The sequence below is a fragment of the Podarcis melisellensis genome (genome assembly GCF_964234715.1).
Source record: "Podarcis melisellensis genome assembly, chromosome: W".
Lineage (NCBI taxonomy): Eukaryota > Metazoa > Chordata > Lepidosauria > Squamata > Lacertidae > Podarcis > Podarcis melisellensis.
Genome location: NC_138535.1, coordinates 23,387,802 through 23,459,890, shown reverse-complemented (window position 1 = coordinate 23,459,890; position 72,089 = coordinate 23,387,802). Strand labels below are relative to the sequence as shown.

Below are 72,089 nucleotides of genomic sequence, written 5' to 3'. Positions count from 1 at the left end.
GGGCTTGGCTCTGGCCCTGATTCAGGGTCTCGCTCTGGCTCTGGCTCTGGCTCTGGCACTTTATCAAGGACTGTTTCAGACTTAGGCTGTGGCTGTGGCTCTGGCTCTGTTTCCATTCTTACAATGCAATGTACACAAAACAATAATCCTCTCTTAGATTTTTTTGGGATCTCTTTATCTAAAATACGCATGTCACCGTTACTTCCTCCACATCTCCAACAAGCATTCGCCAAATTTTTATACATTCTTGATCATCTGGAAGGAGTGAGGTACCACCTACGAGCCATTTTCATCATGTTCTCTCTTATATTATAGCTGGCTGTAAATTTCAAATTTCCATTCCATCAGTTTTCCCCATCTTTTAGCATAATTGGACGGCCCACATCTTGGGCCCACTTTATCATTGAAGCCTTAACCTCCTCATCCACTACTTCGTAGTCTAAAAGAAGTCTATAGATTTTTGCGATTATTTTGGTTTTACTATTCAGTAGTTCTCTATCAAATCTTGAAGGCTCCTTTTCAAAACCTATCTGCTTATCCTGTCTGAACACTTCATTCACCTGGAAGCAACCTGGAAGTAATTCACCTCCTCCTCCCCCCTTAATATTGTGTTATAGATTATCCAGTTCTCTTTGATGTTGTTCCTTTTTTTAACAGCGATTGCTTCTAGTGGAGAGTTCCATCTTGGGGTTTTCTGTTCCAAATATCTTTTGTATTTTCCCCATACCTTATATATAGCATTTCTTATTATATGATTTGAAAAACTCCTATGCGTCTTTATTTTCCCATAATTAAGATAGCCATGCCACCCAAAACGGGTGTCATGACCTTCTAGATCTAAAATATCCCAATTTTTTAATAAATACCAATCTTTCAACCAGAGAAGACATGAGGCTTCGTAATATAGCTTCAAATCCGGTAACCCGTAGCCACCTCTTTCTACAGTATCTATTAATATCTTATGCTTTACTCTTGGTCTTTTACCCTTCCACAAAAATTTAGAAATTTCTTTTTGCCACTTGTTGATACTGCTGGTCTTTCCTGTAATTGGAATCGTTTGGAATAGAAAGAGTAGCTTCGGTAAAACTATCATTTTAATTACCGAAATACGGCCCAGGAATGATAAATTTAACCTTGTCCATGTCTCCAACTGTCTTTTGATATCTTTCCAAAAATTGGTATAATTATCTTCATATAAGTTAATATTCTTTGGTGTTATCCATAATCCTAAATACTTGATTTGGGGGTAGATTTTAATGCGTATTATTTGTTCTAATTCTGCTTTTTCATCTGGCAACATATTTTTAACTAATAGTTTTGTCTTGTTTAAATTCATTTTGAACCCCGCAACTTTACCGTAGCCATATATTCTTTCCAACGCCTTTCTTAAACTCTGTTTTGGTTGCTCCGTAGTTATAATTAAATCGTCAGCAAATGCCCTCATTTTGTAACTTCTATTTCCTAGCATAATCCCTTTTATTTCTTTTTCTTCCCTAATTTGTTTATATAAAACTTCCAATGTTAATATGAAAATTAAGGGGGATAGTGGGCAACCTTGTCTGACCCCTTTACTGATTTCACACTCCTGTGATAAATTTCCATTGATTATGATTTTAGCTTTTTGTTTTGATTATATTGCTTCAATCCCTTTTATATACTGTACTGTATACCAAAATCCATATGGTGTAATAGACCTTTCATAAATTTCCAGAATACCCTGTCAAAAGCCTTTTCTGCATCTATAGCCATTAAGACTGCCTTCTTTTCTATTCTTAAGTCTAAATACGCTAATAAGTTTATAATGTTTCTAGTGTTGCTATAAATGTGCCTCCCGGGCAAAAAGCCAGCTTGGTCATTGTGTATCATCATCTGGAAGACTTTTGTTGATCTTTCGGCTAAAATATTTGCCTATAATTTATAATCGTTATTTAGAAGTGCGATAGGCCTATAGTTGTTAATAAGTAGATTGTCCATTCCCTGTTTTGGAATTAATGCAATAAGGCTGTCTTTCCAAGAATCCGGCATGGTTCCGTCTTTTAAGATACTTCTTAATGGGTCAGACAGTAATTCCTCAATTTTTTATAATATATTGCCGGTAGGCCGTCTGGCCCTGGTGGCTTTCCTATCTTTGCTTCCTTAATTGCTCTTTGAATTTCGTACGATGTGATAGGGGCATTCAACAGTTCTTTTTGTTCTTTAGCAAGTTTCGGAAGACAGTTCTGTTCTAAATGTTCTTTAACTTCTTCTGTTGTTTCATTTCCTTCCTTATAGATTTATCCTTATCGTTTCTCTATTTCTTTAGGGTTGTTTATTATTTTGCCTTTGCACTTAACTCTATTTATAAGCCTTTCTGCCTCTCTCTTCTTTAATTGCCATGCTAATAACCAGGCTCAGGTTCTGTTTCAGGCTGTGTCTCTGTTTCAGGCTCTGGCGCTGTATCAACCACTGTTGCAGACTCAGGCTGTGGCGCTATGGCTGTAGCTGTGGCTCTGGTTCTGTTTCAGGCTCTGGCACTGTATCAAGCACTGTTTCAGGCTCAGGCTCAGGCTTCTGCTCTTTATTAGGCTTTGTCTCAGTCTTTGGCTCTAGCACTTATTCTAGCTCTATTTCATTTTTTAAAAAATATTTATTAAAGTTTCAAAAAAGTTACAAAAATGAGAAAGAAAAAAAGAAAAATGAAAAAAGGATACAAAATACAGAAAAATAAAAGCAGTTAAAAACATTTCCATGTCTTATCTTTCATTGACTTATTTCCCTGACCTTCTCACACCTCCCTTTTTTGTACTCTAGTTCACTTAAGTATTCCAGCAAATCCTTTCCAACTTGGTTTTTATCCTAATAGTTTATCCTAATGTAGTATAATATTACATTCTGATCTTTCAACAGTTAAAAAATCAATTTTTACCTAATCTTTTGTATCATTTCTGCTAATACCACATTACTTCATTCCAACATCCTTCTAACATTCCTGAATTTTACAATGTTTCTGTAGATAAACTTTAATTTTTTTCCAATCTTCTTCCACCAACTCTTCACCTTGGTCTCGGATTCTGCCAGTCATCTCCGCCAGTTCCATATAGTCCATCACTTTCATCTGCCATTCTTCCCGGGTGGGTAAATCTTGTGTCTTCCAATACTTTGCGATGAGTATTCTTGCTGCTGTTGTTGCATACATAAAAAAGGTTCTATCCTTCTTTGGCACCATTTTCATTATATTCTCTCTTAAGGCAATACTGTTGGTTTCTGCTTTCTTCTCTGTGCAGCGAAGTGCTTGTCACGAGACAGGTTGTTTACATTCCACAGTAAATGCACTGTTGGTTTCCCACGGGAAGAGGAGACTGGATGTGACGTACACTGGTTTCCTGTTTTTCACAGTTCTCTCGGAGTTCTTTGTTTTCCGAGGAGAGAGGGGTTGCCTCTCTGCTCTAGCAGAGGCAAGATGCCTGCTTGTAATCTCTCAGCATTGAAGTGTAAATAAACTAAAACTTAAGCATGTAGCATGTACTACTCATTCTTCTGCTGTGTAAAGGACTCTGCACAATCAACATTTTTGGTCCTGGGCCCAGAAAAACGCGATCAATCTGACGGATGGACTCCGTGGGTCGAGTGGGAGTTCCGGCAAAGGAACAGAGAAACGGACCGGTCTTATCTTCTCTGCGTCAAGTTGATTGATTGAGAGGTATGTGCTCATGCTCCGGGCAGCCTGCCAGCTCCTAATTAATGGCTTTATGGCTGGACTTTGAACTTTTTAAGGCCGTTTGCCACGGCACAAGCGTAGAGGCTTGGGGGAAAGCGAAAGTAACGTTTAAAAGTGCCTTTGGAATGAGGTTTGAAGCAGCAGAGAAGCAGCTTGTATAAAGCAGCTTGATTTAAAGCAGCAGAGATGATGCAGAAGGCTAATGCCAGAGTCATGATGGCTAGCTGCAGAAGGCTGGCTGATGCAAGTGGGGAATCTGATGCCAATCAGCCACATGCTCAGCTCAGAGTAGCCTGTGATACTGCCGTGATTCTGAATGAAGCAGACCGCCAGGGTGATAGCTGCATGGGTAAGGGGAAGTCTTCACAGACGTCATCCCAGAGTGCAGTGGAACCACCAGATGGCGCCAAAGCTTTGAAGGCAGTGAAATGCTACTCATGTGGACGTCTAGGCCATATGAAGAGGGAATGCAGATATCTCAGGGCCAAGACAGAGCAGCGCAGCGGAAGCTCATCGCGTGGAAAAGGCCAGAGCAAAGGCAAAGGTCCGGTGTCCAGGACAACGCAGCACAAGGCAATGGTCTCACGCTTCACACCAAAGGTTGCAAAGGTCCAGAAGACGTCTAGATCTTTCTTCGTGGTGGATTCGGCTGCAACGCATCACATGTGCAACGATAAGCGACTGTTTGTGTCTTTTACACCGCAGGAAGGTGCGATTCACCAGGCGGATGGCAACACGATCCCCAGTAAAGGCTACGGAACTGTTGTTCTTCACAGTTTGGACTTATCGATACGAGATGTGCTTTATGTACCGGATGCCAAACATAATCTACTCAGCGTTGCGCAGCTGAATGAACGGAACATTGACGTTTCCTTCAAGAACAAGAGGTGCACCATCACAAAGAAAAACAATTATGTATTGCATGCTGAATATGTTGATCGTTTGTTTGTTTTGTATTATGATGATGTTGTGCAGGATGAAACTTGTTGCATTGCAGGTTCTAACAAAAGTTTGCATGCAGAATGTATTCACGATTTTCACCGAAAATTTGGTCATTTGCATTTTGAGGCAGTATCTAAAATGCCTGCCTTGGTTGAAGGTATGACTATTAAACCCTGCAGGTACCACATGAAGTGCAAAGCATGCGCAGCAAACAAGGTGAAAATGGCTGCGAAAGGTAAGGTGTCTAGTAGGCAAGCTACAGAACCATACCAGGTTGTTCATGCTGATTTGGTTGGACCACTAGCGCCCTCTTTGGGTGGAAATAGGTACTTCATGGTTCTCATTGATGCATTTTCCAGGTATATTTATGTGTACAATCTCAAGCAGAAATCAGAGGCTTTTCCTAGGTTCAAGGAATTCTGTGCTTGGTTGGGAAATGTGCATGGTAAGAAGATAAAGATTCTTTTCACTGATCGCGGGGGGGGGGGGAAATTCACTTCTCAGCAGTTTGAAGCTTTTCTGACTGAGAAAGGAATTCAACACGATTTGTCTAGTCCTCGCTCGCCATGGCAGAATGGACTTTGCGAGAGGGCAATTCAACCATTGCTTCAAGGGTTAAAAACCTTGCTGCATGATGCCAATCTTCCAGAGAGTTATTGGGCCGAATCTCTCTCGTGTTTTGTTTACAGTTACAATCGCAGGTTATCTTCAGCGATTGGTTGTACCCCCTATGAGAAGATGTTTGGCAAGAAACCATACATCAAACACATGAAAATTTTTGGTTCTGACATGTGGGTTCACTCACCACAAAACTCCAAGTTAGACAAGCGTGGATTGCATGGTATCTTTCTAGGTTATCAGAAAGGTTCTTACAGAATAATGATGTCTGACTCTAAGACAATTAAGCTCACAAGAAGTGTTGAGTACAATGCAAAGTGGGGGAGAATGTGGGAATTTTTCAATGTTATCCTGATGACAGTAATGAGACTGAGGATAGTCAAAAGCAGCCACAACAACCCACACCCACTGATGAAGGTTCTGATTCTGAGTCTGAAACTGAATCGGGTGATTCAGAGGATTTCAAGAGTGCGAAAGCCTCTATGCGACCCTCTGAAAGCTCTGATCAAGAATTGGAAGAACCATTGTTCACAATAGGTCACTTTTCTCCTAAGAAGGAAGAGGAAAGTGTTGAGGACTTAAGGCTAATTCGTAGGTCACAGAGAGCCACAAAAGGCAGACCTCCAAAGAGATTTGCTGATGAGTTTGCTAAGATAGCAGTAACAGCTGTTAAAAGCTCCAAGAAGGTATTTGAACCTTCAAGTTTCCAAGAAATCCAGGATTTGGATTCAAAGGAAGCTGAGCCATGGTTAAATGCCATGAAGGCTGAGCTTGATTCCTTAGAAAGGAACAAGACTTGGGAACTAGTTCCAGTAGTTCCAGGAATGAAACTGCTTGGAAGCAAATGGGTCTTCAAAGCGAAGACAGATCAAAATGGCAAGATAGTCAGACACAAAGCCAGATTGGTAGCCAGAGGTTTTGCACAGGTACCAGCTGAAGACTATCACGAGACCTACTCACCCACAGTGAGGTATGAGAGCATTAGGCTTATGCTCAAGCTAGCTGCAGAGGAAAATCTACACATTAGTCACCATGATGTGAATACAGCTTTTTTGTACGGATCTCTAGGTGAATCACTTTATATGCTTCCACCTGATGGCATACAGGTAAAACAGGGATTTGTTTGTGCTCTGAAGAAGTCCCTTTATGGTCTCAAACAAAGTGCACGGTGTTGGCACACAAAACTCACTGAAGTGTTGTTTTCTCTAGGTTTTCAGCAAGGGAAAGCTGATCCATGTGTATTTGTCAAAGAGGAGGGGCAAAAGAAACTGTATTGTTTGTTTTATGTTGATGATTTATTATTCTTTTGGAAAGATGTCACAATGTACAATAACGCCCTAGCTCAACTGAAAGAGCACTTTGACATGAAAGATCTTGGTGAGGTAAACAACTACCTATCTCTGGAAATAGAGAGAGATCAAGATGGTAACATTCTAGTACACCAGTCACGGAAAATTGCTGATGTGTTAAGCAAACTAAACCTGATGGATGCTAACCCTGTAGACACACCAATGACAACAGGTTATCAGGTAGAAGACACTGAAGAAGCATTTTCTGACACTACACTGTACAGAAGTGTGCTAGGCAAGCTAAACTTCATTGCCAGATGTTCAAGACCTGACATTGCTGTTAGCTGTAATTTGCTAAGCAGACAAGTCAACAATCCTAGTGTTAAGGATTGGAAAGCTCTGAAACGCATAGCGCGCTATTTGAAAGCCACTATGCATTACAGACTGAGATTTAACAATCAGAAGTCTGGTGGTCTTGAGATATTTGCAGATGCAAGTTTTGGAAGTGACACTACAGACAGGAAAAGTACGTCTGGAGTTTGCTATATGTACAATCAGGGTCTTTTTGATTGGTCATGCAAGAAGCAAACAACAGTTAGCTTAAGTACTTGTGAAGCTGAACTGAATGCACTGTCTTATTCATGTAAGGATTGTGAATGGTTGTTACAATTGTGCAAAGATATGAAAATTCCTGTCAAATGTCCAATCCAGGTTTACCAGGACAACAAAGCATGTTTGGCTTTGCTGAATTCTGAAGGTTGTAAGCAAAGCACGAAGCACTTGCAATTGAAGTTGCAACATGCTAGGGAATGTATTCAGAAGGGACTCGTAACGGTGTCCTATATGCCAGGTAATGAAATTCCTGCTGATGTATTGTCCAAGATTGTATCAAGGGATCAACACTGTACCTATGTGCAGAAGTTGGGTTTGTACTGATATTGTACGAACACGCTGCCCAGTGATGTTCACAGAAAGGGGGAGGATGTTGGTTTCTGCTTTCTTCTCTGTGCAGCGAAGTGCTTGTCACGAGACAGGTTGTTTACATTCCACAGTAAATGCACTGTTGGTTTCCCACGGGAAGAGGAGACTGGATGTGACGTACACTGGTTTCCTGTTTTTCACAGTTCTCTCGGAGTTCTTTGTTTTCCGAGGAGAGAGGGGTTGCCTCTCTGCTCTAGCAGAGGCAAGATGCCTGCTTGTAATCTCTCAGCATTGAAGTGTAAATAAACTAAAACTTAAGCATGTAGCATGTACTACTCATTCTTCTGCTGTGTAAAGGACTCTGCACAATCAACAAATACATGCCGTAAACTTAATACCTGTGGTCCATAACTGTTCCCAGTCAGCCATCATAATGTTATGTCCAACATCTTGAGCCCATTTAATCATAGCTGATTTCACCGTTTCATCCTGAGTATTCCATTTCAACAGCAAGTTATACATTCTTGACAAATTCTTAGTTTTAGGATCTAACAATTCTGTTTCCAATTTTGATTTCTCCACCTGAAACCCAATTTTCTTATCCAAATTATAAACCTCCGTTATTTGATAATAATGAAGCCAATCCCATACTTTGTTTTTTAATTTTTCAAAACTCTGCAGCTTTAACCTGTATCCTTCTTGTTCCAATATCTCCCAATATTTCGGCCAATTGGCCTCCATATTGAGCTTTTTCAGAGCCTTTGCTTCCATTGGTGACAACCAATCTTATCCAAACAATAAACAAAGCTTTCCTGACAATATGGTTTTTAAACACTTTATGTGCTTTGACCTTATCATACCACAAGTATGCATGCCAACCAAATACATTATTAAACCCTTCCAAATCCAATACATCAGTGTTTTCAAGAAATAGCCATTCCTTCAGCCAACAAAATGCGGCTGACTGATAATATAGTTTAAGGTCTGGCAGGGCAAAACCACCCCTTTCTTCAGCATCAGTTAGTATTTTAAATTTTATTCGGGGCTTCTTGCCCTGCCAGACAAATCTAGAAATATCTTTCTGCCACTTCTTGAAACATTCCATTTTGTCCAAAATTTGCAATGTTTGAAACAAAAACAACATCCTTGGCAATACATTCATTTTTATCGCTGCAATTCGGCCTAGCAATAAAACTTCAAATTTGACCATATTTCTAAGTCCTTTTTCACTTCCGTCCAACATTTTTCATAATTATCTTTAAATAGGTTCACATTCTTAGCAGTCATGTTAACCCCAAGGTATTTCACTTTCTTAACCAATGTTAATCCTGTCTCTTTCTGAAACCTCTCTCTCTCAACCGGTGTTAGATTTTTCTCTAAGACCTTAGTTTTCAAGTTATTCAACTTAAAACCTGCTACCTGACCAAATTCTTGAATCAATTCCAATACTCTTTTAGTACTAGATTCTGGCTCCTGTAATGTCAATACCAAATCATCCGCAAATGCTTTCAATTTGTACTGTTTAGCTCCGACTTGTATACCTTTAACCAATTGGTCCTTTCTAATCATATTTAGCAAAACCTCCAGGACCGATATAAAAAGCAATGGAGAGAATGGGCACCCCTGTCGTGTTCCTTTCTCAATCTTAAACTCTTCTGTAACTACGTTATTCACAATCAATTTAGCTTTTTGTTCTGAATAAATTGCACCTATACCGTTTTCAAAACCTTGGCCTACCCCCATTCCCTGTAAAATTTTCTTCATAAAACTCCAAGAAATATTGCCGAAGGCTTTCTCCGCGTCCACAAATATCAAAACTGCTTTTGTATTGATATTCACTTGTAATTTTTCTAAGATGTTAATTATATTCCTCGTATTGTCAGACAAGTGTCTCCCCGGGAGAAAGCCCGCTTGGTCTTTATGGCTTTCTTCTACCAATATCTTTCTTAACCTTTTAGCCATGATATCAGCGAAAATTTTGTAATCCACATTGAGCAATGATATAGGGCGGTAGTTCTTAAGCTGTGTCTTCTCAGACTCCATTTTCGGTATAAGTGTAATATATGCTTCCTTCCACGACTCTGGTGCCTTTCCCCCTTCCAGTATTTCATTGCAGATATCATTTAAAGGCCGTACTAACCATTCTTTCAAGGATCTGTAATATCTTGAGGTCAAGCCGTCCGGCCCTGGGGATTTGCCCAATTGCATGTTCTGAATGGCTCCTTCAACCTCCTGGTCTGTTATTTTATAGTTCAGCATTAGCTTATTTTCTTGAGAGATTTTTTGTAATCCATTTGTTTTCAAAAATCGGTCAATGTCAATTTCTTTCTGAGTCTCTTGTGTCTATAAATGTTTAAAATACTTCTGAAAGCACGTCCTAATCTCCACTGGATTCTGTATATTCTTTCCCTCCACTTCCAAATTGGTAATAGTATTAAGCTTTTGTCTTTTTTTCATTTGCCAGGCCAACAATTTCCCACATTTATTTGCCGATTCAAATGTCTTTTGTCTCATCTGTTTGATCTTCCATTTGATTTCCTGATTGATCAGTTTCGTGTATTGTACTTGATATAACTTTATCTCTTTCAGGATTTCCTGTGATTTTGGTTTTGCTCTCAGTCTCTTTTCTCCTTCCTTTATTTTCTCCAGAATTTTATCCTTTTTTTTCATTTTGGGTTTTCTTCTTAATTGCGTTCTGCTGTATCAAAAACCCTCTCATGACTGCTTTACTTGGCGTCCCAGATTACTCTTTTTTCAACTGTGGTGTTCAAATTTATCCCAAAATAGTCTCTCAAGTTCTTTTGAGCCTTTTTAGTCACTTCTTCATTCCTAAACAATGTGTCATTCATCCTTCATCTAAAGGAACCAATTGGTGTTAGTTTCATTTCCATCTTCACCGCATTGTGGTCGGAGCAAGTTTTAGGGCAAATTTCCACTTTTCTAATCTTCGGGGCCAGCCCCCTAGTTAGCCAAATTTGGTCGATTCTTGTCCATGTCATTTTGGCCTCAGAATAGAAAGTTCCTTCTATTCCCATGGGGTTCTTAGTTCTCCAAATGTCAACTATGTCCATATTGTCAGTCATATCAAATTACATCTTTGGTAGTCTACCATCTTTTGTTACTACCTGTCTCTGTGCCTTATCCATATTAGTGGACACTACTCCATTCATATCTCCCATCAAAATCATATTATAGTCCAAATAGTCCATCAGAATCTCGTGTAGCTTCTTGAAAAACTCCGATTTCCCCTCATTTGGTGCATAAATACCTAATATCAAAAATTTCTCTCCCTGTGATTGAATTTCAATTGCAACAAATCTTCCTTGATCATCTTTAAATAAAAATTTCGGTGATAGGCTCTCCTTTGCATAAAGTACTCCTCCTCTTTTCTTTACTTTATATGATGAAATAAATTCATGTCCTAATCTTTTATTACTTAGAATCTTCCTGTGTAGCCTTATCACATGTGTTTCTTGTAAACAAATCAGGTCCAATTGTTCATTTTTTAAAAAATGAAAGACTCTCCGTCTCTTTTCCGGGGAGTTAAGTCCATTCACATGCCAGCTTAATACTTGCAGTGCCATGATGTAGTTACTTTGCTTCTCCTCCTTCAGCACCTAGTAGTTGCTTTAGTTCTAACAATGATGTTGGTTTCCCTCCTTTTGGTGGGCTTCTGTCCAAAACTCCTGGCTCTTTTCCAAGTTCTTTCTGCAGATCTTCTCCGTGGTCTCTCAAAAACTTGTATTTTTCCTCAACTGATCTTATTTTTATCTTCCTGCCTTTAAAGCTAAAGAATAGGCCTTGGGGGAATTCCCACCTGAAGATAATTTTGTTCCTTCTCAGAAGGGCAACCAAATCTCCAAAGTTGGACCTAAGATCCAAAAGATGTTTCGGTATATCTTTAAAGATTTCCACTCTTTACTGCAGAATTGTCAAAGGAGTCTGAAAGTGCAGACCCAAGATTTTATCTCTCTCTTCCTTAGATCGGAGAGTAATCAGACAATCTCTTATTTTAATCTTCTTTCCTCCTCTTCCCAGTCTGAAGGCCCTCACGATTTTAAAGTCTTCTTGTTTCAAATCCGACTTCCAAAACTCTGCAAATTCCTGTGTCAAAAAGTCTATCAAACTGCCCTTCTCCAATTCAGGTACTGCTCTAATCCTTAAGTTCGTCTGTTTTCCCTTGAGTTCAATCATAGAAAGCGTCAATTTCTGATCCTTAATTTGCCTCTCCAAATCTGGGACTTTCTCCGTTTCCAATTGAGTTGTCTTGAATTCCACGGCATCAGCTTTCTTCTTGGCTTCCTCTGCGGTCTGTCGGGTCAGAGTTGATTCCTGCAGCAATTTCTGAATAGATTATGTGTTGGTGTTCACCTTTTGTCCCAAACTATTTAAGCTTTCTGTATTTAAATCAATTTTAGTAGTTGCTGCATCTACCTTCGATTTTGTCTCATCCACTATCACCTTTGTCTCTTTGACCCTCTTATTTGTCTCTTCAGCCCTTTTATTAAGTCTCTCCAAAGATTCATTAATCTTAGCCAATGCAGCCGCCAGAGTATCTTCTGATGACATTCCACTAGGTTTAGGTTGTGATGGTACAGTCACTGATGAAGTGGGAAGGCCAGCAACTGATTGTCTTCGTGCCCAATTCTTCCCAGATCTTGTTGTTTTGTCTGGGAATTGTGAATCTACTTTTTCTCTCCCATCTGCCATAACACTTAAACAATAGAGAGGCCAAGGTCAATCCCAGCTACGCAGTTTGTCTTTACAAGTGGAAAATTCCCCTGGTAACAGTTTAACAGTTTCAGAATCTAGGGGGAAACAGTTGCAATAATCCAGGAAAAACTCTTTTTAAACTCAAGCAATAAAAGAAATAAACAGTTCAAATTTTTGTTACTTTTCAGTTACTTTCCCTCTTTTCAGTTACTTTCCCTCTTTCTTAGCAGCAGCAGAGGAAACTGGCCACAATGTATCTCTCTTGCTGAACTAACTGTCAGCAAGTCCCCTGTTCACAGTCAAAGCTCAGTTCAAAGCACGGCAGTCTTTGTCTATTGGCAGCCGTTCCCAAGTTTAGAGCGGTGAATTTTAGGTTTTTTCCCTCTCTCTTGTAGGTATATACGGTCCAAAACTTCCCCCCTCCTGCCCCTGCTTCCTTGGGGGGGGGGGGGGTTACGATATTTTAGTGTTAGAAATTTAGTCCTTTCCAGTCAGTTTTCCCAGGCTTTAGCTTGTTTTCTCTTTGCTTTGATCTATTTACAAAAGAGGAAGGCGGACTTCCTGTTTAAACCTTCCCCACTTCGGTGTCAAATTAAGTCTCTCTTCACAGAATGAAAATGTAAAAGAAAGATTGACGAAGGAGTTAGCGGATTGGATGGGTATACCTATAGAGGAAATGGCCAACAGCATACTAAATGCATTTAGAATGCGTGTCAATGCAACTAGAGCAAAGAAGCTCACAGGTGATTGTTTGATTACGTTCAAAAACAAAGAAATGAGAGATTTGATCCTCCAGAGGAACAGAGAAAAGAGACTAAATATAGATGGGAATTATATAATTATCTTTAAAGATGTCCCAATTAGACTACTTAAACGGAGAGACTCTTATAAACCCTTGGCGCAAACATTGAAGAAGAACAAGATTGAGTTTAGGTGGGAATTCCCGGAAGGGATATCATTTATATATAGAGGGAAAAGACATAAGTTGGTAAATCAAGAAGAGACCGGGAAATTCCTCAGGAAATATAAGGAACTTAAAGTAGACACAAATGAAACAGGAAGAGCAGAGAGGGCCCAATCGGGAGAATCAAGAACGACAGGGGATCAGGAGGAGGAGGGGAGTGGATCAGGGGAGGAGGTAGAAGAAGAAGAGGGAGACTTAGGGAATACACAAGAAACAGGAGGATTATAAAGACTAAAAAAGAAGAAATTAAGCACTATGGGATTAAAAATTTGGAATTGGAACATCAATGGGATGAATGACAAAAAAAAGAGAAATAAAATTGAGCAATGTTTGAAAAAGAAAAATCTAGATATTATTTGTCTCCAGGAGACACACGTGGCCAGAAAGCATAGAAAGGTTCTGATTAATAAACGGCTAGGGAACGAATTTGAAACACTGGATAAGGTAAAGAAAAGAGGGGTGGTATTGTATATCAATAGCAAAATAGAAGCCAAAACAATGTTTAAAGACGAGGAGGGGAGGATGATAGGGGTTAACATCAATTGGCAAGGAGAAAGGATGATGGTAGTCGGGATCTACGCCCCGAATGGTAGCAAAACGGAATTTTTCGAAAGATTAGAAGAAAAACTAATGGAGTATGCAGATCAAAAAATAATCATAATGGGGGATATGAATGCGGTTATTTCATTGGAGATGGATAGACGCAGAGATGGAGGAAGTAAAGAAGGGAAACTACCAAAATCCTTCTTCTCTATGGTGGAGAATTACAATTTAGTGGATATATGGCGTCTTAGATACCCTCTTGTGAAACAATATACTTTTTATTCGGAACCTAACCACTCACTCTCACGACTGGATCAGATCTGGATCTCAAAGGAATTATGTCCAAGAGTTAAATCTATAGAGATAAGACCGAAAGTAATATCAGACCATAATCCAGTAGAGATGGAACTAGAAAGCTTAGAGAAAAGAACATTTAGATGGAGACTAAAAGATTACTTGTTAGACGATCAGAAGGTGGTGGAAAAGGCAAAAAAAGAATTGTCAGAGTACTTTAAGGAGAATTGTGATAAAGGGATAAAAGACAATATAGTATGGGATGCTAGTAAAGCGGTAATAAGAGGGTACTTCATTCAACAAAACGCAATCAAAAACAGGAACAGAGAGAAAAATAAAGAGGAAATTCTAAGACAGATAATGACAAACGAATCAGAGCTAGCCCAAAACCCCAATTGTCTGAAAACAAAAGAAAAAATAAAAATCCTACAAACCCAGTTTGCTACAATGATAAACAAGGAAGTAGAGTGGAATATTAAAAGACTTAGGCAAAGAAACTTTGAATTTGCGAACAAGCCAGGCAAATGGCTTGCCTGGCAAACGAAAAAAAGGAAAGAACAGGGGACGATTAATAAAATAATAATAGAGGGGGAGGAGAGAACTGACCCCAAAGGAATTAGAAGGGAGTTTCTTAATTATTATAGAAACCTGTATAAGGACCAGGAAAAGGTAGGTTTAAGGAAAATAGAAAGATACATGAAAGATAAAGGGGGACAAAAAATCCCGGAGGAAGGGAGACAAAGATTAAACATAGCAATTGAAAACGAGGAAATCGAGGAGGTAATTAGAGATCTCAAGAGGGGCAAAGCACCAGGCCCCGATGGATTTACTGCCAGCTATTATAAAGAACTGAAACCTATTCTAGTAAGACCCTTGAAAAACACTATGAATAACATCTTAAAGAAAGGAGAAATTCCAGAAACTTGGAAGGAGGCATACATCACGTTTATCCCCAAACAGGACGCAGACCTGACCCAAGTCAAAAATTATAGACCAATCTCGCTGCTGAATGTAGACTATAAGATATTTGCAGGAATTCTGGCAAGAAGGTTAAAGAATGTATTAGCAGATATCATACACACAGATCAGGCAGGCTTCTTACCTGGCCGGCAGATGAGAGACAACACAAGAAATATCATTGATATGTTAGAATTCCTGTCTGTAAGGATTGATAAACAAGTTATAATGATGTTCATTGACGCCGAAAAGGCATTTGATAATGTGCTATGGAATTTTATGTTGAGAAACCTGGAACACATGAATGTAGGCAAAGACTTCCTTAATGGGGTAAGGGCAATATACACAGAACAGAGGGCCAAACTGATCGTAAATAATATGGTAACGGAGGAAATAAAGATAAGGAAGGGAACAAGACAAGGATGCCCGCTCTCCCCGTTACTATTTATAACAGTGTTAGAAGTCCTTTTAAACGCCATAAGACAAAATGAGAATATTAGAGGAGTAAAGCTAGGATGGAATGTGTATAAGACCAAGGCCTTCGCTGACGATTTGGTAGTAATGACAGAAGACCCAGAAACCTCTGTGGGAGAGATATTGAAGGAAGCAGAATCATTTGGTGAAGTGGCCGGGTTTAAACTAAATAAGACAAAAACAAAAATGATATGTAAAAATATAGATCCGAAGACAATAGAAACAATCCAACAGCAATCACAGATAGAGATGGTCAAAAAAGTTAAATACCTCGGCATCTGGCTAACACCTAGAAATATAGATCTCTTTAAAAACAACTATGAGCCGATGCGGAGGGGAATAAAGAAGGATTTGGAAAAATGGGGACGACTAAAACTGTCAATGTGGGGAAGGATCAACATAATCAAGACTATAATAAAAGGGAATAGGATTTTTAAGGAATGGCAGAGGGTAATTTCGAGGTTTATATGGCAGGGCAGAAGACCCAGAATACAATTTAAACTCTTAACAGATGTAAAGGAAAGGGGGGGCTTCGCCCTGCCAGATCTAAAACTATATTATGAGGTTGTATGCCTAAGCTGGTTAAAGGACTGGGTCAAGCTAGAAAATACGGAGCTACTAGATCTGGAGGGCTTCGACAACTGCTTTGGCTGGCATGCCTACTTATGGAAGAACAAAACGAAGGCACATAAGGGGTTTGGTAACCACATCTTTAGAGGGCCGATAATCGAGGCATGGGAAAGGTATAAGAACTTGCTAGAGCCGAAGACACCACATTGGCTGTCACCTCTTGAAATTATAAGTATAAAAACTACTAACATGAGAAAGAACTGGGCATCATATAATCAGTTAGTAACTAAAGTGGAAGGGAAATGGAGAACTAAACCCTATGAGCAGATAAAAGAACATGTTTACGATTGGCTTCACCACCAACAAGTGAATCAGATGTTCAGCAAGGACTTCAAAGAAAGAGGTTATGCAGACAAAGACTCTAAATACCAGACGGAGATAATTAACAACAAAGAGAAAAATATATCTAAGTTATATAGAATGCTGCTTGATTGGAACTTGGCTGACGAAGAAGTTAAATCTGTAATGATTCGCTGGGCTAAAGATATAGGTCACAGTATTCAATTTGAGGATTGGGAAAAATTATGGAAAGATGGGATAAACTTTACGGCGTGTACTGTGATAAGAGAAAATGTTATGAAGATGTTTTACAGGTGGCATTTGACACCTATGAAACTTGCCAAAATGTACAAGGTGGACAATAAGTGTTGGAGGTGTAAAAAGGTAGAGGGCTCCTTCTACCACATGTGGTGGGAGTGCGGAAGGGTAAAACAGTTTTGGGAGAAGGTTTACATCGAATTAAAAAAGATATTAAAATACACGTTCATAAAGAAACCCGAGATTTTCCTATTAGGGATATTAAGACAAGATATAAAAAAGGAAGATCGTAGACTGGTATATTATGCGGTTACGGCAGCAAGGGTTGTAATAGCGCAAAGGTGGAAACAACAAGAAATCCCGACGGTGGAGGAGTGGAGAGGTAAAATATCGGAATATGCTGAGCTTGATAAGTTAACGGGGAGAATTAGATATTTAAAGGACCAGATATTTACCAGCGACTGGGGGAAATATGTAGACTACTTGGAATACGTTTGTGATGGAAAAATAACGCTCAAGGGATTTAAAGACGTACTGTAACAGACTAGAGGTTATTGTGCAAAGAAAATAGAGAGTAAGAGTAGACATAACGACAATATAAACGAAGAAACGCGGACATTAATTTTGGCTACGAATGACTTGCGATTTAGCTGAAGGAAGTCCTGAAAGAAACAACTATGTGAAAGAAGTGATGTAAAAATATCTATTTGATGTATTGTTATTCGTGTATATTTTTCTGTTCTCTTTTTCTGTTTTTTCTTTTTCTTTCTCTATTTTGAAACGCTTAATAAAAATTTACGTCGAAAAAAAAACAAAAAAAACAAAAACAAAAAAAAACAAATTAAGTCTCTCTTATACTTCCAAATTTCCCCTACTCACAGGTAGTTGCTTTTATAATTTTCACAAGAAGAAGTCAGCGCTCTCCAGTAACGGCTGTGTGGCTTCACTCCGGGGAAGAAGCAATCAATTCACAGCACCGCGCCGCTCACCCGCTTCGCTCCGGAACCCGTAGTCGAGGTTCCCCGCGAATTTGGGGGGCGCAAAGGGTGCCCGCTGAATCCCACGCTCACAGGCTTCGCCTGCCTGTGGTTTTTGAAGGGTCTCCGGTTTCGCCGTAGCTGTAAGACCCGATTCCCCCGAGGCAAATCCCCCCTAGTCAGAAGGATTCCGCCATTACCGATGGCGCTAAATCCGGAAGTCTTATTCTAGCTCTATTTCTTTTATATATATATATATATATAAATAAATTTATTGATTTTCCAAACAGTTATACAATTTTACCCAAAATACAACAAATTGTTTCTTTTTTGAACTTCCTTCAGCGTCTCTGACAATCATCCGTATTTATAACTTTGGTTACACATTCCCTTCTTTCGTATTGCCATTATACTTCCCTTCTCCCACTATTTCATATTAACAATACTTCTCCATTTTTACAGTGCCTCTTGAAATCCCACTAGCGTTGTGTTCACGCCACATATGTTTTTCAGATAATCTACAAACTTTCCCCAGTCTTCGATGAACTTTTGGTCTTTGGTGTATCTGATTTTCCCAGTTAATTTGTCCAATTCCGCATAGTCTGTCATTTTCAGTCTCCATTCTTCTATTTCCTCTTGTTTCCATTTCTGGGCCATCAAGATTCTGGCTGCCGTTACTGCATATTGGAAGAGTTTACAGTCTTTTCTTCTTATATCCTTTCCTACAATCCCTAAAAGAAAGGCCTCCGGGTTTTTTACAAAAGTATATCTTAACATTTTTTTCATTTCATTATATATCATTTCCCAAAAGCTTTTCACTTTCTTACATTCCCACCACACATGAAAAAACGTCCCTTCTTTTTCTTTACATTTCCAACATTTGTTACACATCTTATACATCTTTGCTAACTTTACAGGTGTGATGTACCATCTGTAAAACATTTTCATAACATTTTCTTTCAATATCGTGCATGCAGTAAATTTTATATTCTCTTTCCACAAGTTTCCCCATTCATCAAATTGGATATTATACCCAAAATCTTTTGCCCACTGTATCATTACCGATTTAACCTCTTAGTCTATTCTAGCTCTATTTCAGGCTTGGCCTGTGTCTCAGCCTTTGTCTCTGTTTCACGCTGTTTCTATGTTTCAGGTTCCGACACTGTTTCAAGCCCTGTATCTGCCTCTGCCTCTGTTTCAGGCTCTGGCACTCTATCAAGCACTGTTTCTGGCTCTGGCTCTCTTTCAGGCTCTGGTTCTGAATTAGGGTTTTGTTCTGGCTCTGGCTGTGTCTCTGGATCTGGCTGTGTCTCTGCTTCAGGCTCCTACGCTGTTTCAAGCACTGTATCAGGCTCTGCCTCTCCCTCTGCCCCTGGCTACGTTTAAGCGTCAGGCTCAGTTTCAGACAGTGTCTCTGTTTCAGGATCCAGCACTCTATCAAGCACTATTTCAGACTCAGGCTGTGGATCTCGGCTGTGGCTCTAGGCTCTGTCTGTGGCTCTGGCTGTGGCTCTGGCTCTCTTTCAGGGTCTGGTTCTGAATGAAGATCTGGTTCTGACTCTGATTCAGGGTCTCATGATGGCTCTTCCTCTGCCTCTGACCCAGCTATATTTCAGGGTCTGGCTCTCTTTCAGGCTCTGGTTCTGAATTAGGGTTTTGTTCTGGCTCTGGCTGTGTCTCTGGCTCCGGCTCCAGCTCCAGAACTTTATCAAGTACTGTTGCAGACTCAGGCTGTGGCTCTAGGCTGTGGCTGCAGCTATGTTTTGTGCTCCGGCCCTGTATCAAGCCCTATTTCTGGCTCTGGCTCTGGCACTCTATCAAGGACTGTTTCAGACTCAGGCTGTGGCTGTGGCTCTGCCTCTGTTTCAGGCTCAGGCTCTGTTTGAGGCTGTGTCTCTGCTTCAGGCTCCGGCACTGTATTAAGTACTGTTGTAGACTCAGGCTGTGGCTCTAGGCTGTGGCTGTGGCTGTTGCTCTGGTTCGGGCTGTGGCTCTGTTTCAGGCTCTGGTTCTGAATGAGGGCTTGGTTATGGCACTGATTCAGGGTCTTGCTCTGTCTCTGGCTGTGTCTCTGTTGCACCTCAAACGGTGGTTTGTTGTTGTTGTTATTTTCTTTCTGGGGTGGGACAAATGTTTAGTTGGGGCGGGGATTATTTTAAGTTTAGCATAACTGTTTCTTGCTTTGTTTTTCTTTTACTATTTTTTAGGTTATTGTATAGTTTGTATTTTGCTTTTTAAGGGGAAAGGGTCAGGGCTGCCTGGGAGGGGGCCTCAGCCAACAGAATGGCTGGGGCAGGTTCCCTACGGGGGGATGTATTGGAACACCCAATCTCTATTATCGCGGGTGGGAGGAGCAGTTGCGCTAAGACCAGACCACGTCTTTACCGAAGATCTGGTTCTGACTCAGATTCTGATTCTCTGATTCTGGCTCTCTATCAAGGGCTGTTTCAGACTCAGGCTGTGGCTGTTGCTCTGGTTCTGGCTCTGGCTCTTTCTCAGGCTCTGGTTCTGAATGAGGGCTTGGTTCTGGCACTGATTCAGGGTCTCGCTCTGGCTCTGGCTCTGGCACTCTATCAAGGACTGTTTCAGACTCAGGCTGTGGCTCTGGCTCTGTTTCCATTCTTACAATGGAATGTACACAAAACAATAATCCTTTCTATATAAATAGCTGTTACAAGAATCATTTATATAGTACACCGTTATTTTGGGCTCCGCCGAGCCTCGGACTTCTCTTCACTTCATTGGTAAGTATCAGATAATTTCTAAAGTTACGTGTTTTATCTCCTTTACATAGTTGCCAAACACTGTTAGAGTTGTTCCAGCCCTGCCAGAGTCATCGAAGTTCTATACCTATCTCTTATATACGTCAGATATTTGTTCCAATTTTCATGAAACTTCTGGTCATCCTGGTCTCTTATTCTTCCTGTTATTCTAGCTAGTTCAGCATAATTTATCATCTTGATCTGCCAGTCATTTATAGTAGGTATTAATTCCATTTTCCAGCTTTGGGCTAACATAGTTCTAGCGGCCGTTGTGGCATATAGAAAAAGATTTTTGTCCTCTTTTGATTTCCTTGCCAACTATTCCTAGCAGGAAAGCTTCAGGCTTTTTGGGAAAAGTATACTTAATTTTTTTTTTAAGTTCGTTGTAAATCAGTTCCCAAAAGCCTTTTACTTTACTGCATGTCCACCACATATGATAGAACTCACCATCCCCCTCTCCACATTTCCAGCATTTCTTAATCTTCGGTTTATAAATCTTAGCCAATTTCACTGGTGTGAGATGCCACCTATAAATCATCTTCCAGAGGTTCTCCCTTATGCCGTACACGCCGTGAATTTCATATTTACATTCCACAGTTCTTGCCACTTTACAAAGTCAATTTTGTAACCAATATCTATGGCCCATTTTATCATGGCCTCCTTCACCTCTTCGTCTTTTGTATACCAATCCAGTAAGAGGTCATACATCCTAGATAATGTTTTGTTTTTACCTTCTATGACTTCCACATTAAATTTAAATTTTGTATCTTCAAATCCCAGTTTCTTTTTAACATCTTTTAACAGATCATTCACTTGATGGTATTGCAGCCACCCTGTGAGTACATTCTTTACCTCCTCATAGGGCTTAAGTTTTATGCCCTGATCAGTTTTATTGATAAGATCTTCATAGGTAGCTTTCCCCCCCTCCATGTTAGTTTTTTTTGACAGTTAAGGCATTTATTGGTGAGATCCACCACAGGGTTTTCTTTTCCAGCAGGTTCTTATTTCTTTCCCATACTTGAAATAATGGTCCTCTAATTATATGATTTAGAAAGCCTCTATGAACTTTCACCTTTTCGTACCACAGGTACGAGTGCCACCCGTACCTGTTATCAAAGCACTCTAAATCCAAGATATCAGTATTCTCTAGCTTTAGCCAGTCTTTCACCCACGTTAAACAAGCCGCTTCGTAATATAAACTCAAATCTGGTAATAAAAAACCCCCTCTTTCTTTTTTATCTACAAGTAATTTTGTGATGGCCTGGGAATCCGATTCAGAGGCTGAACCGGAGGAATCCCAGCCTGCACCGGAGTCCCCGCCTCCAGGGCCGGCTGAACTGGGGCAGAGCCTTGATTCTGAAGCGCCTGCACCTGTGCCGGATCCTCAGGAGCAGGCACCAGGTGAATCCACTCTGGCTCCAGAGGTGGTTGAGGACTCAGTGCCTACAGGTGAGTCTCCCCCTGGGCCCAGTAACCCTTCAGCCTCTCCTGAACTGCAGAGGCGAAGGGCAGAGAGGCGAAGGGAACTGATTTCTCCCAGGAGGAGTGCTCGCCTTAAGGCCAGGAGAGGCGGGTCTCCTGGGGGCCGGGACCACCCCTGGCCTCAGAGAAGATAAAGGCCAGTCAGCCCGGTCCCAGGTTGTGGGAGCAACGTCGTTGTTGAGTACCTGTTCCTGCCCGGACCCGGACCTGACCCTCCAGTGTTCCTGTCCCCGCCCGGCTTCCTGCTTCGGACCTCGCCCCGCTCCTTGTGAACTGTTTCCAGGCTAGTGACCCAGGACCGGACTTTGACTACGCCAACGGTAACCTTCCCCCCGGGACCAGCACAATTTTCATTTTTATATGTGATCTTTTCCCCTGCCAAATGAATCTCACTAAGATCCTTTGCCAATCTTTACACTGTTTTAGTCCTTTCATTACTGGTATAGTTTGAAACAAAAATAACATTCTGGGCAGGACATTCATTTTAATATCCGATATCCGCCCTAAGAAGGAAAGTTTCAATCTCTCCCAGATTTCTAAATCTTTTTTGACACCCTTCCAAGTAGTCTATTAATTATCTTTGTATAAGTTTATATTTTTTGCTGTGATCCACACTCCTAGATATTTTACCTTCTTAGCAACCATAATTCCCGTCCTTTGTTCTATCTCTACTATATCTTCCTTGGTTATATTTTTTGTTATCATTTTAGTCTTATTCCTGTTGAGCTTGAGACCTGCCACTTTTCCAAATTCTTCTAGTTTCTGTAGGGCTTCTTGTAAACTGTTCTTAGGATCTTCCAGTGTTAATATCAGGTTGTCTGCAAATGCTTTTATTTTGAATTCCTTGCTTCCTACCTTAATTCCTTTAACCTCCGGTGTTTCCCTTAACCTTTTATTAAACACTTCCAACACTGTTATAAATAACAAAGGGGATAAGGGACAGCCTTGCCTATTCTCTTTGGTAATATCAAAGGCCTCTGATATATTGTTGTTTATTATAAGTTTGGCTTTTTGCTCTTGATAAATAGCCTCAATACCTTTTCTAAATCCTTCACCAATTCCCATCATTTTTAAATTTTCCTTCATGAAACGCCAGGAGACGTTGTCAAATGCCTTCTCGGCATCAATGAAGATCAGCGCCGCCTGCTTGTCTATTCTACTATGCAGATATTCAATAATGTCTATCACATTTCTTACATTGTCTTTCAATTGTCTCCCCGGGAGGAAACCCGTTTGGTCTTTATGGATTCTCTTATTTAAGACCTTTTTTTAACCTTTCCGCCAATACGTCTGCGAATAGTTTATAGTCATTATTTAATAATGAGATAGGTCTATAGTTTTTTACCTCTAAGCCATCTGTATCTTTTTTAGGGATTAAGGTAATATACGCTTCTTTCCAGGTGTTTGGAATTCTCCCTTCTTTTAGTACATTGTTCATGACTTCACATAGCACTGGGGAAAGTTGATCACTTAATATTTTATAATATTTAGCCGAGATACCATCTGGCCCTGGCACTTTTCCTCTTTTCATTTTTTTTATTGCTTTCCTAATTTCTTCCTCTGTAATTGTCTGATTTAGATATTCTCTTTCTTCAGTCGTGATCTGTTGCAATTGGTATTTTTTTAAGTAATCTTCTATCTCATTATCTATCTCTTTTTCTCTTTTGTAGAATTCCTTATAGTATTTCTGAAATATCTTCTTTATCTCTTTTGGGTCCTCCACTATCCTTTCTCCATCCCTTATCTTACATATCGTGTTTTGTTTTTTCCTCTCTCTTAATTGCCACGCCAGGTATTTCCCTATCTTATTTGCTGATTCAAAGTTCTTTTGTTTCATCATTTTGATCCTCCATTCAATCTCCTGGTTCACTATCATAGAAAATTGAGCTTGTAGCATCCTTATGTTTTGTTTTATTATTTCATCTCCTGGTTTAATGGTCTTTCATTCTCCATGAGATGCAATAAGATTTCTTCTTTCCTTTTCTCTTTTTTCTTTTTTAAGATGCTATTTTTCTGGATTAGGAAACCCCTCATGACGGCCTTCCTAGCGCCCCACACCATTTCTAGAGATGTTTCTTTATTCAAATTCCACTTAAAGTATTCCTCAATTGTCTCTTTTGCTTTATTTACTATCTTTTGATCATTGAATAGATTTTCATTCATTTTCCATCTTAATGTCCTAAAGTCTTTTCCTTTTACCTCCATATATACTGGATTGTGATCAGATAGGGTTTGTGGGAGGATTTCCGTCTTAATTACTCTTTGCGCCAATTCCTTCGAAATCCAAATATGGTCTATTCTCCCCCAGCTTTGATTTGGGTTTGAAAAGAAGGTAAATTGTTTTATCGTGGGGTTTTTAAATCTCCAAGCATCAATTAGTCCCAAATTTTCCACTAATTCGAAGAAGGCTTTCGGTAATTTGCCCTCCCTCACTTCCTGTTTTCTTATTGATCTATCCAAGTTTGGGAGAACCACTCCATTAAAGTCCCCCATCAATATCAATTGTTGGTCCATCCATTCTAACAATTTGTTACCTAGTTCAGAATAGAATGCTGACTTTTTGTCATTGGGTGCATATATCCCAACCACATTTATCTTTTCTCCTTGATTGGGTGATCTGTACTACTATCGTTCTCCCCTCTTCGTCTTTATGTATTAGTTTTGGACCAAGTTTTTCTTTTATATATAATACCACTCCTCTTTTCTTGACATTATCCGATGCTACAAAGTCTAACCCTAATCTCTTATTACTTAAAATTCTTTTATGTTTTCTTGTTACATGAGTTTCTTGTAGACAGATTATGTCAAAGTTCTTTTTAAGCAATACATGAGCAATTTGGTTCCTTTTATTTTTATTGTTTAGCCCATTCACATTCCACAAGGTAATTTTTAAAGTCATTTTTAATGTACAATCAGTAAGTGGTCGAATCTAAGTTAAATCTACTGTTCTTTGTTATCTGTCTCTTCCTCTTCTTTTTCTTCGTCTAATTTTTCCTCCCCTTCTCCCTCTCCACTTCCTTCACCTCCACCCTCTCTTCCCCCATTTGCTCCCCTTCTGGTTCCCACCCTCCCAACCTTCCCAGTTCCTTCTCATATCTTCTTGCAAATTTATCCAATTCCAGAGAGCTGGATAGTTCGAATCTTTTCCTCTTGAAATAGAATGAAATCCCTTCCGGGAATTCCCATCTATTTTGGATCCCGTTCTTCTTCAGTTAGTTAGTTAGTTTTTTATAAACATCTCTCTTACAAAGAAATCTCGAAGGAATCTCTTTAAATATAATAATTGGCTTTCCTTCAATACATAGTTTTTGATTATAGTTTAGCTTTAGTATTTCATTTCTCATATCCAGAGAGTTAAACATGACCAGGACATCTCGTGGCAGTTTCTTCCCTCTGGCTTTGGCTGATTTTGTTTTTATCCGAAAAATATTTGCAACTGAATATCCTATGTCTTCTTCCTTCATATCTAACCAAACTGCCAATTCTCTAACCAATTTAGATCGTATATTTTCATTTGGTTCCTCAGGGATTCCCCTAAATTTCAGGTTTGATTGCTTCTGTCTCATTTGAGTCATCGCCACACTATCCAGTAACTCTTCCTGTATTTTATTTATCTCCTTCACCTCTGTATTAATCCTGTCCATATCTTTCCTATTTTCTTTGATATCTTTTTGAACCCTTTTCATTGAGTCATCAAGTACTTTGGATCTTAGAGATAAATCTTTTACTTTTCCTGTTAGTTCTCCCACCCCCCCCTCTAATCTCTTATTCAATGAGTACTTCCAATAATTTTTTCTCAATATACTGTTCATTATGTTTAAATTCTTTCCTTATTTCAGCCATCAAATTATCATAGTCCTTAATTTCCTTCCCCTCTTTCCCATTTTCTTGTCTGGATGGTCTCCTTTCAGCAGGCGTTCCCGCCCCCTTTTTCATTTTGTATTTCTATTTGTCTTAATTAACTAAAAATAAAAAATAAAAATGAAACAAAAGAGAAAAAAACGTTTTTCCCCACCCCAGGGGTCGCTCAACTGTAGTTTAAAAAATTTCTTTGTTTTCCCAATGTAGTTCCTTTCTGGCCCCACACGGTGGCGCTTTACTTGCATTCACCCTTTTAGTTCTTCAGTATGAAGTCTCTCTCCACGCACAGCTAGGGGACCAGTTAGATGGATCGTTTACAGTCACAAAAAGCAAATGAAGGAGGAAGAAAGTTCTCGAGATTTAAGTCCTAGAGAGTAAATAAAGTAGGGAACGTCAAGACACAGGGGGGGGGGGAGAAAAGGAGGTGGGGAACATCCAGCTCAATACTTTCCAGGAAGTAGGGATGAAATACGGGGCAGGTTTCGAAGCCGGAACAGAAAAGGTGGGGGGGGGGGGGAGAGTCAAAATTACATCAACAGATTGCCACGGGAAGGCAGCAGGGTCTAGAGAGAACGTAAAGTCTTGCCAAGGTACTGTGTTTAAGTCTTCTTTTCTTTTCTTTCGACTTAGCCGTTTACTCCCCGTTTTCTGTAGCAATAGATTAAATGTTTAAGGCGCCAAGATTATCTTCTCCTAAATGATTACAGCTGTGTGCCGCTTTAAGAGAAAAACAGGAAATGGAGCACACAATGGCGGCGAGAGGTTCCGCTGTTTTCCAAAGTTCTCCTCTTACAGTTCACTTTCTCCTCCCAGACCTCTCGTCGTATCCGCTCCTCTCAATAACAAACTCAGCTTTCAGTCAATTAAGCACCCCAAATAATAAAGAGAAACAGTTTCAGCTTGAACACATTAGGCGGGGGAGGTATATAGAAAATACAGTAACTCGGAACAAAGTCTCACTTATATATCCTAGACTGGGTAAAAAATTACAGTCCCTTTCGGTCGCTGGCATAGCGCGCTCCGACCAGGACAGAGCAGAAATGTTTCTATCCGCTTTTCAAATATTCAACTGTTTTCAATCAGTCCATTGCCTCAGATTTTTACACTTTGTATCTGAGGTCTCTCCACAACGCCCACTCAGCAGTTACAGTCTTACTCCCTCTCCTCTCCCAGTCTTCCGTCACACGCCGTTTACTCTTACCGCTGAAGCAAATTCCTTCTTCTTTCATATCATAGTATCTTTGTTCCGCTGGTTTCTTGAACTTAAATTCAATCTGTTATTGATTTAGTTATGACCCAGCTTCTTAATTGTTGTTGGAGGCTTGCCGCTTTCACTCGAAGCCTGAGGCTTCACAACACGGGGTCTGTTGCTTCCCTTTCGTGCTGCAGCTCCAATCCTGTTCTCAAACTTGATTTAAAATGTCCGAAAAACAGGGGTGCGCCAGCAGCACCACCAGGTACCTGTCCCTCAAGATAACCCTCTTGGGGTTTCGAGGTCCACGGAGCCTTCGTGACACCTCTAGACCCCCACATTGTTTGAGACCCCCCCCCCCCGGAGGGCAGCCTCACACTCCTTTCCTGTGGCTGCGGTTCGCCGGAAGTTGTTAATTTTTTAATAATATATTGCCGGTAGGACGTCTGGCCCTGGTGGCTTTCCAATCTTTTCTTCCTTAATTGCTCTTTGAATTTTGTACGATGTGATAGGGGCATTCAACAGTTCTTTTTGTTCTTTAGCAAATTTCGGAAGACAGTTCTGTTCTAAATGTTCTTTAACTTCTTCTGTTGTTTCATTTCCTTCCTTATAGATTTCTCTAAAGAATTCGAGAAATCGTTTCTCTATTTCTTTAGGGTTCTTTATTATTTTGCCTTCGCACTTAACTCTATTTATAAGCCTTTCTGCCTCTCTCTTCTTTAATTGCCATGCTAATAACCAGGCTCAGGTTCTGTTTCAGGCTGTGTCTCTGTTTCAGGCTCCGGCGCTGTATCAACCACTGTTGCAGACTCAGGCTGTGGCTCTAGGCTGTGGCTGCAGCTATGTTTTGCGCTCCGGCCCTGTATCAAGCCCTGTATCTGGCCCTGGCCCTGTATCAAGCCCTGTATCTGGCCCTGGCCCTGGCCCTGATTTTGATTCTGATTCTGTATCAAGCCCTATTTCTGGCTCTGGCTCTGGCTCTGGCTCTGGCTCTGGCTCTGGCTCTGGCTCTGGCTCTGGCTCTGGCTCTGGCTCTGGCTCTGGCTCTGAATGCGGGCTTGGTTCTGGCACTGATTCAGGGTCTCGCTCTGGCTCTGGCACTCTATCAAGGACTGTTTCAGACTTAGGCTGTGGCTGTGGCTCTGGCTCTGTTTCCATTCTTACAATGGAATGTACACAAAACAATAATCCTTTCTATATAAATTTTCCAATACATTCTGAAAACATAATAAATGCCTAATTGTTGTCCACCTCCTTTTAGGTCCTCTATCACTCAAATGCTAGCACGGAGTCAAAACTATTATTGTATTTTTTAACATATCTTGTATAACCATCCCATTTTTCTGCAAATTTTTGCTTTGAGATTCCTCTGAGTTTGCTAGTCAATTGAGCCGTCTCCACCAATTCCTGTAATTTGATTTGCCAATCTGTTATTTTTGGAGCCTCGTGATCTTTCCATCCCTTGGCCACAAGTATACGAGCTGCTGCGGTTGCATACAAGAATACCTCTCTTAGATTTTTTGGGATCTCTTTATCTAAAATACTTCATAGAAATGCCTCCGTTTTTTTCGTAAAAGTTATCCCCATCATCTTTTTAATTTCATCGTATATCCACCCCCCCAAATCTTAATCTTTTCACAGGTCCACCACATGTGGCTCTCTGTTTCAGCCTCCGACGTTGTTTCAAGCCCTGTATCTGCCTCTGCCTCTGTTTCAGGCTCTGGCACTCTATCAAGCGCTGTTTCTGGCTCTGGCTCTCTTTCAGGCTCTGGTTCTGAAGTAGGGTTTTGTTCTGGCTCTGGCTGTGTCTCTGGATCTGGCTGTGTCTCTGCTGCAGGCTCCTATGCTGTATCAAGCACTGTATCAGGCTCTGCCTCTCCCTCTGCCCCTGGCTACGTTTAAGCGTCAGGCTCAGTTTCAGATAGTGTCTCTGTTTCAGGATCCAGCACTCTATCAAGCACTATTTCAGACTCAGGCTGTGGATCTCGGCTGTGGCTCTAGGCTCCGTCTGTGGTTCTGGCTGTGGCTCTGGCTCTGTTTCAGGGTCTGGTTCTGAATGAAGATCTGGTTCTGACTCTGATTCAGGGTCTCATGATGGCTCTTCCTCTGCCTCTGACCCAGCTATATTTCAGGGTCTGGCTCTCTTTCAGGCTCTGGTTCTGAATTAGGGTTTTGTTCTGGCTCTGGCTCTGGCTGTGTCTCTGGCTCTGGCTCCAGCTCCAGCTCTGGCACTGTATCAAGTACTGTTGCAGACTCAGGCTGTGGCTCTAGGCTGTGGCTCTTTTTCAGGCTCTGGTTCTGAATGAGGGCTTGGTTATGGCACTGATTCAGGGTCTCGCTCTGTCTCTGGTTGTGTCTCTGTTGCACCTCAAACGGTGGTTTGTTGCAAATTGAAATTGCAGAGTTATGAGAAGCTTAAAGAGAAGGTGCGAGACTGGTTACACTATTTTCAAATAAGAGAGGTGTACAACCAGGACAAAAAAGTGGGTTTCCAGGTGGAAAGATCAAAGTTAGAGACAGAATTGCTAGAACCCAATGCTAAGATTCTATCAAGAATGTATAATTTGCTGCTGAAATGGAACACTGAGGAAGAAACAGTAAAATCGGCAATGATAAAATGGGCACAAGATATAGGATACAATATCATGTTTGCTGACTGGGAGAAGTTGTGGACCACCGGGATTAAATTTACGGCATGTAATGCCCTAAGAGAGAATATTATGAAAATGATGTACAGGTGGTACATGACCCCAGTCAAGCTTGCAAAAATTTATCATTTGCCCGATAATAAATGCTGGAAATGTAAAGAAAATGAAGGTACATTCTTTCACCTTTGGTGGACGTGCCCAAGGATTAAGGTTTTCTGGGAGATGATCTATAATGAATTGAAAAAGGTATTTAAATACACTTTCCCTAAGAAACCAGAGGCCTTTCTCCTGGGCATAGCCGGCCAATTGGTGCCAAAGAAGGATAGAACTTTCTTTATGTACGCTACAGCAGCAGCAAGAATATTTATTGCAAAGCATTGGAAGACACAAGACCTACCCACTCTGGAAGAATGGCAGATGCAAGTAATGGACTACATGGAAATGGTGGAAATGACTGGCAGAATCCGAGACCAGGGAGAAGAGTTGGTGGAAGAAGATTGGAGGAAATTTAAAATTTATTTACAGAAATATTGCAAAATTTTTGAATGTTGATGACATTGAAATGAACTGAAGGGGTTCTAGCAACAAGGTTAAAAATAAGATTGGATTGATAATAGATAAATTAATTGGATATGAATTTGCTGAATTAATTTTCAAAAGGGATACAAAAAAGGGAGACGTGAGGAAGTCAGGAAAATAAGTGAATCGAAGATGAGAAATTAAAAAGAGGGATTTTTGTTTTTTCTTTTTAGTGTTTTTTTCTGCTTTTCTTCTTTTTCTATAAGTTAAATGTCTGTATTTTTTGTATTTTGTAACTTTATATTTTTGCGTATGTGTTTTTTCCTTTTTCTGCTTGTTACTATTCCTTAAACTTAATAAAATATTATTATAAAACAAACAAACAAACGGTGGTTTGTTGTTGTTGTTGTTGTTATTTTCTTTCTGGGGTGGGACAAATGTTTAGTTGGGGCGGGGATTATTTTAAGTTTAGCATAATTGTTTCTTGCTTTGTTTTTCTTTTACTATTTTTTTAGGTTATTGTATAGTTTGTATTTTGCTTTTTAAGGGGAAAGGGTCAGGGCTGCCTGGGAGGGGGCCTCAGCCAACAGAATGGCTGGGGCAGGTTCCCTACGGGGGGATGTATTGGAACACCCAATCTCTGTTATCGTGGGTGGGAGGAGCAGTTGCGCTAAGACCAGACCACGTCTTTACCGAAGATCTGGTTCTGACTCTGATTCTGATTCTCTGATTCTGGCTCTCTATCAAGGGCTGTTTCAGACTCAGGCTGTGGCTGTGGCTGTTGCTCTGGTTCTGGCTCTGGCTCTTTCTCAGGCTCTGGTTCTGAATGAGGGCTTGGTTCTGGCACTGATTCAGGGTCTCGCTCTGGCTCTGGCTCTGGCACTCTATCAAGGACTGTTTCAGACTGTTTCAGAGTGAGGTACCACCTATGAGCCATTTTCATTATGTTCTCTCTTATATTATAGCTGGCTGTAAATTTCAAATTTACATTCCATCAGTTTTCCCCATCTTTTAGCATAATTGGACGGCCCACATCTTGGGCCCACTTTATCATTGAAGCCTTAACCTCCTCATCCATTACTTCGTAGTCTAAAAGAAGTCTATAGATTTTTGCGATTATTTTGGTTTTACTATTCAGTAGTTCTCTATCAAATCTTGAAGGCTCCTTTTCAAAACCTATCTGCTTATCCTGTCTGAACACTTCATTCACCTGGACGTAATCTAGCCAACTAGAAAAGTGATCTTTTATTTTCTCATAACTTATCAATATTCACTTGTAGGAAGATGTGCTCATTTAGATTACAACATTGCAGGTGGGAGGCTGCTCAGAGCCCGTGGGTCCCTGCGGAACAAAGAAGGAGTCCAGCCCCCAACCGGAGCAAATAGCGGAGACCAAAGTTTATCGCACAACAGGTTCAGAGAGGAATTGAACCCCGAGAACGGGGTGACAAGGACTTTTAAATGTTCCTATCTTATCCCAGCAGGCAGTTCGCTAAACATCACCACTCCATCAGAAAAGGGGCGGGTTATGCATGATTAACATAGGAGGAATGTGTTGGGGTAACATGCAAATACAGGATATGTCTTGGGAAATCCGCTCCACTTCCCAGTGGGGAGGAGTTGCGGTGGACCACGTGGCCACCCACTCCCCACCAGGGGCGGGGGACTCTGTCCCCCGTTGCCTATGGGATCCTGCCCACGTCAGAGTCCGGCCAGCCAACCCCCAGAGAACTTCCTCTTTGGCTCGCTTCCTCAATCACCCGCCCTCCCTCCCGATTTTGCAGGTTAGGCAATGGCCTTGCTATGGACTTTGGTTGGTCGCCTTGGTTGTCCGAGGGGCCTGGTAGGAATTTTTCCACTTGGCAAATTGGCACTGGACACTTGGTTTTTGTGGGAATGTTCAGGGGTGCAGGAGAGGATATATTGACTAATTATATCCTTATCCAACTTGTGCTAACAAGTTCCCAAAATATCAGCAGAGTTTATAGACATTCCCCTTTAAGTTCGCAACGGTAACGTCTGCACAGGTTCGCTAGAACCTCTATAATAATTACTCTGGTAATTTCCCCTTTGTTCCCTCTTAAAATACAAGACACAACACAGTCTTTATAAAAGTATAAAAGAGTTTACTCACGTTCTGTTCACAATATGATCCCAGAAGGCAGACAGGCTAAAAAAGGTAAAATACATTTAGAATCTATCTTGTAGCAAGATAGTCCTTATCTCCTCTCTTGGCTGGGAGCCAAGAGAGCATCCTTAGATGTTTCCCCATCGAAGGAAGATGGCAGAGAGAGAGAGATGGCTGCCTGCCCTGTGCTTTTATCATTTACCTGCACAGGTGAGGCCACACCCACCTCTGGTCACATGCGGAGGAAGTCCGTACCCAGGAAGTTTACCTGCTTGCTAGACAGACATCCCTCCCCATGTTCTAACATGTACACTCTAGGAATGTTGTCATTGACTGCTCCTGTGTTTACATCCCACACTTTTCGCCTACCTCGTAGCAATCGTCACAACTTTGTTAGGGTTGTGGTTAGGCATTGTTTGACCTTGTGTGGGGGAGGGGAGGTGTGGCCACCACCTGCCCCTCCATGCTTAAGGGTATTCCGTTAAAGGGTGTTGATCTAGTCTGAAGCCCGGCTGGGGGGCTAAGGCCTTGACACGACCCCGACGGGAGCACCAGGGGGAGCTTGAGTTGGTTCGCATCGACAGGGCTCCCCCTACTGGGACTTCCTGCACAATGGGCAGGAGTCAGATATAGTCAGGTCCAATCAGTGCCTTGGCCAATACCGCTCACATTCTTTAATTTCAATAAAGTTGTGGCCAAAATTTGCCCAGTAACATAAACCTAATATCCGTGTCCTTGTGTGAGTCATTTCCAACGAGGGGGTGGCTGCGGGGTCTCGACACCCAAGTACATTCTAAGCACCTACTGGAAGAGGACAATAGAACTTTGGTTTGCATAGTCTGCCGCCTGGGTAAGTCCGGAGGAGAGCTTTTGCCCAGCGATTGTCACCTACGGGTAAAGTACCTTCCTGTGAGTAGGTGACCTCCTGCTTGGGGAATTCTGGCGGGGACCCAGGGGTTCCCAAGTCCTTGGCCAACAACGCAGACTGGCGGTGGAATGAAGAGAATCGGTGAAACCAGTGGTTTTCTATGAATTTCCAAGCGTTTTTAGGCTTTTTTAATACAGACGGTTCTTTTGGGAAGTGGCCTGGCCTGACATTGCTACTTTGTATCTAGCTGGACCATAAAGAAGGCTGTTCGCCGAAGAATGGATGCTTTTGAATTCTGGTGCTGGAGGAGACTCTTGAGAGTCCCATGGACTGCAAGAAGATCCAACCTCTCCATTCTGAAGGAAATAAGCCCTGAGTGATCACTGGAAGGACAGATCCTGAAGCTGAGGCTCCAATATTTTGGCCACCTCATGAGAAGAGAAGACTCCCTGGAAAAGACCCTGATGTTGGGAAAGATGGAGGGCGCAAGGAGTAGGGGACAACAGAGGACGAGATGGTTGGACAGTGTTCTCGAAGCTACCAGCATGAGTTTGAGCAAAGTGCGGGAGGCAGTGGAAGACAGGAGGGCCTGGCGTGCTCTGGTCCAGGGGGTCACGCAGAGTCGGACACGACTAAACGACTAAACAACATCTAGTTTTGATTGGATTAACAGGGTAACGAGGTTTCGATTGCCTCAGTCCGTTGTTCTCGCAGCTGGAGCTGTCATCACCTTGTCAGCGCTCAGTGGAGTGTGCAAAACAGCTGGAGCTGAGCTGCCTCTGCAGAGCCATGGCATTGCTGCGATTGGCTGAAGGGCTACAATCAACGCCATCTGATTGGCTAGAGCGCATCCTCATGCAAATACATTGTTCATTCATAAAATGCATCAATCGTGTATAGCATCGGGATACGGGGTCAGAAATGGCGCTTTCTTCTCGGGGTTTTGGACTTTTGTGCGGTGCTTGGTGCAACGTTGGGACGGGGCGAGGGGAGCCCTAGTGTGGTAGGGTTCCCTTGAGGTCATCGCCTCGGGCTCTACGTCTCTTACTCGGGAGTAAGACTTTGTTCATATGCCCCCCCTCCATTCCGTAACACTCTTCATATGGACTTCATGGAGTGTGCACTACTGCAGGGTCTGCTTCCAGAAACTGCAGATGTAGATATTTTGGCAGAAATGGTTTACAAATATGCACGATGGCAAGCAGGCAGACAGGAACAGTTACAAAGCAACCTTGGTCCTGCCTAGCCTGGAAGCTGTTTCCAACTAGTGAAATGGAAACCTTTACAACCATCTACAAACCCCAAAGTTTGTATTTTCTTGAGCTTTCTCTAGAGAAGGGGCTGTTTTGTATATTGGAGCAGAATAGTGTATTAGCTCTCATGTTTTGTGTAAAGCAAGCCCTTGTTAAGTACCGTCAGCTGAATTGGGCTTGTGCCCAGATCTTAGCACACTAACTGATAAAACAGGTGAGGGTAACCTCTGGCTCTCCAGACGTTGCTGAGCTACAATTCTCACCATCCTGCTCATTGGCAATGCTGGCTGGGGCTGAGGAATTTCAAGGAAGCTTTCGACTTGCCCCGACCTACACCTACCTACCCACTGAACGAAGGAGCAAGAAAGCAAAAGGCAAGTTCAGCATTCCAGAGTTTTCCAAATGCCATGGCATCTCAATGGGGCTCCCTTGCCAATTGATGGTAAAGCAAGCCATTGGAGAGGCCATCATGCATGAGGACGGTTTTTCGAATGGATTTGAATCACACTTGGACTTTTTCCTAATTCAAGATAGTGCCTCACGGAAGCAGGGAGCTTTGCAGAGTCCTTTGGAGACTGTGGAAAAGATTGCGCAAGAGAGAGGCTTGGCACCAGAAGAAATTCAGAACTTGCTGAACTCGCACTCAGTGCCAAGCTTGGTAAAGAAAACATGTTTTGGCTTCTTCTCTTTCCCCTTGGCAGCAAAGTATGTCAACGGAGCTGCATTGCCCTGCCTTCTCCCTTAACAAGAACCGGGGCTGCTTCGAACTTGTGAGAAATTATCAAGAGTGAAGTTGTTCAGCATGTTCAGCAGTGTCTTTCAAGGTCTTGCAGGCACAGTGATAAGCACTAGGCTACTGAAGACTCTGATTCCCATTTCCGTAAGAACAGAGGATTCTCTTCTTTCAGCTGTGTCTTGGCTCTGTGCTCGCAAGTGTTGTAGTGACTTTCAGGTAACTTGGAAAGCATGGTAATGATGTCTTGGTTCTGAAGAATGATATTTCCCCCAGCCTGACTTAGTTATCCTGGTGATGATTCAGCTAGATGTTGTACACGCTGACCATATTCCAGAAGGGGTTGGTTGTCTTGGCCTTGCTTTGGCTTACTGAGATCTGTCTTCTCCCTATAGGTGCTCATTCTCAAATGGATAATTGTAACGTTTGACTTCATTGATCAGAAGGAAAATAGGAATGCTCTCTATGGTTTCTTCTTCCGCTTCTTACAATGTGAGAAATTGGTAAGATAAAAAGGAATGTGTTGTTTTGAAGGAACTCGCTTTTATTCTGACATTAACCCAAATCAAACAATAAAGAGTACTTTCCGACCACACAAGAGGACACCATGGGAAAAGTGGGGCCTTACAAATACCTCTCCCATTTCCTTCCTTTTCCTGTCTTGTTCCTTCCCAATGGGCGCCGGTCACAGCGCCCCCCGGGGGCACGGCATCTTCAGGCAGGCAGGCAGGCATCGGATGTCGATCCCGCCCGTTCCTCCCTCCACCCCCCCAAAGACAGCCGCGCAGGCAGCTATCCGATGGAGGGAGGGGGGAATCCTGTTCTGCATAGCTATCAATTCGGGTGTGATAGTCTTATGTTTGCATACTTATGGGGAAATACAACTAATTTATTTTAGAGCTTGTATTTGTGTGTATTCATGGTATCATTTGTAGACCCAGTAGATGGCAGTGTGGTGTGGAGAGTGTTTTTGGCAGCTCCTGAAAGGATAGAGGGTGGAACGTTGACCGTTCAAAGGCACTATAAGCAAGATATATATATCTCCACATTGTCCTAGCTACGTTTCCCCATAAAGGTATCCACTCGAATACATTTGAATCAAATACATTTGGAACAACTGATTGTTACATTTAAGGAACATCCTCTTTAAAAAAAAAAAAAATATTCATTTTTCAAACACATAATAAAAAACAAACACAACACAAAACAAAAACATACACAACATTAAACATATACCGACTTCCCCATACCTCCCTTTCGCTGCATCCTTATTCCACAATTCTTTAGCAACCCTTTAGTCAATTTATCTATTAGTTCCCTTTCATTAAATTTCCTTAAACTTATTAGTTACAGCTGTAATTCTCTACTTCTTACCCCTTGACATCTTAACACTCCTCAATTTTACAACAGTTTTTAAGATATAATTTAAACTTCTTCCAGTCCTCTTCCACTGTCTCTTTCCCCTGGTCTCGGATCCTGCTGGTCATTTCTGCTAGTCCCATGAAGTCTGTCACCTTTGTCTGCCATTCTTCCAGAGTAGGTAGTTCTTGCATCTTCCAATACTTTGCCAGAAGAATTCTTGCTGCTGTAGTAGCATACATGAAAAAAGTCCTATCCTTCTTTGGCACCAGTTGGCCAACCATGCCCAGGAGAAAAGCCTCAGGTTTCTTAGGAAAAGTCCACTTAAGGACCTTCTTAATTTCATTATAGATCATTTCCCAAAAGGCTTTAATCTTTGGGCAGGTCCACCAAAGGTGGTAAAAGGTACCTTCAGTCTCATTACATTTCCAGCATTTATTATTGGGCAAATGGTAAATTTTTGCAAGCTTGACTGGGGTCATGTACCACCTATAAATCATTTTCATTATGTTCTCTTTTAAGGCATTACATGCCGTGAACTTAACACCAGTGGTCCATAACTGTTCCCAGTCAGCAAACATAATGTCATGACCGATATCCTGTGCCCATTTAATCATAGCTGATTTCACCGTTTCATCCTGTGTATTCCATTTCAACAGCAAGTTATACATTCTAGACAAATTCTTAGTATTGGGTTCTAACAGTTCTGTTTCTAACTTTGACCTCTCCTTCTGAAATCCTATTTTCCTGTCCTGCTTAAATGTCTCATTTATCTGATGGTAATGTAACCAGTCTCGAACTTTGAACTTTAGTTTCTCATAACTCTGAAGTTTAAGCTTCTCACCATCTTGTTCTAGGATTTCACAGTATTTTGGCCAATTAGAATCCATATTAAGTTTTTTCACCGCCTTAGCTTCCATTGGTGACAACCACCTGGGAGTTTTACTTTCCAACAAGTCTTTATATCGAATCCAAACATTGTATAATGCTTTCCTGACAATACATTCATCTTAATAACAGCAATTCGGCCTAACAAGGAAAGTCTCAGTCTAGACCATATTTCTAAATCTTTCTTTACTTATGTCCAACACTTTTCATAATTGTCTTTAAATAAATTCACATTCTTAGATGTTAAGTTCACCCCCAGGTATTTCACTTTTTTTGTTATTTCCAACCCTGTTTCACTCTGAAATCTCTCTCTTTCTTCCATTGTTAAATTTTTTTCCAGCACTTTCGTTTTCTGTTTGTTCAGTTTAAATCCTGCTACTTGACCAAATGTCACAGCGCCCCCCGGGGGCACGGCATCTTCAGACAGGCAGGCAGCTATCGGATGTCGATCCCGCCCGTTCCTCCCTCCACCCCCCCAAAGACAGCCGCGCAGGCAGCTATCCGATGGAGGGAGGGGGGAATCCTGTTCTGCATAGCTATCAATTTGGGTGTGATAGTCTTATGTTTGCATACTTATGGGGAAATACAACTAATTTATTTTAAAGCTTGTATTTGTGTGTATTCATGGTATCATTTGTAGACCCAGTAGATGGCAGTGTGGTGTGGAGAGTGTTTTTGGCAGCTCCTGAAAGGATAGAGGGTGGAACGTTGACCGTTCAAAGGCACTATAAGCAAGATATATATATCTCCACATTGTCCTAGCTACGTTTCCCCATAAAAGTATACACTCGAATACATTTGAATCAAATACATTTGGAACAAGTGATTGTTACATTTAAGGAACATTCTCTAGGCGATGAGATTGGGGGAAAATACAAAAACCCATTCGGATACATTTGGATACATTTAGAAAAGGACAGCATTTTGAGGAAAAATACATTTGAGTCGAAAAATACATTCAGATCCATTCTTAAAGTCAATGAGAAAGATACAGCGAAAAAGGATCCATTCCCCAAGGCACCGTTGACCTTCTTGTAGGGTGTGAAGGCAGAATACGGTCTATTTGATATTGGTAGGGTCCTTCTCTGTGTGGTTTGGGGCAGATCCAAGAAGCACCAACACCACGAGGTGATTCCTCTGGAAGAGGCTGCCGAGGAATACAAGGTACCTTGAGGGGGAGAAATAGCTGTGTATTCTTCTTGGCAGGTGATCTTCTTAATTCTCAGATCCAGAGTAGGCATGGTATTCCTTGGTGGTTGTTTATTACCTTAGAAGCAGCCAAGGGGAAGCCTGAGGGCTGCTGGGATGGCTGGGAGGAGGGAGTCAAAGTCTTTCTCTCTGCCAGGGGGGCCAAGGGATCTTCCCTTGAAATACAGCAGCTTCAAAGATTTGGGTTGGGACCATGGCAGGGAGAGAAAGGGCTAACCTCATCCACATCCCCCAGCAAGGTTGCTTTGTACACATTTAGAACACTACAAATGTGAATTGCACATGTCTCCTTTGGCTAGCAGGATGCCTCCTCAATACCCTGCCAAGCAGAGAGCAGCAAGGGGTCAGCTGCAAGGGGGTGGGGACTGGGGGCTCCTTTTCCCTTCTGGGGTACCTCAGAGCCCATATAGGGTCCTTTTGTAGCTTCTCTATCGGTAGGAGAAAATAACAGAGGCCAACCAGAGAATACTGAGAAGCAAAGCAGCTAGTAAGCCAGATCTTTATTACCTGTTGCAACAGGGTGCTCACCCCCCCCCCCCACGCAGGAGGGAGGAGGAGACCCCGAACCAAGTCCTTATATAGACATTTGAAATTGCCCACCCTGGAGCCCAAGACCATCCCTCCATACATCATACATACATCATAGAAGGGGCGGCCTACAACAGGCTCCTGTCTGGCAGGAAACCTGTTGATGGGTTTACCTGGCTGTTCATGGGTTTACCTGCATATTCTTTTGTGATGAGAACTACTTATGGTATTTATGTATGTGTTCTGTACTTTTCTTTCCTCCAGTAAATTACTTTGCTATTATACTATTGCTGATATTATGGCTAAAAGGTTAAGAAAGATACTGGTAGAAGAAAGCCATAAAGATCAAGCGGGCTTTCTCCCGGGGAGACACTTGTCTGACAATACGAGGAATATAATTAACATTAGAAAAAATTACATTAGAAAAATTACAAGTGAAGGTCAACACAAAAGCAGTTTTGATATTTGTGGACGCGGAGAAAGCCTTTGACAATATTTCTTGGAGTTTTATGAAGAAAAAATTACAGGGAATGGGGGTAGGCCAAGGTTTTGAAAACGGTATAGGTGCAATTTATTCAGAACAAAAAGCCAAATTGGTTGTGAATAACGTAGTTACAGAAGAGTTTAAGATTGAGAAAGGAACACGGCAGGGGTGCCCAATCTCTCCATTGCTTTTTATATCGGTCCTGGAGGTTCTGCTAAATATGATTAGAAAGGACCAATTAGTTAAAGGCATACAAGTCGGAGCTAAACAGTACAAATTGAAAGCATTTGCGGATGATTTGGTATTGACATTACAGGAGCCAGAATCTAGTACTAAAAGAGTATTGGAATTGATTCAAGAATTTGGTCAGGTAGCAGGTTTCAAGTTGAATAAGTTGAAAACTAAGGTTTTAGAGAAAAATCTAACACCGATTGTGAGAGAGAGGTTTCAGAAAGAGACAGGATTAACATTGGTTAAGAAAGTGAAATACCTTGGGGTTAACATGACTGCTAAGAATGTGAACCTATTTAAAGATAATTATGAAAAATGTTGGACGGAAGTGAAAAAGGACTTAGAAATATGGTCAAATTTGAAGCTTTCATTGCTAGGCCGAATTGCAGCGATAAAAATGAATGTATTGCCAAGGATGTTGTTTTTGTTTCAAACATTGCAAATTTTGGACAAAATGGACTGTTTCAAGAAGTGGCAGAAAGATATTTCTAGATTTGTGTGGCAGGGCAAGAAGCCCTGAATAAAATTTAAAATATTAACTGATGCAAAAGAAAGAGGTGGATTTGCCCTGCCAGACCTCAAACTTTACTATCAATCAGCCGCATTTTGCTGGCTGAAAGAATGGCTGCTTCATGAGAACACAGACATTTTGGACTTAGAAGGTTTCAACAATGTATTTGGGTGGCATGCATATTTGTGGTATGACAAGGTCAAAGCACATAAAGCATTTAAAAACCATATTGTCAAGAAAGCTTTGTTTAACGTTTGGATAAGATACACGGATCTGCTTGAAAATAAAACCCCAAGGTGGTTGTCACCAATGGAAGCTAAGGCCTCAATATGGAGGCCAACTGGCCAAAATATTGGGAGATATTGGAACAGGAAGGAGACAGCTTAAAGCTGCAGAGTTTTGAAAAACTAAAAAACAAAGTAAGGGATTGGCTTCATTATTATCAAATAATGGAGGTTTATAATTTGGATAAGAAAATTGGGTTTCAAGTGGAGAAATCAAAATTGGAAACAGAATTGTTAGATCCTAAAACTAAGAATCTGTCAAGAATGTATAACTTGCTGTTGAAATGGAACACTCAGGATGAAACGGTGAAATCAGCTATGATTAAATGGGCTCAAGATGTTGGACATAACATTATGATGGCTGACTGGGAACAGTTATGGACCACAGGTATTAAGTTTACGGCATGCAATGCCTTAAGAGAGAATATAATGAAAATGATATACAGGTGGTACATAACACCAGTCAAGCTTGCAAAAATCTATCATTTGCCCGATAATAAATGTTGGAAATGTAAAGAGATTGAAGGTACATTCTTTCACCTTTGGTGGACGTGCCCAAGGATTAAGACCTTCTGGGAGATGATCTATAATGAAATGAAAAAGGTACTTAAATATACCTTTCAGAAGAAACCAGAGGCCTTTCTCCTGGGCATGGTCGGCCAATTGGTGCCAAAGAAGGATAGAACTTTATTATGTATGCAACAACAGCAGCAAGAATACTCATCGCAAAATACTGGAAGACACAAGATTTACCCACCCGGGAAGAATGGCAGATGAAAGTGATGGACTATATGGAACTGGCGGAGATGACTGGCAGAATCCGAGACCAAGGTGAAGAGTTGGTGGAAGAAGATTGGAAAAAAATTAAAATTTATTTACAGAAACATTGTAAGATCCAGGAATGTTAGTAGGATGTTGGAATGAAGTAATGTGGTTTTAGCAGAAACGATATAAAAGATTAGGTAAAAATTGATTTTTTAATTGGTGAAATGAGGATGTAAAATTATAGTACACTAAGATAAATTATTAGGATAAAAACCAAGCTGGAAAGGATTTGCTGAAATATTTAATTGAACTAGAATACAAAAAAGGGAGGTGTGAGGAGGTCAGGGAAACAAGTAAATGAAAGACAAGACATGGAAAGAAGGAAATGTTTTTAATTGTTTTTATTTTGCTGTATTTTGTATTTTGTGCTCTCTTTTTATTTTTTTTATTCCTTTTCTTTTCTCATTTTTGTAACTTTTTTGAAACTTTAATAAATATTATTTAAAATATATATATATAGCAAGGCCACTGGACCCAAGAAGCCAGTATAATATTCATCTCCTCTTTTTGTGTCTCAATCAAAGCTGAGTTTTCCCTTTTCTTGTCAGGGAGAGATCTGTCGCCGCCTGGAGATTCGGAGGAAAGAGAGAGGGGAAATTCTGGCCTATCAAGCAGACCTGGACAAGGAAAGCAAAGACCTCCTTGGAAGTGTCCCTCTTGTTACTAGTGAGGGAACAAGCACTTCAAGAAGCAAGTCCGGACTGACTTCTCATTTCAACTTCTCCCCATTTCTCCTTTTCCCATATCGGTTTGCTATTTATTTATTATTCTGAAAATGAATCAAATGCTAGGGTGGCTACCCGCCTCCGGCAATGGCGGAGCTCCTCCGATCAGGAGGAACTTGCTCCATGGAAAGCAGGGTCTGACCACCACGGCGAAGGCGGAGACCCACTGAAATCACAAGCGGGAGAAGCTTGTGAACCTGGGATTCGGCTGGCACCCTTTGCGCCTCCCCTACTCGCGGGGAAACCCTGTTTTGGGGATCCAGAGTGACGTGGGGTGAGTGGCGCGGTGCTTCGAATTGACTGCTTCTTTCACGGAGTGAAGCCGCATTGCTGTTGCCGGAGAGCGCTGACTTTTTCCTGTGGACAATTGGACTTTAAACAACTACCCGTGAGTAGAACGGAAAATTGGATCTTTAAATACCTTAATTTGGCACCAAAGCGGGAAGGTCTTAAACAGGAAGTCCGCCTTCCGCTTTTGTAAATACATTGAAGCAAAGACGGTACAAGCTAAAGTCTTTGAAAGCTTTTGGCAAAGGATTAAATTTCCATCGGTTAAAATTACAAAACCCCCCTTGGAAGCAGGAGAAGAGGGGGGAAATTTTGGACCTAGCGAGCCTGCAGGAGAGAGTGAAAAATCAAATTACCACTGCTCTGAACCTGGAAAGAAAAGAGTTCATTAACTGCGAACAGACCATATTTGACAGCTAGCTAAATAAGAGAAAGATACTGTTTCCATTGCCCTCTTCTGCTCTTAAAAAGGAGGAAAAGTAACTGAAAATGGAAACTATTTTTATGGTTTGAGTTGTGTTTGAAAGGATTGATACAAGTGGAGACTGTTTCCCTCTAGAGGGAGCTTTTGAAACTGTTACAGGAGTGTAACTGGGGAATCGCCAGCTGCAAGATAAGGAATTGTGAGAACCAGAGATTGACCTTGGACCATTTTAAAATGTTGACAGGAGAAGCCATAGTGACTGTATTATGTAAGATAAGGTATTCGCTGGAACAGCTTCATAAGAAGACGGATGACATGACTTTTAAAATTGATAACTTGGAACAGAAAGTGATTAATTTGAGACAAAAAGTGAGCATCAACACAGAAGTAATTCAGGACTTGGTACAGGAATCTACTTGGGCAGGACAAATTGTGGAGGAGAAGGAGAAAGCTGTTGTTGTTGAACCTAAAGTAATACAAGCGGGATCCTTAGTCTTACAGAAGCAAATTGAGGACTACAAATTGAGGCCTTTTATGATTGAATCTAGAAGAAGTCAGATTTTGAGGATCGGATCCCGGCTTGGACTGAAGAAGGAAAGTTGGAAAGATCCCTCTATGCAGGGATTAACTGACATGGACTTGGGTCTGGAGGAGATTGAAGTTCTGGGGGCCTTTGGATTTGGAGGAATCCTGAAACATGTTCTGAAACACTTTATGGATCTTAGCTTCAAATATGGAAATTTGGCTGACCTGTCCAGAAGGAATAAAAGTATTGTTAGGTTGGAGTTTTCCCGAGATTTGCTCTTTAGCATTAAAGAATATGAAGAAGACCTGCAGAAGGGACCTGGAAAAGAGTTAAGAGCCTCGGACATAAGATCTCCAGGTTGATGGACTATATGGAATTGACGGAAAGGACTGGCAGAATCCGAAACCAGGGAGAGGAGATGGTGAAAGAAGATTAGAAATATTGTAAAATTAATGAGTGATAGAAAAATGGTGGAATGATATTTTATGGCCTTAGCAGAAATGTTATAAAGAGTTAAGCATATATAAGTATTTTAGTTTTAATGGAAAATAAGGTTAAAAAATATGTTATTTATAATATGATAGAAAATAGAGAAAGATGGAAAGGATTTGCTGAAACAATTAATAGAAGTGGAATACAAAAAGGGAGGTGAGAGGAGGTCGAGGAAACAAGGGAATGAAAGATAGAGTATGGAAAAGGTGTGGTGTATGTTTTTAAATTGTTTTTGTTTTGTTTTATTTAGGGTTAGGGTTAGGGATTCGGTTTTGTCTATTGTCTATATATTGTATTGTTTTTTTCTCCTTTGTTTTTTCTCTTTTGTCTTTTTTTTCTTTTCTTTTCCTTTTTTGTAATCTTTAAAAGTAATAAATATTTTTTTTTTAAAAAAAAACAAATGCTAGGGTGGCTACCTTCTCGTATAAATATGTTGATACGTGCTTTACCCTCATAAATTCATTTTTTGTGAACATTACCTGGCTGGGTCAACCTTGAGAAATTCAGAGGTGTGAATTTCAAAAGAATGCTGTTTTGGTCTCCATATTTTCCCAAGAATGGTGAATTAGGTAAGTTCACCTTTGAATGCAGCTAAATGGAGTTTATTTCCCATTGTTGTTTATTATGTGAAAAGCAGTCAAGGAGAAGCCTGAGGACTTGTGAGCTGAGAGGGTGGAAGCAGTTCAATTCAAATCCCAATCCTAATTGTGAGTGGAGAGGCTGAAGACTGTGGAGAAGTTGAGACAACTGCGCCAGCAGCAGCAGCAGCAGCAGCAGCAGCAGCAGCAGCAGAAGAAGAAGAAGAAGAAGAAGAAGAAGAAGAAGAAGAAGAAGAAGAAGAAGAAGAAGAAGCAGAAGCAGAAGAAGCAGCAGAAGAAGAAGAAGCAGCAGCAGCAGCAGAAGAAGAAGAAGAAGAAGAAGAAGAAGAAGAAGAAGAAGAAGAAGAAGAAGAAGAAGAAGAAGAAGAAGAAGAAGAAGCAGCAGCAGCAGCAGCAGCAGCAGCAGCAGCAGAAGAAGAAGCAGCAGAAGAAGAAGAAGAAGAAGAAGAAGAAGAAGAAGAAGAAGAAGAAGAAGAAGATGATCTGCTGAATCATGTGGAAGAGGTGAAGAAGGAGATTGCAGGGAGAAGGGATGAGCAGCTGGCCAGACTCTGCAGGAAACTCTCCTCTCTTGAGAGGATCAGGTGCGCAGGACCAGGTGCGCAGCCTGGGAGTCATTTTGGACTCACAGCTGTCCATGGAGGCACAGGTTAATTCTGTGCCCAGGGCAGCTGTCTACCAGCTCCACCTGGTACGCAGGCTAAGACCCTCCCTGCCCGCGGACTGTCTCATCAGAGTGGTGCATGCTCTAGTTATCTCCCGCTTGGACTACTGCAACGCGCTCTACGTGGGGCTACCTTTGAAGGTGACCCGGAAACTGCAATTAATCCAGAATGCGGCAGCTAGACTGGTGACTGGGAGTGGCCGCCGGGACCACATAACACCGGTTCTGTGAGATCTGCATTGGCTCCCAGTATGTTTCTGAGCACAATTCAAAGTGTTGGTGCTGACCTTTAAAGCCCTAAACGGCCTCAGTCCTGTATACCTGAAGGAGCGTCTCCACCCCCATCGTTCAGCCCGGACACTGAGATCCAGCGCCGAGGGTCTTCTGGCGGTTCCCTCATTGTGAGAAGTAAGGTTACAGGGAACCAGGCAGAGGGCCTTCTCGGTAGTGGCACCTGCCCTGTGGAACGCCCTCCCAGCAGATGTCAAACCAATAAACAACTATTTTACTTTTAAAAGACAACTGAAGGCAGCCCTCTTTAGGGATCCCGGGTTCAGCCCCAGATCTCTGGAGCGGAAAGGCTCTTGGGCGTGAATATGAAAGGCAGCACCTGTCAGAATAGGTCATACTGAGCCAGTACAAAAAAAAAATAAAATCCTTCCAGTAGCACCTTAAAGACCAACTAAGTTAGTTCTTGGTATGAGCTTTCGTGTGCATGCACACTTCTTCAGATACCTTGCTGAAGAAGTGTGCATGCACACGAAAGCTCATACCAAGAACTAACTTAGTTGGTCTTTAAGGTGCTACTGGAAGGAATTTTTTTGTTTTGACTATGGCAGACCAACACAGCTACCTATCTGTAACTGAGCCAGTACAGATGAACATGACTATTGGTTCGCTTCCTCGGCATCCCAGAACTGTGAAGGTTGCCTCAACTGTTGAGCAACACAGCTAAGGAAGAAGGAGTGGAGTGTCTCTGGGGGGAGCATAGCTCCCATTCCCTTCCAAACACACAGACAGGACAGTGTGGTGGCACCCAGGGAATAGTTGCAGCAGCCGGATGGCTGGCTGAAACACACACCATTGCACTCTTTTTGAATGGGATTCAATCTGAATCAGCCAGTTAGTGAACTTGGTGCTCCTGTGCAACAAACCCACTACAAAACTGCTCTTCCCCGCACACTTCCAGGTCCCTCCAGCTGGGCTTTTGGAGTGTGAAGGGTTTTTCTCACTCCAGAGCAGTTTGTGTTTAAGCTGAAGGTCACCAGGAAAGCAAGGGAGACTTAAAAAATTTGTTAATATAATAAGGTTTTAATAACTCTAATAATGACTAACTGTGGAAATGACTGGAAAAAGGAAAAAAAAACGGAAAATCAAGGCTTTCGACTCTTAGTTTCCTGGAAGAAGATGAAAAGACTCCCCTGGACTAGAAGAGACATCTCATTAACAACTGGAGAAATGCCAAAGAACTTTGGATATCTGCTTGGGAAGTTTCTGATGCAGTATTAATTTAACAAGGAGCCAGGAGTGAAACCGAAAGTAGACTGACCAGCTAGCTGAATCCAATTATATTGCTATGGGGTGGGGGGAAGCCTCTAACATTTTACTTTTTGATACTTGTACTTCCAGGGTGAATTGAATGGTTGGGGGGTGGGGTGGAGGAGAGGCAGAAAGAAGAGCTAACTTGTCCGTGGCTGGGGGCGCCATCTGGACGGTTCTGCCGGGGCGCAAGATCACCTAACTACTGCTCTGCGCCTCTGGAGCAGGGGTGGATGGTGCTCATTGGGACTGGGAGGGTGGAAGGCAAGGAGGCCAACAGTAGGTGGCGCCAGAGCCAAGGAGTGGCAGAGCAAATGTGTTCTGTATCTGAGATGGAGTGGGAAGGGGCTGGCGGCCACCGCAGCCATCCCCTGTCTGCCCTCATGGAGCGGCCAGAATCCACTGGACAAATGCTCATCTTGCCAGAGTCTGGGTCTTCTGCTGTTGCTCTCTCAGAAACCGTGCCCAGGTGGGATGCTTCGTTTTTCGTAGCTGCTTCATCCCCGAGGAAGTTGGAGGTGATGCAACTCCTGCATCTCTGACGTGGGAAGTTTGGGAGGTATTTCAAATTCCCCCCTTCTCCCTTGGCTCCCTGGAAAGAAGGCATCTTTACATTTTGAGCGCATTTCACAGGCCAGGAGCCAAGCACCCCTTCCTGAGGGGGAGAAGAGGCCCAGGAAAGATGAGCCCTTCCCAGCCCAAAGGCGTTCCCCTGAGATTCAGCTTCCGGGCTATGGCTAACCAGGTTAGGAGCAGGAATATTGGGAGCGGGAAGGAACTGATGTCATCTGCCAGAGCAGCTGGCTAATTGAAGGGAATGAGGTGATAACAAGGCTTTCAAATCTGAACTCTTGTTTGCGGCTGATTAGGAAAGAGGGAGGTGGAGAACAAGGGCAATCGGAAGCAGACTCTGGGTAGCTGGTTCCTTCTCTTTGTTCGGGTTCCTACGTCACACCTGCAGTTTAAATGGCAACACTCCTTTGCAAGATTGGCCGCCTTTTTAATTCTTTGTTATGGAAAATCAATAAAATGATAAGTTGCCCCTGCCAAAGGGTTGCATGACATCTGGCTGAAGACTTTTGGTGCTAAACGCTGAAGCTATGCTGGGGTGTGTGGGTGTGGGTGTGTCCATCCGTCCATGTGGCCGCTGTGTATTCAACATTCCACCCCCTCCAAAGCATCCTAAGAACCTTACTTTTCCTTTCACAGTGCTACGATTCCCAGCACCCTTAACAAACCATTGTTCCCAGGACGTTTTGGGTGTGGGTGGGAGGAGATGTGCTTTACGTGTGCGGTGTGCAGGCATCTCCCAGCACATCTGTGTGGGGATTCAAGACTGACTCTTATGCTTTTCTTCCTTAGACCAGCTTGACGTTGAACAAGAGGTTCTCTGGGTTGAGGAACACACGCCATTTCACAGCGAAGCAGAACACGGGTCGAATGGTCACTCTGCCATTGCATTTGGTGAAATCAGACTGGCTTTGCAAAGGAGCTTGCCCCTGAAGCCAGTTGGTTGCCTGCCTCTGGCTGGCTGGCGGCCTGGCATCACCAAAACACAAAGAGACAGCCCCATGCAACCTCACACCCAAAGATTTCTGCCCATGCTTCAGACATGCAGCCCTAAGAGCAGCTCTGACTCCCACTCTAGGCCCCTCTGCCCCAGTCTTCCTCCTGATGTAGGCTACAGGATCTGGGAAGTCTGATCCAGCTTTGAGGTGTGGTTCCATATGGCCGTTAGTACTGTTGTGTTTTTGCCAGAGAGCCACGTGGTAAGGAAGATCTCCAAGCACGCTTCCTAGGGGGTCCTCTTTAATCCTCAGATGGGCCCACAAAGGCATGATCCAGCACCCTCATGCCACAGCTGCCTCTGGAGTGACCCTCCCTCCGGTAAGAGGTGTGCCTCACAGCTGAGTGCCTGGTTGTTTGTGTAGGGCGGGGGCAGGGAATCTTGTGGGCTCCCAGATATTGCCAGATCCAATGGCCTTCTGCCTCAGGCAGCATGGCTGACGGTCAGGGGTGATGGAATCCAACAACATCTAGAGGGCCACACAATTCCCCACCCCTGGTCTAGTGAATTTGAGGTTCTTGGTTTCTCTCCCTCTGCCCCCTTTTGCCTGGAAAAGCACTTTGGCAGATTCCTTTGGAGGATTTGGGTGTGACAAGCTGTAGCAGCGCACTGAATAAAACAACTCTGAGAAGCTGAAACACCGGGCTGTTTTCTTTTCTAATAAAAATATTCACTGTGCAGTTCACAGGCACAAAACACAATGTTGATATTGTCCAGGAAATGGGTTTTCAGTTGGAGGGCATGGGTTGTGTGAGAGCATATTGTGCGGGATAACCAGTCTCATATAACCATCATGCTTCAGTCTAATTAGTGCATGAAGGGGTTAACACCATAGAGTAAGCTGTCCTGCCATCTTAGCCATGTCTCTTCCCCTTACCTTGGGAGTGAGTTCTGATCTATTCTGGTATTCACTTCTTCAGCGTTTAATTTTATGAAATAAATAAATAATTTTGAATAAATAAATAAATAAATAAATAAATAAATAGGAAGATGTAAAACCACAACCTCCGAAATCAAAGCTACTGTCCCGCCAGACGGATGTTTTTGCCTGGAGGGGGGCCGTATTCTGCAATGTGCTATCGATGCAATAATAGTGCAGCTTTCTAATGGACTGTCCACGCAAACATCATTCTGCTTTCTCAGTTGCTCTGCAATGCTTCGCCAGGGTTACCACATCATGGCCCCCTGGGGGTGCGCTCCTGTGTTGTAGCTCAGCAAAAGCAGGACAACATTCCTCTAGTATGGCTCACAGTGAGGGCTGCTGAGAGTCGGGAGAGATCTCGGAGGCCAAAGAGTTTGCTTTCCGGCTCAGTACAGGGGATCTTGCCAGCTCCTCAGCCCTGACTGGCCGAAGATGCCCATCTCTCATCCATGCAGCTCCAAAGTGTGCCTGGATGATGACTCAGATGGAGCTGGACACACCATTCCTGAAGGATGCAATAATCTTGCAATTGTGGTGGACCAACTACATGCCAACAGGATGTCGGACTGAATGGGCCTTGGCCTGAGCCAGCAAGGCTCTTCAAATGCGCTTATGTTCCCCTGACTTTGGGGACGCCTTGCAGGAGTCTCACCCGTCTCATGGCTATTCTTCTAGTGTGGACCAGTTCTACAAGCTCTCCCCCGAAAGCAGGTGCACCATCCAGAACATGCTGGCGCTGTACCTGAAGAAGAAAGCGAACACAGACCAGGAGGCAGGGACTTCTAGGGGAAGCGAGGCCTTCATGCGGGAAGCCTTGACTCCTCACGTGCTCCCCGGGATCAGCTTCGACCCCACCACCCAGTCTTCTGCTGGTGTCACTCTTCCACCTGGCCCAGAACAGGAGGCTCCTTCCCAACATGCAGAATGCCTTGCACGTGATCGATGGGCCTGTGCTCACTGTGACATAGGCAGGGCCGGATTTATGTATAGGCTAAGTAGGCAGAAGCCATGGGCCTCTAGATCTAGGGGGCCTCGCTAGCCTGCCTGCTCCCCAGCGCCGCAGACAGTCTTCCCTCTCCCCAAATTGCAAACCCAAGACTTCATGCAGGGCATTTCTCCCCCATTTCAATGACATTTTGCTTCAAAAGGAAAGGTGGACTTGGAGAAGGCAAGCAAAATGCGAGGGAGATAGTGAAAGATACAGGAAATTGAATGCAGATTTCCAAAAAATAGCAAGGAGAGACAGGAGGGCCTTCTTAAACGAGCAATGCAAAGAAATAGAGGAAAACAACAGAATGGGAAGAACCAGAGATCTGTTCAAGAAAACTGGAGCTATGAAAGGAACATTTCATACAAAGAGTACCATAATAAAGGACAAAGGTGGAAAGACCCTCACAGAAGCAGAAGACGTCAAGAAGAGGTGGCAAGAATACACAGAGGAATTATACCAGAAAGATATGGATGTCTCATACACCCCAGGTAGTGTGGTTGCTGACCTTGAGCCTGACATCCTGGAGAGCAAAGTCAAATGGGCCTTAGAAAGCACTGCTAATAACAAGGCCAGTGGAAGTGATGGTATTCCAGCTGAACTATTAAATTTTGTTAAAGATGATGCTGTTAAGGTGCTACACGCAATATGCCAGCAAGTTTGGAAAACTCAGCAGTGGCCAGAGGATTGGAGAAGACCAGTCTACCTCCTTTAGAGGAAAAGGCCTTGAGGGGAGGACCTCTTGCCTCCACAATCCTTCCTAAACATGCATAAGCTGAGAGGCAATTGTCCGGCAAATGTGGTGCTGTGGGGAGGCAGGAACATTTTCTAAGTTCCTTTCCCGAAACTTCCCCAAACGGTTCTGAAGCCTGTTACAGGAAAGTCCGAGGGCTCTCTTGGACAAATGAAGACACCGACCAGAGCAATTCAGAGCAAAACAGCAGCCAGTAGGCTCGGTCTTTATTCAAGAAAAGACTGTCGCGACAGGACTCCCACCGCCCACGAGGTGAAGCAAGATGGAAGCCCCGAACAAAGGGAGACCCTAACTTTTATTAGTTGCTAATCCCCTATGCTACACCCCCAGAATTACATCACATTTACATCATGATTACATTAATATTAGGAGGAGTCGAGGAGGGGCTACACAGGTAATCTGAGTGACCTGACACCTGGTCGGAGCCTCCTCTCCCCTCCCCATATGAGTTATTTACAAGAACAAAAGAGAAGGGCGAAGTTTCCTGCCCCCTGAGGGGAATCCGGTCAGAGTCCTTTTGTGCGAGTCCGCATGGAATACACTAAAGGGTGCAGTTTATTGTGTCCTTGATAGCCTTCTGTCTGAGCCCATCATGATGGCTATCAAGGTAGTCACGTCCGCTGAGAAGGGCCGCTGACTACGTGACCGCTCGGTCAAGGGATTATGGCTGCCCCGCATCAGGTCACCCCCCTTTGATAGTCCTTGTAATATGTAGCAAAATAAAAGTGGTCCGGTGAAAATCCGATGTACGGCTGATTTTTGGTGAATTTATAAAGAATATTGTCCTTGAAGTTCAAAGTACTTTCGCCTTTCGGAAGTTACTTGCTACATTTTGATTACATCAGTCACGGTCAATTAAACTCGGAAACATTGTATCGAGAGCTGTCAAAAGGTGAGGAAAAGGCGCTTGCAGCCTGCAGTACCAGCGTGGCCGCCGCAAGGGGCGCTGTTCGGCAATGTTGATTGGCTGAGGCGGCCGCCGTTTGACCTAAAGTTCAGGCGGCCGGTCTACTCACAATAAAGATAGGGCGATGCGGAGCGCTGTAGAGAAGAGCTGTCAGACTAGCGCTTCCTTATTTACGGAAGGCTGTTAAGAGATGGCCCTCTAAAGGGACATCTCTGGGGTCAGGGAGGGGAGCTGCGTGCATGTGTGAGTGTGGTGCTTGTGCGTTACACGTGTTAATGGAGGGGGGGGTGATTTCCGGCGACAAGCCTCTCTAACCTCAGAAGTCTTTTCCTCTCTCGGGAATTCTGGGATTCGAGGATAACTTCATGGAGAAGGAAAGAAACCTGCAGAATCAGCAAATGGGGAGCCTCCACCCCCACCGCTGCCACCAAGCAGGCTGTAAGTTGCCTTAGAGGTGTACTGTGCCCTCCCACCTCCTTGCTTTGAAGGACTACTTGAGTTGTGTTCTCATCTCCCTGAGGCGTATCCGTGACAAGGAGAGCATGAGCAAGAAGCAACCCCAATGACCCACACTATGCGCCAGCTCTTTGTGCCTTCCACACATCCGCAGTCCGGACAGAGAGAGGGACTCATCCAGCACGTCCTCGCCAAGAGAGAGAAGGAATATGTCAACACCCAGAATTTCAGCTCGGATCATGCCAAAGTGCAAAGACCAGTGGAACCACCACAGCATAAGAGGCCTGAGAGAGGCTTCCGGGACACGGCTGCTGCTGCTGCTGCTTGCGTGAGTGTTGGGAGGACCGCTCCCTCTCCTGCCAACTCCATCCGGCCTAGGGGGCGGGGCCTGCACTACCACTACAGTTTAGAGCAGCTACCAGCAGCAATGGACACAATGGTTTTAAATGTTTTAATCGCTTTTAATTTGCAGCACTTTAAATGGTGGTTGTTGTTTTTTTATAATATTATATTATTTCATTACTTTATTTTTGCTTGGGGTGGGATAAGCATTTAGTCAGGGCTATTGTTTCTTGCTTTGTTTTGTTTTGTTCTGTTCTGTTTTGTTTTATTATTATTATTATTCTGTTAAATTATTATATAGTTTGTATTTTGCCTTTTAAGGGGAAGGGTCATGGCTGCCTGGGAGTGGGCCTCAGCCAATAGATTGGGTGGGGCAGGTTCCACAGGGGGAGATGTATTGGGACACCCGATCTCAGTGATCACGGGCAGGAGGAGGAGTTATGCTAAGACCAGACCATGTCATTACCGAGGAGGCAGGTTTAGTCGTTGTTTGAGGACTATCCCTGCCTCCAGGTCTGGTCCTGACCGGAAGGATACAGTAATCAGCAAGGGAAACCCACATGACCTGAAGGTGTTGCTGTGCAATGCCAGGTCAATGATGAATAAAACCACTGCCATCCACGACCTGATTGTGGATGGAGGATTTGATCTGGCATGTGTGACAGAGACCTGGTTGGATGAAGCAGATGGGCCTGTCCTTGCCGCTGCTTGCCCACCAGGTTTCTCTTACGCACAGCAACCCAGGTCATGTGGGCGGGGGGGGGGGGGTTGCAGTGATTTTTAGGAAGTCATTAGTCTGCACCAGGCGTCCTATTGGGAAGACCCAGTTTTCTGAGTGCATGTTCTGGAAGTTGGGCAATAGGGGCAGTACAGGATTCCTACTGGTGTACCGACCTCCCCGCTGCACCAAGGATTCCCTGCCCGAGCTGCTTCAGGTCGTGGCGGATATGCTCCTGGAGACACCTAGCTTGGTTACTGTTACGGAAGGGGGGGGGCATGTCTTCTTCACCTTCTTCTTCGCTACAATATATCAATTTATTTCCAATTGTCAATGTCAAAAGGGACTAAAATCTATAAAATTCATAGAAAATCAACGTGCCAGTTTGCTCTGATCAGCCTTTCCTCCAGGCAATGTCAGGTGCCAGAATATGCATATTTGAGACCATTGTTTTCTCATCCCCAGGAAGTGTTTATCTGTGCATATCTCCAGCTCTGCATATTCCCCCCTCCCTCCTCCTTATGTTAATCCGGTGTAGCTCTGCATATTCCCCCCTCCCTCCTCCATATGTTAATCTGTGTAACCCAACCTCCCTTTAATATATTCATGATGTAATCTGTGTAACCAAACCTCTCTTTAATGTATTCATGACGTGTTTTGCACTGTATTCTGGGACATGGAGGGAAGTTTCAAAAACTCATGTCACCCCTTTCTCACTGTTCAATCTCGTCTTGAACCTGTTGGCCAATAAACTTGGATCTTCTGCAGTTTGCTCCTGTCTCCGGCTGAGCTCATTTTCCTCCGCAGGGACCCACGGACTGAGTCCGATGAGCTGGGTGGCAGAGCAGCCTCGCACCCAGATTTTTGCCGTAACAGTTGTCCTGGGGGATTTTAACATCCATGCCGACACGATCTTACAAGGGGCTGCTCGGGACTTCGTGGAAAGCATGGCCTCCATGGGGCTGTCCCTGAATAAGTCTGGCCCAACTCATAGCCACGGACATGCCTTAGACTTGGTGTTTACCTCTACGGATGTTGGTGATCTGACATTAACTAAAAGCGAAACAAAAGAAGTGCCATGGTCAGATCACTTCCTGGTGCAACTGGACTTCTCCGCAACCCTTCCCCTACGCAGGGAGGTGGGACCGATTCGGATGGTCCGCCCCCGCCACTTAAGGGATCCAATTGGCTTCCAGAGAGTGGTAGGGGATGCTTTATCCCAAGTTGATGGCCTTTCAGCTGATTCCCTGGTGGCACGCTGGAATGCGGAGTTAACCAGGGCTATTGACTGTCTGGCTCCGAAGCACCCTCTCCGATTGCATGGAGCCCGGACAGCCCCGTGGTTTTCCCCGGAGCTGAGGGTGATGAAACAATCGTTGAGACGGCTAGAGCGCCGGTGGCGGAAAACTCATTCTGAATCAGACCGGACACGGGTTAGAGCTCAACGTCGAGCCTACCAAGTGGCAATGGCGACGGCGAAGAGGGCCTTCTTCGCCGCCTCCATTGCATCTGCAGAAAACAGCAGCAGGAGACTTTTTCAGGTGGTTCGCAATCTATCAGAACCACCTGTACCACCGGGGCCTGGTAGGGACCCCAAGACCTCCTGCAATGCTTTTGCAAAGTTTTTTGCGAATAAAATCGCTCAGATTCAGAAGGAGCTAGACTCCACCGTGGGAGCAGGGCCAGGGCGGGAGAGTGCTAGAGTTCTGTCTGGTCCTGTTACATGGGATCAATTCCAATCTGTTACCTCCGAGGATGTGGACAGGCTGCTTGGACGAGTGAAACCGACCACCTGTCTCCCTGATTCTTGCCCATCCTGGCTGATAAAAGCGAGCCGGGAAGGGCTGGGCGATGGGCTCTGCGGGGTGGTGAATGGCCAACTATCGCCCAGTCTCAAATCTGCCATTCTTGGGCAAGGTGATTGAGCGGGTGGTTGCTGAACAACTCCAAGCACGCCTGGAGGAAACGGACCATTTGGATCCCTTCCAATCGGGATTCAGGCCTCACCATGGGACTGAAACTGCCTTGGTCGCGCTGGTTGATGATCTCCGGCGGGCTAGGGACAAAGGTGAGAGCTGTTTCCTAGCTCTGCTGGATCTCTCAGCGGCCTTTGACACCATCGACCATAACATCCTTCTGGACCGTCTAGAGGGGCTGGGAGCTGGGGGCACTGTCATACAGTGGTTCCGCTCCTTCCTCCTGGGCCGTGTTCAGAAGGTGGTGGTGGGGGGTGAGTGTTCAGACCCCTGGGCTCTCACTTGTGGGGTGCCTCAGGGTTCTGTCCTCTCCCCCATGCTTTTTAATATCTATATGAAGCCGCTGGGAGAGATCATCAGGGGGTTTGGACTGGGTGTTCATCAGTATGCAGATGACACCCAGCTCTACCTCTCCTTTAAATCAGAACCAGTGAAGGCGGTGAAGGTCCTGTGTGAGTGCCTGGAGGCGGTTGGAGGTTGGATGGCGGCTAACAGATTGAGGTTGAATCCTGACAAGACAGAAGTACTGTTTTGGGGGGACAGGAGGCGGGCAGGTGTGGAGGATTCCCTGGTCCTGAATGGGGTAACTGTGCCCCTGAAGGACCAGGTGCGAAGCCTGGGAGTCATTTTGGACTCACAGCTGTCCATGGAGGCGCAGATTAACTCTGTGTCCAGGGCAGCTGTCTACCAGCTCCAACTGGTACGCAGGCTAAGACCCTCCCTGCCCGCGGACTGTCTCATCAGAGTGGTGCATGCTCTAGTTATCTCCCGCTTGGACTACTGCAACGCGCTCTACGTGGGGCTACCTTTGAAGGTGACCCGGAAACTGCAATTAATCCAGAATGCGGCAGCTAGACTGGTGACTGGGAGTGGCCACCGGGACCACATAACACCGGTTCTGAGAGATCTGCATTGGCTCCCAGTACGTTTCCGAGCACGATTCAAAGTGTTGGTGCTGACCTTTAAAGCCCTAAACGGCCTCGGTCCTGTATACCTGAAGGAGCGTCTCCACCCCCATCGTTCAGCCCGGACACTGAGATCCAGCGCCGAGGGCCTTCTGGCGGTTCCCTCATTGCGAGAAGTGAGGCTACAGGGAACCAGACAGAGGGCCTTCTCGGTAGTGGCGCCCGCCCTGTGGAACGCCCTCCCATCAGATGTCAAAGAGATAAAGAATTACCTGACGTTCAGAAGACATCTTAAGGCAGCCCTGTTCAGGGAAGTTTTTAATATGTAATGCTGTACTGTTTTTAACACTGATTGGGAGCCGCCCAGAGTGGCTGGGGAAACTCAGCCAGATGGGCGGGGTATAAATAATAAATTATTATTATTATTATTATTATTATTATTATTATTATTATAACCTGTATCAGAGTTGGGGCTGGAGAAAGCGACATCTACATGACAGCTTTATTGTTGGGTGCCAGGCAAAGTCTGTCCTGTTCACTCAGGCCACATGGGTGGGTAATTGAAAGTATTAGTTGTGGTGGGCAATTTCCCTTGGTGCCACATACTGAACCGTGGCTTCATATTATGAGCAGGACGGCAGCCTCTCCTCCAGGTTTGCACACCTCTCCCCCACCCCAAGCCTATTGGGAAGCTTCCACTTGGATTTTAAATTAACCACAGTTTGGTGTGTCCAGATCCTAAGGTGGTTCATTTGACCAGCTTTGTAAACCCACGATTGGAAATGGGCTTGTTTCAAGGAGCCATGGTTCAAATGAAGCGGTTTGTGCAGCTTCAGACATTGTGACAAGATGCAGTTAATCCAAAACTGAAGCAAAACCTTTGGAACTCCTCCTAAAAGCTGTGCTGGAGGAAAGGGAGGTGTGACACCCCCCCCAACACTTGGTGTGGGTCATCCTTATAATGCTAAGCTTACTACTTCAAACAAAGTTTTTGAGTTTTTGCTTTGGTTATTTCCTCGTACTGTTAGTAGTAAGGTAAAGTTAAAGGGACCCCTGACCATTAGGTCCAGTCGTGACCGACTCTGGGGTTGCGGCGCTCATCTCGCTTTACTGGCCGAGGGAGCTGGTGTGCAGCTTCTGGGTCATGTGGCCAGCAGGACTAAGCCGCTTCTGGTGAACCAGAGCAGCACACGGAAATGCCGTTTACCTTCCCGCCGGAGCGGCACCTATTGATCTACTTGCACTTGGACGTGCTTTTGAACTGCTAGGTTGGCAGGAGCAGGGACCGAGCAACGGAAGCTCACCCCGTCACGGAGATTCGAACCGCCGGCCTTCTGATCTGCAAGTGCTAGGCTCTGTGGTTTAACCCACAGCGCCACCCGTGTCCCACTGTTAGTAGTACCCAGTGGCCATTTGTTTTTCATGTCTCCTTTTATGATATGTTTATCAGTATGTGGTTAGCAGCTTCAGATGCTACTGTTTTACAGAGGCTGTTTAGCTTGCTCTTTTTACCCCTTTACTAGACAGGCTGTATTTCTGTGCTGTTTTCAGAGTCGGGAATGCCCATTCCTTCATGGCCAGCATGGAAACACAGAAGGCTAGCCTTTTAGGAGGTTTGCAAAGAGGACAAGGGTGTTACGGGGTAATCTTCTAGCAAACAAGCTTGGCACAACAGATCTGAGAGGTGGTTTTCTGCTCCCAGAAAGCCATCCTGGAAACCAGGTTGCCAGGTGAAGGAAGAATGGAGAGATCAACCAACTCACTTGCCTTCAAAGAATTTCTGGTTGCCTGTGGCTACTGGGATAGTGCTTAGATATCAGGCTGGCTGACACATCTTAAAAAATACAAGGGAAAAGCTTTTTTTCTTTCATTAGCAAAGCTCCTTTGGGGCCCCGAATAGCTAAGCTGAGGAAGAAGTGGCTGGCATTACTTGTTTGTTCTTGGTCCTGATCTTGCCTGCCCTTGCACACTCCTGTTGTCTTTGCATATTTGACCAGCACGTCTGTTCCGATTGGAGTCCTATTCCTGCACTTCCACATCCTTCTCTTTGGCACTTGGGCATTCGGTTCCAGGAGCTGGACCTGAGCACAGAGGCTTTCTTCTACTTGGACTCGACAAAGGAGCAAGAGTGGCTGACAGCTGTGGAAAAGGCTTTGCGTTCCAAATCCAAGTACAAGAAAGTAAGTCCAACCCCACCCATTTCTTCAGCAGCCAGACAGCTGTCAGGAGCTGGAGTGAGGAGGAGGAGGAGGAGGAGGAGGTCAGCAAGAAAAAACACCTGGTGTCAGTGGTGTTTTATTCAAAAGAAGCCCACATTCTTTATTCAAAGAAACCCAAACCGTGCAGGCCTCGTGATCACAGAAACCTTTCCCAACAGGTCTTGCCCCAGTGAGGTAGTTGTGAAGGCTGAAGGTTGCTACCCACCCACCACTCTCTGAAGTCTCCTCCTCCCCCTGGTCCTTCCCAAGCATCCTGAGACTCTGACACCTTGCCTGTCTTTGCTCCCTCCTCTTAATTTCTCTGTGTTCTGGGAGACCAGCAGGGAGGGGAGCTGATCGCAGCAGGATGGGGAGACCCCCTGGCTTCTTCAGCAGCCTGCCTGATCTCTGCCTCTTGACCCCCGCCTCCAGCCTCCACTTCTGCCTCGGATTCTGGGCTGCTGTTTGCCACAGAATCTTCCTGCCCTCCTGCCTCTTCAGTTTCCAACACCTCCTCTTGCTCACAGTCTGCTCCCTCTTCTCCCTCGGACGACCCCCCACCAGTTCCCTGGCTCTGAGCCTTCTTCCCTTGGGGGATCCCCAGTTGGTGCCACCTGCCACTCCTATCTGCATCCAGCCGGCCCAGGACAGCAAGCAATGAACAGAGCTGGTAGACATCCCAGTACCTTGCATCTTCTAGGTGCAGCTGGTGCTCATCTTTGTCAGGAAGGACCAGCTCAGCCGCATCAAGGAAGTGATGAGGGAGACAGTGGCCACAGGCATCATGGGGAAGATGGGGAGTAGACCCTGACAGCGGAATTCCCTACGTCGATCTTTCTGTCTGTCTGTCTGTCTGTCTGTTTTTCTAATCTCTGCCAACCAGTTCCCCCTCTTTCCTGCTTGCTCACTAACAGCCATCTTTGCTCCGCCCCTGCAGGGTAACAAGGGGTGTGTGGCCGTGAGGCTTGTCTGCAACAATACCAGCTTCTGCATGGTCAATTCCCACCTTGCTGCCCACGTGGAAGACTTCGGGCGCCGAAACCAGGATTACAAGGATATCGGTGCCCAGATGAGCTTCCTGCCCCCTGACCAGGGTCTGCCGCAGCTGACAATCATGAAACACGAGTGCGTTTCGAGGGCTTGGAGGGAGAGAGCCTTGGCTGATGTAACTTGCTGGTCTCCGCTATCTGGAGAAGCAAATTGAGTCACGTTTCTGTAACTTTCCTGCCTGTGTGTAGCTCAGGGTAGGCAGCATTTGTTGTTGTTTAGTCGTTTAGTCGTGTCCGCCTCTTCGTGACCCCCTGGACCAGAGCACGCCAGGCCCTCCTGTCTTCCACTGCCTCCCGCAGTTTGGTCAAACTCATGCTGGTAGCTTCGAGAACACTGTCCCACCATCTCGTCCTCTGTCGTCCCCTTCTCCTTGTGCCCTCCATCTTTCCCAACATCAGAGTCTTTTCTCTTTTTTAAAGAAATATTTATTAAAGTTTTACAAAAACATAAGTACAAAAATACATGAAAAAATAAAAATAAAAATACAACATACAAAAGACAAAAGACAAAAAGAAAATAAGAAAAAATAAAAACAAATCTGTTTTTTTATAACTTTAAACTCATTTGCTTGTTTCCTTGACCTCCTCTCACCTCCCCTTTTTGTATCCCCTTTACATAATCAAATCAGCAAATCCTTACCCTCATTCATTGTCTTATCTCTATATCTTAACATATTATAACTCTTTATTTCCAACCATTATCAATTCATTTTTGCATATTCTTAATAACTTTGTTGCTAATGCCACTTATTTTCAATCCAACATCATTTTAACATTCGTTAATTTTACAGTGTTTCTGCAAATAGTCTTTAAATTTCTTCCAGTCTTCTTCCACCAACTCTTCTCCCAGGTCTCGGATTCTGCCAGTCATTTCCGCCAATTCCATATAGTCCATCACCTTCATCTGCCACTCTTCCAGGGTGGGTAAATCTTGTGTCTTCCAATACTTTGCAATAAGTATTCTTGCTGCTGTTGTTGCATACATGAAAAAAGCTCTATCCTTCTTTGGCACCAATTGGCCGACTATGCCCAGGAGGAAGGCCTCTGGTTTCTTCAGGAAGGTATATTTAAATACCTTTTTCATTTCATTATAGATCATCTCCCAGAAGGCCTTAATCTTTGGGCACGTCCACCAAAGGTGAAAGAATGTACCTTCATTTTCTTTACATTTCCAACATTTATTGTTGGGCAAATGATATATTTTTGCAAGCTTGACTGGTGTCATGTACCACCTGTATATCATTTTCATAATATTCTCTCTCAATGCATTACATGCCATGCCATAAATTTCATACCGGTGGTCCACAATTGTTCCCAGTCAGCAAACATAATGTTATGACCAATGTCTTGTGCCCATTTAATCATAGCAGATTTAACCATTTCATCCTGCGTATTCCATTTTAACAGCAAGTTATACATTCTTGAAAGTATCTTAGTTTTGGGATCTAACAGTTCTGTTTCCAATTTTGATTTTTCCACCTGGAAGCCATTTTTTTGTCCAAATTATAGGCCTCTCTTATTTGGTAATAATGAAGCCAGTCTTGCACTTTATCTTTTAATTTCTCAAAACTCTGCAATTTCAATTTGTCTCCTTCTTGTTCCAATATTTCCCAATATTGCGGCCATTTGGCCTCCATATTGAGTTTTTTCTGAGCCTTTGCTTCCATTGGTGACAACCACCTTGGGGTTTTATTTTCCAGTAAGTCTTTGTATCTTATCCAGACATTAAACAATGCTTTCCTGACAATATGGTTTTTAAATGCTTTATGTGCTTTAACCTTGTCGTACCACAAATATGCATGCCACCCAAAAACATTGTTGAAACCTTCTAAGTCCAAAATGTCTGTGTTCTCAAGAAGCAGCCAATCTCTCAACCAGCAGAATGCTGCTGATTCATAGTAAAGTTTAAGGTCTGGCAGGGCAAATCCACCTCTTTCCTTTGCGTTAGTTAGTATTTTAAATTTTATTCTGGGCTTCTTGCCCTGCCAGACAAATCTAGAAATGTCTTTCTGCCACTTCTTGAAACAGTCCATCTTGTCCAGAATTTGCAATGACTGAAACAAAAATAACATTTTTGGCAATACATTCATCCATCAGAGTCTTTTCCAGGGAGTCTTCTCTTCTCATAGAATCATAGAGTTGGAAGAGACCACAAGGGCCATCGAGTCCAACCCCCTGCCAAGCAGGAAAGACCATCAGAGCACTCCTGACATATGGTTGTCAAGCCTCTGCTTAAAGACCTCCAAAGAAGGAGACTCCACCACACTCCTTGGCAGCAAATTCCACTGTCGAACAGCTCTTACTGTCAGGAAGTTCTTCCTAATGTTTAGGTGGAATCTTCTTTCTTGTAGTTTGGATCCATTGGCCACTCATGAGGTGGCCAAAGTCTTGGAGCCTCAGCTTCAGGATCTGTCCTTCCAGTGAGCACTCAGGGCTGATTTCCTTCAGAATGGAGAGGTTTGATCTTCTTGCAGTCCTTGGGACTCTCAAGAGTCTCCTCCGGCACCAGAATTCAAAAGCATCAATTCTTCGGTGATCAGCCTTCTTTATGGCAGGCAGCATTGTGCTCTCCAAATGTTGATTGACCAAAATTCCCATAATTGCTAAGAATTGGCCTTGCTGACGGGCTCATGAGAGTTCCACTTCAGCAACACCAGGAGGGTGCAGTGTCGGCGATCCCTGCTGCTGCAGCTGCACCACTAAGGTTTCTACTAGAGCAGCCAGGAGAGAGCAACATAAACCGAGTGGCAGAGATGTATTAGATGAGATTATAGCAAATGTGGGCAACTTCTCCAGAGATCGGGGTGGGAGTTGCAGTTTGTTAAGGGCAGTAACGCGAAAGCAGAGCGGCCATTTTGCATGGAGAAGGTTCCCGGCTCAGTCACCAGTGTGTGCAGCTAGGGCTGGGCATGATCTCTGCCTGAAAGCTGCTGCCAGTCCATGTAGTCCGTCCTGAGCTTGATGGGTCAATGGTCTGCCTCAATATAAGGTCGCTTCCCATGTTCCTGTGTACTACAGCAGGGTTTGGAGGGCCACAAGCGCCCTGCCCATGAATTCAAGAACCAGGGGAAATTCTAAAAGTCTTTGCTGAAAGGACATCAAAGCAGGGGCCAGGTGAACCTCTTTGGGAGATTATTCTGAAAGGTCGGGTGCCATGACTGAAAAGGCCCTGCCATGCTTGAAAGAGCAGGAGTTCCCTGGGAAAGGGATTCTAGTCAGTGGAGAGGCAGTGCAAACATAAGTGGGCCTTCTTCTGGTACCCTTTCCCCAAACCTTGAAACACTTGAAAGGCCAAATGGGATGCTCTGAATTGGGCCTGGAAGCAGTTCAAGAGCCAGTCTAGTTCACAGAGCACTAGCCTAATATGATCATACTGCCCAATCCTAGTTATCAGTCTTACTACATATTGCAGGAAGTGGCAGCAGGCTGCCTCCCGACCCCCGACCCCCGACCCCGTGAGCTAGCCTGTAGCTGTGGTTGCTTTGCTTTTTTCCAGCATTGTCATCTGATCACTAAAAATGAGCTTCAGAGACTTCTGACCTACGACCAGGTGAGAGACATCTTTGTGTTATATGTGGTGGTTTAGGATATTGCCCTGTTTATTTCCTTTGTCTGGGATACCCCAGCCTAGGCTAGAGAAACCACTTTCAGGCAGTTAGGAGCAAAGTGTAGCTATAACATAGGATGACTGCGACTTCTACAAATGCTTTTTAAGGTTGCCGGTTTGTGCAACCTGAATTAGAAGCAAGTCCCAATTAAGTTGGAGGGTTGCCTTGGAATAAGTAGGACTGCTCTGCCGTTTCCCAGTTAGAGGGCTTTCCTAGCTCAGCACACGCTCCAGATGTTGTTGGACTCCCATCAGCCCCAGCATAGCTGCTGTCCAGCAATATCGAAAGGTCTAAGGTTTCCTGCTCTAGGTTTTGCATCTGTCTGGAAAATCTGCGTTGCTCACATGTTCTTATCAGCAGAGACTTCCATTAAGTCCAATTAAATTGCTGGTGCTTTTTGTTTTACATTTTTCTCTCCAAGGTTTGTGTGTTCATCATGTTGACGACCTTTCTCCCACTTGGCATAAGGAGCATTGGTATTTTGTGTTGAAACAGGCCTGATTGCTGCACCTTACGGTGGATTTAAACTCTGTGAGCGTAGTCGTGCCTTAGCCCTTTGAGAAGGATGCTGCAAGGAAGGCAAGGGGGGGACTTCCAACATATGCAAAACCATCATAAAACATTAAAAACTTCCCTAAAGGCTGTATAGTTACTTATCTCCTTGACATCTGACGGGAGGGTGTCCCACAGGGCAGGTGCCACTACTCAGAAGGCCCTCTGCCTGGTTCCCTGTAACTTCGCTTCTCACAGTGAGGAAAAGGCCAGAAGGCCCTCGGTGCTGGACCCTGATGCCTGGGCTGAACAATGGGGATGGAGACACTCTTTCAGGGCTGAGGCCATTTAGGGCTTTAAAGGTTGGCGCCAACACTGAGAATTGTGCTCAGAAACGTCCTGGGAGCCAACGTAGGATGCAAAAGGGTGGTTTTGCAGTTGCTCATAGTGTCGGGGGTGTATTCTGGTGGTTGTTAACAGTTTGTATGGATTATTGGTACATATAAGATTGTCTATTGGAGGTATAGCTAACCTGTGGTCTGCCGGATGTTACTGAGCTGCAGTTCCTGTTGGCTCCAGCCATCATGGCCAGTAATCAGGGATGATGGGAATTGTAGTTCTGCAGCATTGTGAGGGCCACGTGTCTGCTACTCCTGAGTTAGAGGATTTTCCTGTCGTGTGATGCAGCAAAGTAATTTAAGATGACATGGGGCAAAAATGCACAAGCATCCTGTACCTTTAAGAATTGGGTATAAGATAGGATCTCAGCAGGTATACCCCTTTTTTGCACTTGGCTAACCTACTAGTAGGGACGCGGGTGGCGCTGTGGGTTAAACCACAGAGCCTAGGGCTTGCCGATCAGAAGGTCAGCGGTTCGAATCCCCGCGACGGGGTGAGCTCCCCTTGCTCTGTCCCTGCTCCTGCCAACCTAGCAGTTTGAAAGTACGTCCAAGTGCAAGTAGATCAATAGGTACCGCTCTGGCGGGAAGGTAAACGCTGTTTCTGTGTGCTGTTCTGGTTCACCAGAAGCGGCTTAGTCATGCTGGCCACATGACCCGGAAGCTGTACGCCGGCTCCCTCGGCCAATAACGCGAGATGAGCGCCGCAACCCCAGTCGGTCACGACTGGACCTAATGGTCAGGGGTCCCTTTACCTTTACCTTTAACCTACTAGTACTTCACCTTGGTCTTCCAGCACAACAGTGGCTGTTAATAGACTCCATTGTCAGGCAACAGGGGGTCTTCTGCTTCTCTGCTGATAAGCGATTTCTTTTTGGCTTTAGCTAAACATTCAGCGTACCCAAAAGACAGCTTTTGCTGATTTCACAGAGGGAGAGATCAAGTTCATCCCGACGTACAAATTCGACTCTAAAACAGATCCTGCTTGATAGTTGAGCCTTTGTAAGTAAGTCCTCTCAATCATTCTTCTGCAAGGCTTGTTTGTTTTTCCTAGTCTGCTGAGATGCTAGTAGTGTCCTGCCTTTCCATCCTCCTGAGCAGGCTAGTAAAACATATATTTTAAACATGGCTTTCTGCTAAGCAAGCTGTTGGAGGAGGGCTAGAGTTGAGGGCTGGACGGACTTCCTTTCCTCTGCAGCCAGAATGGACACCAAGCCACGGAGGAAGAGAGAGATCCAGCTCTCCTTCACCTGCTCACTTTGCTTGCATGGAATTCCCGGTTGCCAAAGGCTGCTAGGCGAGTTGTGAAATGCAAGGCTGTGATATGTTGTCTTCCTCAAGCCATCCCTGCTCAAAGTCTCTGGAAATGCTTTGGCTCCTTTTCCACAAGCAGCCTTTCCCCCACATTTGTCCTGATAATCAGCATCCTGTTTCATGGCGTGTTTAAGCAGAGAATCCTGTTTGTGTCAAGGAAGTCTGGGAATGAGACTTGGTGCTCTCTCAAGATGAGTCTGCCAGGGCATAAGAGCATGAGAGCAGCCCTGCTGGATCAGGCCATTGGTCCATCTGGCCCAGCATCCTGTTCTCACATTGGCCAATGAGATGCCTCTCGGGGAGCCCACAAACAGGACCTGGGTGCAACAGCACGCTCCCCTCCTCCAAGCCATACTGCTTCTCTTGGTGGAGTATGTTCTCTGGCCATTATGGCTAGTAGCCATTGAGCCTCACCATCCAGGATGTGGCATATTCTTGTGGTTCTTGACAACTGTCAGAAGCCACCTAGGCCTGCTAGTTTCATTGCTCTTGCTGTGGTAATGGGGAAATCAAAAGGACAGGCGGAACATGTAGTGACGAAGCCGGAAAACGGCAGGCTCCTTTGGGCAGCATTTCAGGTGCCAGAAAGGGTCTTTTGGATCACTGAAAAAATAGTGTCTGAACAAGAATAACGGGGCCCCTTGCTTTGGGGAAGGATCATCATTTGGTGGTGTGCCATATGCTTTGTATGCAGAGTCTCAAGTTGAAAGGCACCTCCACCTGAAAAAGGATTGGGCCACAGAGAGCTGCTGCCAGCCAGAGGAGACTTAATTAATGAATTGTGGGGTTGGAAGGGATCACGAGGGTCATCTCGTCCAATCCCTTGCAATGTAGGAATCCAAACTGGGGGAGGTCAGAAAATCATTCTGACCTGGTAGAAGGCAGCTTTTGATTTCCTGACAACTCTCTCCATGAGGCAAAATGCGTGCACACCTGCAAGGTCCGCCCCTTCAGAAGTTGGACTCCCAAGCCCCATCATCTCCAGCTCTTGACCGTGGTCAAGATCACAGGCCGTGTGTGGAGCCAAAGTTTGACTGTGTGAGCCTTGTGTGTTGCCTCAGCCAGTCCAACTGTCTCCTTGCAGTGGGAAGTGCCGTGTGCCAGCATGGTGTGAGCCAATCCTCTGGCGAGGAGGCAGCGTGAATCAGCTCAGCTACCGAAGCCACATGGAATTGAAAAGGAGCGACCACAAGCCCGCCAGCTCCCTCTTCCTCACAGGGTAACACCTGCCCTGGCCAGGGCTATCATCTATTCAGGCTTTTTAGTTGCCTGCTATGTGGCACCTCCTTGAATCTGGGCAGGCCCTGACCAACAACCAGGCCCCTTTCCACAGAGCTCCTCCTTGGCCAATGACTTCCGGTGCAAGGAGTGGGCAGGTTTTGGCTCTGTTAAATCCCTAGGCTTCCATTCTCCACTGTTCTGAGTACACGCTGCTCCTGCAGGCATGGCAGACCACATGGGCTGAACTGTATACCTTAACCGTTGGCTCCATTCATGCAATGGAGCTTCTGTGGTACTTGGCTTGGAGCATTGGGCTTCAGCCCATTGGCTCTGGAAGTCACAGCCGCTGCCATCCTGGGGAAGCTCTCAGAGTTACAGTACTTGCCTCTTTCAGGGCTGGGAACAGGGGGTGCATCAGGCCTTTCTGCTCTTAACTCATGCCCCCCCTTTTTAGTCCATAGCCCCAACAAATGTGCTCTGCCCCCCCCCCCCCGATAGGTGAAGGTTGTGGATGACCGACGGTACCGGAAAGTGATTGAGGATATTGTTCAGTTGATGGACAGGATGGAGAACGAATTCCTTCCCTCCCTGGAGGGAGGTAAGGACGAATAGGATCCTCTCCAACCCCTTAAAGAGGGTTTGCTGCAAAAAGACCAGGGGGGAAAGAAGGCCTTGGCCCATCTAGCTCAGTCTTGAGCGGTTCCCCAGGATTTCCGGGGGATCTCTCCCAGCCCTACCTGAAGATGCTGGGGATAGAACCTGGGACCTTTGCATGCAAGGCAGATGCCCTTCCACTGAGTGGCAGCCTCTTCCTCTTCCTTGCAGGCAAAGACTCCAGGGGTCGCCAGCGTGGTGCCCTCCAGATGCTGGACTACAACTCCCATCATCCCCAGCCAACATGGCCAGTGGCAAGTGCAGCAATATCTGGAGAGCCCCACGTGGACCTGTTGCATGTGCAGTCCCCTAAATGAGAGGCCGGGGCCAAGGACAAACTTCCCCCTGGAGCATGTTTCCTTGCCTCTGCTGAAGGCAAACACTCTCTTTCCTCCCCCCCCCCCCGTTTTGCTCTGCAGTTTCCGTTTGAGAATGTGAAGTTCCGGCAGCTGCAGAAGGAGAGGTTCCAGATCACAAACAACGGGCAGGTCACCCTCCACTTCTCCTTTATCCCCAAGCTCAGTGACAGCCAGTATTGGAAGCCATGGCTTCGCGCTGAGCCCTGCGAGGGATACTTGGAGCCCTGCGCGTCTCTCTCTGGAATCAGAGAACTGTAGAGTTGGAAAGGGACCCCAAGGCTCATCTAGGGAAGGCCTTCCTTTTCCCCTCCTCTTCCCAACCCTCCTCCCTCAAACCTTGGGAGTTTGGTAGAGCAGGGGAGGCTTAACATTTGTGGGCTGCATTGCCCCATGCTCAAGCCTCCAAGGGCCACACGTCAAAGCAGCTGAGCCCAAAGTGTAAAAGTGTGTGTGACCAGCTTTAAACAAAGACACACAGACAAATGAATTGAAGCCAAGCAATGCTGGAGGGTCCCCAAACACCTTTTGGCATCGCAGGGAACCAGTGAGAGCAGTCCGTCCAAAAATTACTTTTTTAAAAAAATAATCGTATTTTTATGTTGTGGAGGCACAAAAATATCTTGGGGAACATATAGAACTAGCCAAACCTTTAAAAATTCGATGAAATGTAAACTAAAAAAGAAAGTTACATTGGGGGCGCAAAAATCCTTTCCCTTTTGATATTCTTTTGTTAGGATCACTTTCTCTCACCCCCCAGTATCCTGTCACCATCTTCTGTGCAGCTGCTGCTTTGGAGGACTAGAGAGGAAAGTGGGGTGGGGGTGGGAACTGAGTCGCTTCTTCTCCTAATTCTTGAAGTTAAGGTTTGCCCCATACACCTGTGAGAACAGGATGCTGTACTAGATGGGCCGTTGGCCTGATCCAGCAGCCTCCTATTGTGTCCTTCTGTTCAATTCTTCACCGTCTTCACTTTTAATTTACAGACAAGCCAACTTGGCTGTGCCCAAGAGTGTATCTACCTGACCTCCTCCCGTTTTAGGTGAGACGGTGGACATTTCCCTGGATGTGTACGTCAGCAAGGAAGAGAAGATTGAGGCTATCTTTGTCCTTCACCTTGACCCTGGCAAGGACTATTTCCTCACCATCGGTGGGAGCTACCTACCAAGCTGCTTCGGGACCTCCTTGGAAGCCTTGTGCTGGATGAGGCAGCCGCTTGGCGGAGTTCCCGTCACCAGACTTATTGACCTGGTAGGGAAAGGGGTTGATTTACCTGGCAGGTTCATGTGCTGGATGTCTACCCTTCCCACTCTGCTTGCCTGCTTGGAAAACAGCTGCTCTTCCACTCAGCAATGTGGGGGCTGGGGGTCCTCCGCTGCATTCAGCTTCAGCTTCTGTAGCTGTGCATCCGCTTCCTGTGTGCTGTTCATGCCCTTTGTTTGCCTTGACTGAGTCATCCCAGGTTCTGGTCCTCCCACCTGCCCTTTCGCAGGGCCACTGAACCGTGTGCATTTCCCTGCCATCTGCCCAGATTCTGTTCAGCCAATGGGCTGTTTCTTTCTCTTCTCAGGGCCTGTGCCATTAACACCCTTGGTTGTCTGTTGCTCTTGCCTTCCTCCTCTGATCTCAGGGAGAAGACGGCTTCCTAGAAAAGGTAACAGTTGGTTTGCTATCCTCTAGATGTTCTTGTAGCGGGCTCAAAGCAGGTTTACACGGGGGTTGCGTTCCGAGGTGCCGTGCATTTAAATGAAATTGCGTATATTGGGGGCAGCATTGGAAAAGCCTGCAAACACCCTCTAAACTCCCGGAAGCCCTTTTGAAAGGCCTTTTGAAAACCAGCAGCCTCCCTGCAAAACTCCTTGCTCCAACTCTCCACAGGTCTGAAAGGTCGGTGCCAAAGCTCCTGGGAGGGAGTCGAGATGCTGTTTCCATGCCACTTTGCCGCTTTTGTGCTCTTGGGGGGGGGGACATTTTTGCCCCCTCCAGTGCCCCTTCCAGCTCTGCGGCAGTGTGCATGTGCCTCGAAGGCACGTAAATGGAGTTGCCCTTGTCAACGATCAGCAGCTGCTCCATGCAGTGGCAGCTGGTCCCTTAGGGCAAACCAGGCACTACCCCACCAACCGGACTTTCCTCTCAGGTACCCGCACCTGCCTGCCTTCTGACTCAAATCCAGTCCAGGTGGTGGCTCTAGCTCTCTGCTTTGGTCTCTCCCCTAGTCTCAACGTGGCCCTTGTAGAACTCGGCAGAGGAGAACGGAGACGAAACCAGAATTTGCCATCGCTGCTTGACTCTGGGTCCGCTTGCGATTGGCAGCACGGGAGGCAGAAAGCCCAGTCTCATGATGCAGGCGCCAGCCCCCTCTGGCCCCAAGAGCCAGTTTTCTCCTTGTCTCTGTGCTCAGCAACTGCTGCACAGGCTGTGCCACTCTGGCTTACTCTCACCACCTGAGCACTGGCATTTGGGAAGCGGTAGTGGCTGCTTTGGGGTGGCTCAGGGAAATGTCACTCCTCTCGAAATCAGATCAACTTGGGTGTATTATCCTAGCCACAAGGAGACCGTGGTGACTGTCAATTTGGACAGCTGTAGACATTTAGAATCATGGAGGATATGTTGATCAGTGGCTCCGGTCAGGGCTATTTCTTGCCACTATTATCACAAACCACATGCTTTTGATTACCAGTTTCTGGGGAACATGATGGACAGAGTGCTCTTGTCCCCGTGTCCCTATGGACTCCCAAGGGCATGTGGTTGGCCATTGTGGGAACAGAATGCTGATCTAACCCAGCAAGGCTCCTGTGTTCTTTAGCATGCACCAGCTACTCTTGCACTAAGACTCTGATACAGCATGTGTCATTCCCCACACCAATACACTCTCTCTCTCTCTCTCTCTCTCTCTCTCTCTCTCTCTCTCTCTCTCTCTCTCTCGACAGGGGCGGGGAGTATTGGCGGGGGGGGGGGGAGGGGGGATGAACTGGGTCCTAATCAACAGCTGCCCTGGGGATGAGGGGATCAAATTCTCCATCCTTGCCAACTCCTTTCAGTGATGGGCTGCTTGCCACTGCTGTGCTCCTAAAGCTCTCTTGCTCCCCCCTCCTCTCTTTCTCTTTCTCTTGAATGTGGTAGCTTGAGATAGAAATAACCACCCTGAACATTCCTGGAGAGGAAGATGGGAAGGAGGCCGGAGGCATTGTTCACCAGCTGCTGTGTGCTGCATTGCCCAGACAAAGTCGTGGGCTGGGGCTCCAGCTGTTGCTCAGTTTCTACCCCTGCCTCTGCAACGTGCTCTAGACAAGGGGTGGTGAACATGTGACCCCCTCATCTCATCATGCTGGCTGGGGCTGCAGCCCATCAACCTATGAAGGCCCATCCATGTTCTGTTGCTGTTTTTGTTACTTATTTCCTGCCCTTCACCCTAAGGTCCCAGGGCAGGTTCCAACAATTTAAATAAAATGTTAGCCAAACCTCATGTCCACAGCTGCATATTCAGTAAGCTTTTGGGTGAACTGCACATCCGGAGTGGGAGGATTACTAGCTGCATATTAATAGGGGGAGGGGGAGCTTGGATTTGGGGTGCGAGCAATTAGTTTTTTGTTTCCCCACTTGAGATGCTTGCTGTGGCTAGGGCCGGGCGATATATTTTCAAATCAGCTTGAAGTCTAGATAGTGAGACTGGTTTCATAATTTCTGACCTGGCAATATATTGCGAATCATGATGTGTGTGTGTGTACTATGCAAAAAACACCATGTGGGGGGAAACTGTGAAGCCAGACAATGCTTCTTTAGATTCCTGCAGCCCCTGTGGACTCTGCCGGTTCAGCTTTCCCCTGCCCTCCTGCAGGGGGCAGCCGAAATCACAATGCGGGGGAAACCGTGAAGCCAGCCAATGCCTCTACATAGCTCCATCTTATTTCAGACATCGTGATATATTGGTGTATTGCAATGTTTAGCTAGTGATATATCACCGTGTTGAAAGCCAGCTATCGCCCAGCCCTAGTTCTGGCCTCAGAGGGCAAGACTTGTCCACCCAGCTGGAGCAAGGAAAGAATGCATACAGGCACACATTCTGTCAGGCTCTCATGCCAGTCCCCCTTGTCATTGGACCTCCAGGAGAAGCAGTTTCTGGATATCGTACCCCAGGATGGTGATGACTCCACTGAGCGGCCAAGGAGATCTGGCTTTTGGTGGACCACCTCTTCAAGAATGCCTGCCACCAGGTGAGCTGAGGGGGAGGGTACCATTGAAAGGATGGGTGTGGGCTGGAATCCAGTACCAGTTTTGGGGTGTGCAGGTTCCAAACGTCCCAATTGATTTATATCTTAGCTACCGACTCGCTCTTACGAGCTCCTGCTGTGAGTATAGTGGCACCTTGGTGGAGCGCAGCGGGTGGGACATCCAGCATACGGTCTTCCTTAGAGCGGCTCAGAAGAACCCAAGTGTTCCCAACCATTGTCTGTCTATCCCTAGCAAAGCGGCTCTCTGAGACTCGCCACTAGAAGACGCGGGGAATGATTTGACTCTCCCATTGCCCCAAATCAGGAGAAGGGTAGTAGGAATGCTACTGTGGAAAGCAGGCGGGATACAATTCTCAGCCCTTGTGCCAGCTCTCTTGGTGAGGGGCTTCTCTCCATTGTGGCATTCCTCGACCTCACGTTATGCACCCCAGGGCTGGATTGTTCTTCATGCTAT

General features: G+C 44.5%; 1 pseudogene across 1 annotated transcript; it reads left to right on the top strand.

Moving 5' to 3' along the window:
* The first annotated feature begins 16,146 nt into the window (after positions 1-16,146).
* Positions 16,147-71,626, top strand: LOC309361273 (inositol polyphosphate 5-phosphatase OCRL-like; annotated as a pseudogene). Its single transcript has 14 exons — positions 16,147-16,155; positions 52,037-52,154; positions 52,237-52,431; positions 58,111-58,293; positions 59,012-59,111; positions 59,226-59,476; positions 62,857-62,910; positions 64,743-64,846; positions 66,257-66,391; positions 66,892-67,002; positions 67,467-67,632; positions 68,446-68,654; positions 69,034-69,057; positions 71,511-71,626. The product of its transcript is annotated as an inositol polyphosphate 5-phosphatase OCRL-like (transcript).
* Positions 71,627-72,089: the final 463 nt, after the last annotated feature.